At 34.4% G+C, this 72,089-nt stretch overlaps 1 pseudogene; it reads left to right on the top strand.

The window, feature by feature from the left end:
* The first annotated feature begins 22,051 nt into the window (after positions 1-22,051).
* LOC149548206 (methylthioribose-1-phosphate isomerase-like) lies at positions 22,052-65,475 on the top strand (annotated as a pseudogene).
* The last annotated feature ends 6,614 nt before the right edge of the window (positions 65,476-72,089 follow it).

The following is a 72,089-nucleotide window of genomic DNA, read 5'->3' as shown; positions in this document are numbered from 1 at the left end:
TATTGCATTCATGGTAATCCATAAATTGTGCCAAGCTAGTACACCTTAATAATCATTACATACATGGAATAATGGGAATGTACCAAAGAACCTTGCAAGACACCTTTTTGGTTATTTGATCTAATTGATATCTACTAATGTAACAACTAGGGCATTCTATTATAAACTCATGTTGTTTATAATATATGATATGATTGTTCGGATATGCATGTATTGTTTGATACTTCATTCCAATATCTTTCATAATGGTCAATAATTCTCAGTAAGAGTGATGTAGAATGTTTGATGGTGGTAAAAATCACTCACCTATCAACATATAGAAAAAAATTGTTAATATAAAGAAAATTAATGGTACGCTAACATAGAATATGACAAAAATGAAGCTATAACTTAGCATACATGAGATTATTACATTGGGTATACCATTCATAACCTTGAAGTTTACCAACAACAATAAAATGGAGAGAAGTGTTGTTTGGGATCCTTGGTACAAGGGCTCATATTCCTTTTCAATTATAGGTATATCAAGGTTTTCTTCATCATCATCATTAGATGCATGACTATCATCATCTTCATCATCTTCATCAGTTGCGCTAATAACATCTTCTTCAATCCTGTTCTCTAGTACAATATCAGTTGCACCAATACCAACATCTTCAATTGTGTTCTTTGCCTTAGGTTCATCTTCTTCCATGGGAGAATTACCTCCCGCTTCAATATTCACACCTCCAAGTTCCACTAGTTAAAAATCCACATTCACCAAAGGACAAAAATCCTTTCCCCCTTTAAAGTGATGATGTTACCTACAATGTCTCTGAGTTTTTGTGATTAGAATTTTTAGGTTCTTCAAGCCCTGTCATTTTTTGCAAGGACAATAACATTTTCCATCATCATTTTTTTTGAATTGACACCACAATCTAGCAATTGTCACCTTATTTTGTTTTGGGTTCATATTGTTAGGCGTGGACTTTCCTCACAAGTAAATATTTGGGCTATAGAATTATATCAAATATAAACATACAAGCATTAGTAGTATCTTATATATAATCGATAATATTAAACTAATTAAATGTTACTATCTCTTTAGTAAAGATGGAATCTAAAAAAATCAAATGAATTATACAATATAAATATTGGCATTGATTTTGAACAAAAAATATTTTTTTATTTGTGTTGCCATTCAAAATATGTTTCTACAACAAATGTGAGTAAAGGTATGGATGGTTTTGACAAGATTAGGTTAGCATCAAGAAATACTAGGGGGTGGGGGTGAGGAGGCATAAATAAGTGTTGTAGGACTTTCAAACCAATCAATAATTTTTTAACTTAACCATAAATATCAACATAAAATTATATCAAAAAATAAATGATAGAATAGTAAAGAACTCATAACACAATGATTTATTTTTGAGGAAATCCTAGCTAAGTGAAAACACACTATTGATATTGCATTATCAAATATTTGAACCAATTCTATAAAGTATTATGTGCTTGCTAACCAAAAATATCTAACTAGAATTGGTCAAGTGTATTGGTCAAGCTTATTACATCTAGTGAGAGGCTATTCTAGATATTACATCTTTTCTTTATTTCGATCCACTTTTATATCTACCTAGAGTTAATTCCAAAGGTGAGGAGGAATTTAGGGACCTCGAAGAGGCATCATTCATCAAGAGAGGTGAAGTTGGTAGGATTATTATTCATGACATAGTTCAAGAAAGTAGGGAAAAAATTAGAGGAAGGGGGAAATAGAATCACAAATCCTAAATTTTCATTAGATTTTTAAAAGAAGAAGAGGTATGTCATTCTATTAATTTTATCAAAAATACATTTTTTTATACGCAATCACAATGTGATATATGTTTTTCTTTGTGCAAAAACTCAAAAACTTAAAAGGTATATGTCTTCATGGAAGAAATGAGAAGCTTTTAATTGAAATTAAGGACTACCATCTCAAGTGTATGAGAAATTCCTTAAGAGTGCTATCTTATGAAGATGGATTGCAAATAACATTTAGTGGTAGATTTCATAAACCATTTAAGAAACTCATATTCCATTGAATTCCAAATTATATTTTTGAACTACCAATGGAGTTTGAGAAACTTGAGCATCTTGATTACTACCGTGGCCCTTTCATGCAAGCCATGCATTTTTATGAGGTAAGATTTGCCCTCCTCAAACCACATCATTTCAATTAAATTTCATTCAATTAGGCTATTAATAAAACTTGGAAACCTTTTTCATATAATAATTGTACTAATATCCAACTTCCTCCAATCATGCATTATATGTCCATTAAGATTGTTGTCAAGAATGGGGTTAGAGATTGTAAGGTTCTTCCTAGAGTAACTTCAGCCTATGATCACTTTGAGTGCAACTTAAGGGAGAATAAAAGAACATGCAAAGATAGGTCATTTCTACAAGACCGTGTGAGGTACCTATGTATAAAAGGAATCTTTCACAAACATCATAAAGGAGAAAAACCCATGGGAAAAAAGGCCCTCCAAAAGAGAAAGAAGATGAAGAAAAAATGTATAAGTGAAGAAGGAAGGCAGAACCTACAAGGAACTTGCATCACCAATGTACAATTATTGTTCTCACCCATTGGAGAGAAAAAGAGAAGGTATGCAGGACCATAATGTATAATTGAATAAATCAATGTTGGATGTTCAACAAACAATGATGAAAATCAAGAATGCTAAACAATGTTCATCTTGTTGGGAAAAAGAAAAATTGAATATGTATGTAAGGTTCCTTTACATGCCAAACAATAAAATATGGGAAGAAAATCATAATTTTTGATATCTCTAAACTCTTCTCAAATATTACACAAAATAATTCCACAACCAAATCATGTATAAACCTGATTAATGAAGATGGTGACAAGATAAGGCCAAGTGGAAGCTAATGAAAACCAATATCAGAAAATGGGGTAGCCCGTATGATAGAGTCATCATCAAAGAGATAAAGAATTTCCTCAAGTGTATTGGTCAAATCTGCAAGATGGGACTACAAAAGAAAACCTACATTATATGTCAAGAATTCATCCCACTAAATTAAATCTAAAAGATTGATTAGTACTTCCTGCAAAGGATGAGTAGAATCAATAATTGTTGGAGAAGTGATCTCGATTTATGTCATGCTACTAGACTACCTATCCCATGATGATGTTTCCAGACAACATATTTGAATACAAACACCTCAAATTGAATTCGCTAGTGTTTGAATGCAAGACTTCTTGACCTTATAGTACTAACTCAAAAATAAAAAATGTGAAACCTTTAAATCTAGATCAAGATTGATTAAAGTCAAAGAACTATCAAGACATGTGTCAATGTTATCACAAATATCAAGATCTTCCAACTCATAAGTCCTATTTTTGTAGTGTCAAATGGTGGGTTATAACAATCATGCATAAAAGGGTCATCTAGGAACGAAGAAAGATGTGGGTCTCCATAGGTTTCTCATATTCTAGTCCAAGGTGCACACATATTGCTTAGTCTCTAACAATTTTATCTCATATCTCTCACAAAATGTTACCATCAATCAAAGGGCATGATCATTACTATAATCTCATGCTTATTGCTTATTGTATGAGCCTAGTTCAAGGGAATGTAGCTAGAGATAGTGAAAGAGATGAAGCCACCTGAGATGTTTTAAGATGCTATCTTGCAAAGACTTATAGTTCCCTATAGAAAAAATTATTATAAAAGGATAAATTGCAAAACTCATTAGTTACAATGATATATTCCTTTATAAAAGTTAGAAATGTAAACATGTAAAATTGGAACCCCTATAGTGTAAAAGTGGGCCCATATTTTGCAAAATGTCCAAAGTAGAATTCAAAAAAAAAAAAAGACTTTAAATTAAACTAATATGATTGTGTAATGTGTGGAACTAGTTTTCCAATGCCTATAGGTATGTAAAAATACAATGTTGTATATGCAAGATATGGCTCCAAAAAATAAATAGTTCCATTATGCACAAAAAATCACACTACAAAATTGAGGTGGCTATAGATCTACACTATGGTGACCATTGTGAGTAGATAACATTAATCATGTGTATAGGGAAACAACCAAGAGTGGTCAAGGACTTCAACCAACCTACGCAAAAAATCACCTACCCATAAAATCTTAAACTAATGTCAAGATAGCACAATAATTACACCTGCCAATGGAATATGTTAATTAAAATGCCAATTTTAGGGATCTAACATTGTGAATGTAAAGTTTACAACTTATAAAAATCCTTTTAGGTTTATACATTTTGATAATTTAACTCTCCAAATCCTCACAAATTAATGGTCATATATATAATTTATAAATAGAGATTCTCAATTGTTATTGTTGTGCATTGTTTGGTCTATAGTTTTCCTTCAAAGATGTAGGTCATTTGAAATTTATGAGGTCTATGTTTGCTAATTTTCAGATTACCTTTTATGTTTCAATTGACCATTGCTTAATTTAAAAAAAAAAAAATTCAACTATGATATATATTATTTGTATTTGTTTGAAGATATAGAGCACATTATGTAGATTATTTACAACACTTTAAAGAAATTGCTATTCAATGTAATATGAATAATTTGATACAAATTTAGAAAAATGAACTAATGATCAATTGAATCATAAAAAAATTAATATAAAAATTATTAAATAGACCTCACAAATTTTAGGTGACTTAGATACAATATATGACTATAAGGAATTGACAATCTCTATTCATAATCTAAGTATATGACTATCTATCAGTCGACACTATTATTGAATGGAAAAATATGCGTACCCAATCAAAAATATCATCTTGCTCCTAATTTCCATTTTTGTGTGAAGGTAGAAACAACCTTCACTCCCTTTTATTTCTAGCTCTTTTTTCCACCATAAAGTGAAAGCTTGAAGGAGAATTCATACACTAGTTGAATACTTTCTGATATAGTATCTAATATTCAATTGGAACTTAAAAACTAATCTAAAATTAAAAAAATATAAACCCCCATTAGTTTCAAGTAATCTATATCTTTGATTGAAAGTGGTATATCAAACAATGTATTACTATAAGGAATTGGAAATCTCTATTTCTAAATTAACTAATAAATATATGAATACAAATCAATATTACATTCCATATGTTATTTTTATTACATAACAATACTAAGAGAGAAATCTTAGAAAGAAACAACTTCATATACACCATCCAAAAAATTGAACACCTAAAGGAAGAGATATTATGTGCTTCTATTGAGAGGTGAAACAAGTGGATGGCAATAGATCTCTAGCTGTGGAAATTCTCTGCTTAAAGTAATCTTTCCCATGTTTGTGAAGTTGGAGAAGCAAGTCAACCATGTGATCCCTTAGGTTGAGGTGCCCCACGAATAGTGCACTTTTTGACAAGCTTAGATCCTTTGTATAAAAGAAGAGGAGTTTCTATACAAGTTTATACAACTTTTTAGGTAAGAAGACAACAATTTTTATCCAACTAATTATTTCAATAACTGACATTTTATAGCGACACCAATTGTTGCCAAGAGAAAATCAAGATCCCACATTTTTTGGCAATTAAAAGTCTCTCATGTGCTTAGAGATATTATAAATGTATTTTTTTGTTTTGTGTCATGGGAAATATATATTATTTCATCATTTTTAAAATTAAATATGTTTGGACTACTATTCTTTAGCCCAAATGGCCCTATGTGGGAAAAAATTACTTATTTTTGTCTTAATGAAATTCATGAATACTTTCGATGAGTTTGCTATGTCTGCTCACTTCTTGGGATGCTCTGTTCATTAGCCTTGGAAGAGCATTTTAATCCATGTTAAGGGTACACTAGTGTCTCATTCCATTTTTTGAATCAATTTTTAATTTTTAAGGTAAGTGTACATTTCAAGCGTCAAGGTTAATTTTCTTAAGGAAATTTATGTCTTGTCTAGACTTGGGTATAACAAATTTCATGCTCTCCTTTAATTATACCTTACATTGTTCATTTTATTTTGAGTTTTTTATATTCTTATTGCATTATATTTTTTTTTTTGTTTTTTTGTTTTTTTTAAAGGGGTAAACGCTTTGACTTGGAGCTATGAACCAGTGAGGCCACAAACAGGGGACCTCATCCCCATGAGATTTGAACCTTGATGGCAAGGATAACAACACAGCAACTTAACCATCACAACATGCCACTATTGGCAAACATTGCATTAGATTTTGCCAACTACAGGCTTATTAGATTTTTTCATTCATGTAAATATTGTGCAAGTTTATAACCAATCCCTAGAGTCTGTGAACTATCATTAGTTTTATTATTCATCTCAAAACCCTAGTTGATCACTATTCAGATTTTAATGTATTTTAATCATATTTACATGTTGAAGAGATTCGATCTTGTTCAAGCATATCTCTAACTAGGCTGTAGAGATTGTTTCTATATGAATGAATTCTAATAAATTTTTTGGAATAACTAACATTTCACTTGCAAAAGATTATAACCTCACACCTAGAAGCCTATAAATACACCAAAGGTGTGGAGAAATAATGGAAATCTAGTTCCTTATCAAGTGGATTTCACTCAATAAACCCCTTGATGGAATTTTCAATTTGTGGAAAAATCCAATTTTTAAGAAGTTGGGCACAACTTATAGCCAGGTAAATAAGATATGAAGGATAGAACCTTCAATTTGGGCTTACAAATAACATGAATCATAAAATAGTAATTTTCTCCTAGATAATGTGATGAATGCACTTAAGAAAATAGAAGAGTACTAGATGGAGAAAAAATGAACTTAGTTTAAAACAAGATAAGCCTTGAAAAAATGAATTAAAAACCCCTACCTTGAATAGCACTAAAAAAATCTTTGTCACACCACTGAAGCCTCCTTCCCACACTTTGCCATGTGAATAAATGAAGTTTCACGTCTTCTTTTTTTGTTTATATCCTTCACAACATCAAAATTTTGATGCTAAACTTAACTATTGTCAAAATTTTGACATTATCATATTTGAAAAAAATGAATTTGACAAACCAAATTGGCCTGCCATCAAAAATTTAGGTAAAAATGTAACCCAAGTGTACTAGTGAATGATACTAGTTGGTATCTCAAAATGCATGAAATGTGTGGTGAGAAGAAGGATGCATAAGGGCTATGAAAGTATAAAGTTGGTGTTTGGGATGTAAAATGTGGTTTATAAGTAGCTCATACTCTCACTACAAGAGTACAATACAAGGGGAGATTAGTTTCACAATTTAGACAGATTCATTAGTTAGGAGGGTGTACATGAGGGATTTTTCTTTGAAATTGAACCTTGAATATATGAGTGTACAAATGGGTAAAATTTTGGGTTTTTATAGGATTTTATGGGTAGGATCCAAGATAGGATAAGGATGTAGGTGTTAGAAAGTAAAGTCCATGAAGATAATTTGGGGGGGGGGAATCATTTATTCAATTAAAATAACTCTCAATATCATTATTAATTTAGAAACATGTAAATAATAGAACCAACAACCATAGAAAGATACCCATACACAATAACATGAGATCTATTAACTACGGATACCCTTGATTAGAGGAAAATTCCCAGTGAGGATGGTACACACAAAATGATGTACCAATATAAATGATCTTTGTGAAAGGATGGACCTTGTTAGGAGTGAGTGAAATATATTTAGTACATAATAGTCCCTGTTAGGAGAATTTGAATATCTATTAGGAGATTCCAACCCTATTAGGAGTTGTGACAACACTATTAGTAGTTGAATGGAAGATAGAAGGACCCATGGTCCAAATAGCTTTAGGGAAAGACCAATGAACTTATTGTCCAACTGACTTTAGTACTATTCTCTTTAGAATAATAGAAGAATAATATTATCCAACAACAACTTCTTACCACATAGAGTCACTTTGTAAGCTCATTATGCCTCAACTACACCAAACACTTCTCTATTCAATAGAAGTTTATTATCAGGTTCACTAGATCTCACACACAAGTTCACATACTCAACTTATAGAATATCTGCACTAGATGATTACAACCAAGGAGATTACCCTTCATTTATACCAAGTCCTAAAAGATATTATTGAGTCAGCCTTGAGGCTTTCCAAATTTACAATAACAATATAGGACCATCTTAAAATATTACATTTATACATTAAATCACAATATTCCATCTTTACACAATTACAACAAAACTATCAGGTCACATTCTTTAGAACTCTTCACTCGATACTCATCTAGATGTGGCTATTTGACCATAGCATCTTCAACATGTCTTCTATCTCTATCCAAGTACGCTTAACTATATTCTATCATTGTTAGGAGATATAATCCAAACAATAGTAACTGTTATCTAGAAACTCTGTATGAACACTATCTTCATCAAATACATCATAACTCTATATTATCTTCATATTTGTGCATGATCTCTTAATTGTCACATCTATACATTTTGTGTAACATTATTCTAGGTTTGCATAAGCTCATCTACATTCCTCAAACCTCATAAAATTAAACTTGGTCTCCTGCTATGCTAGTCTTCATAGAATAACTAGTATGTTGACATCAATGACAATCTCTTTCATGAATGCAACACACAACCTATAAATCATTTCTCTAAAAATTCTAGGATACTCCCCCATAGGAATACCATCCACATTCATGCTAAAAATATCCCCCTTTTGGCATTGATGCCAACATAGATGAAAAACATCTAAGTTCCATGAATACCAAATGTATTTGTTGCAATTTCTCCCCTAGTCATGCTATCTATGAATATCATATTTATTGTATCTATGATCACCTAAAAATGGTCATCTAGACTATTAGCCCCCTTCTCATCATTTTGGCTAAATTATTTAATCATTTGCCTAGACCAAATTGCTAAAAATTTATTTATTTGATTTTAACTTATAGTTTAACTATATTATCCTAAGTCCATATTTGATTAAAAGAACATGTTCCCTTTTAATTAAATTGAAGACCCCATTCTTTTAACCCACTTAATGAGCACACATTAAGTCTTTTTGCTATTTACAAATTAAAAGAAAAGACTTTGTCTCACTTAAAAAGTCAACTCTCTCTCATTAGTTGATTTGATCTTGCACATGAATCATGTTAAAAGTCAACCCCCACCCTTGGTCATTCATCTCTTTATTTTGATCTCAACCATTGATACATCTTTAATAGGGAGAGCTCTCTCCTCATCTAAGGATCTAGAGTATGAGTATTGTTATGATGCAAGTTTCTTGACAACTTTTTCTCGAGAGTGCTTGTGGAGAACTTCTTTCTTGGTGCCTCATTCTTCCATTCTCATCCTAGCTTAGATTCATTTTCAATATTTTATCTCTTCTTTGCATTATCTTAGATCACTTAGCTTAATTAAAATGGTTGTAATACTCTCATTGCTTTGCTTAGTTGCATTCTTGCATTGCATATTGAGAGTTCTTTTGACACTAGCATTCTTTCTCTTGTCCCAAGAATCTCCAATTTCATGGTTTACTAGCAAGATTTGCATCTCTAAGGTTCATTTGATAGCTAATTTCATGCTTATTTAATGCCCCTTGCACTCCATGGATAGGGAGCTCTAAGCCATTATTTGAGTGTTCCAATCCATGGAATAACTTGGATAGAAGGTTTAGAGAAGTGCACAATTCTAGTGTACATTTTTGGTGCCCACTTGGGGCTGGAACTAGTTCCTAGCTCTACATTTTTGCATTTAGAATTTTTTTAATTTTCTAAAATTATAAAAAAAATATCAATTTTATGTAGCATTTTGATGCTTCTTTACTCCATTTCAACACTTCTGCAAGTTTGTGCAATGTGTATGAACTCTAAAATACCACTTTTATTGAGTCTTTTAGCACATTTAATTAATCCTACAATGCTTTTGCCTAAGTTCTAGCTCTCTATTATGTTATTGTGACACTTTTTTCTATAGGGTTTCATCACATTTATAGGTTCTAATAGCACATTTGATACATTTTGTAACATATTTAAATATTTAAACAATACTTTTGAGCATTTCCATGTTGTCATTTTCCTCCTGCAAGGTGTTTTATGCATATAAAGTATTTTAATGCATTTGCAAATTTTTGTTGTGCATTTGAATATTTTTGTTGCGCATCTAAAACTTTTTGTAGCACATTTGAATATTTTTGTTATGCATTCAAAACTTTTTGTAGTGCATTTGAATATATATGTTGCACATTTGAATATTTATATTGTGCATTTGAAACTTTTTGTAGCGCATTTGAATATTTTGGTTGCACATTTAATACTTTCTATTGCATATTTAAAACTTTCTATAGTGCATTTAAAACATTTTATTGTGCATTTACAACTTTCTATTGCATATTTAAAACATTTTTTTTGTGCATTTGCAGCTTTCTATTGTACATTTGAATATTTTTGTAGTGCATTTGAATAATTCTGTGGTGCATTTGGAAAACATGTTCTAAGCAGCTTTCTAGCCATCTTGTATATCTCATTGCACCTTTGGTTTTTATTTTAGCTCTTTTGAGATTTGTTTCAGTGCTTTTCTAATCTTTTGTAGTACTTTTACTTCTTTCTGTAGTGCTTTTAATACTTTTTGTAGCACTTTTTCTATTTTTATAATGCTTTTGTTGCTTTTATTTTGATATGCCTTCTTAGAGATTAGATTGCTTTCATTTCAATTCTCTAATTTTATGATAGGTACTAACACTAGCTTTTGCAGGGATTACATTCATTTCCATTATCTTTGATACCCTAACTTGGTTGTTTTGTAGCGTTGTTCTAAAATTGCTTGCCAAAATTTCTCTAAAAAGAATGCATGTCAAAGCTTAAAATTCAAAAAAGCTATTAATGATTGTTTGTAGGGCTGCCTAAAATCATAAAAAAAAACAAACAAGTGCTTGTATTTCCCTTATTTTTGTTTGTGGAAATATTACTAGTTGTTTATCTTTCATAGGCACATAAAACTTTCAATTGTGATCTCTTGGTGGTAGGAAAGTATGCTCTTCACCCTATTGATGAATCAGAAAGCTTGACCCACCTTTGGATTTCAAAAACAAGGGGCTAATTGAGATTCTTGGAATTTTTGGGGGAACCAATTAGAATAGGAGAGTATGCTATCCACCCTTGTAGTGAATCAAAAATCTTCACCTCCAAAAGGGGATCTATTTTGTGTAGTTTAGAATCTTTTAGAGGGTCTTCTCTTGAGCAATCAAGAGGAATGACCCAAGTGGGAACAAGTGAACCTGGCTCTTCCAATCCACTATAAACTAAAGGCTATCAAGGACACAAAACCTTGATAGACATAGTATTTGTCTTCATCTAGTGGAAGTACTTGTGGGATTGTGACTATGAGAAAATCACTAGGTGAGAATACTTAAGGTACTCTTGTGGCCATGAGGTCCATTACTTATCATATAATAAGGTGTCCCATATTGGGAGAAAGAGGAGTGCAATGAATGGAAGCCCTTTCTAAACACCATAGGATTAGAAGCTACCCTCTTTTGCCACTCAACATCTTGGTGCAAGGATAGATCCTAGTGGATTGCCTGGATCACCCCAAGATTTTACAATCACCATTTGTGTCCCTTTGGTTGTACCATTGAAATTTCCATAACAAAACCAACATCTATTATGGGATATCACTTTTTTTATGGTGAGGGGGCATCAAGAATGGGCCAAGTTATTGAGTAATGAATCATGACCTTAGGTGGTTTTTCTTGGAATGTGTCTTTGCATGTAAAAAGATTCATGAAAACATTTTTAAAATACATGTGATGATAGTTCTAGGGCTTTCTTTTGAGACCTCATATATTCTTGTATCATGCAAGGTTGCTTTGTCCCTTGTTTGATTATTTGAAGACTACTCTATGTATTACTAACTTTCTTGAAAAACTTTCTATGCTATCAACTATTGTCAAAATTTGTCAGCCAAGTCAAAAATCAAGTCTAAACATTTTTCTTGTGTTTATTACTAGGGGAGTTTCATCATTTTACTTTGATTTTCTATGTCTCTAGTGCTTGAACATGATTAAAGTGGCTTTTGGTCTTTCCCACCTTCTTCATCTATGTCCTCTTTCTAGGACCCTCTTTTTCTAAATGTTACCTTGATTTAATGACTACATTCCTTGATTCGAAGATTTGCTCACTTATTTTTCTTATCTATCTTCTTGGCTATTTGGGCTTCTTTCCTAGCTCCTGACTTGAGGCACTAGTGTCATAATCTTCTTGGATACTTTTCTTGATAAGTCACTCATTCATTTCTTCCTCTATTTGACAAGTGGACACTCTACTTCTCTAGTTTGTACATCAAGTTACCTTGTGTCACCTTATTAGCTTCCTCTAGTCTCCTTCATGCTTGATTATCTATCTATAACTATGGCATTCAAACCTTGTGCTACCAAACCTCAACAAAATCTATATGATCATAATATCTTCCATGCCACTAAAGAGTTTCAAGCTCTATACTCTCAATACAAAGAAATAAAAGAGCCAAATGATCTTTCTTACCTTCATCTCTCTAAGCGCATCATTGAAATCAAGTCTAAACTTGAGAAAATGTTAGAGGAGAAGATTTCATTCTTAAATGAATCTCCCTTAAGACCTTTACATACACATGGGTCATCTTCTTCAAGATCTACATATTCTAATCCAAGACATCAAATGTTTTCATCTTATAGATCTAAAGACATCTTTAGAGAACAAGCAAGTGATACCTCCTTTGAGCCTATGCCAAGCTTTCATGATGGACCTATCTTTGACCAAGAAAATTATGAAGATGCGGATGTATGATATTCACTTGAGAAACAACAAGATGATCATGGAGATACTTTTGAGAGAAATTTTACTCTATTGGAAGATTCTAATGATGACATCTTGCAAACATTTCTTGATAATGAATCCATCACATTACCAGATAACTCTAGACCTTATGAACCTAAAATAAAACCTCTATGGTGGAGAAGTGGTAATTATTTTTATACACTGGAAATTTGCACCACTCTAAACCCTTCTATCCAAGTGATCACATGAGTTGGAATGCTTGAATGGTGGTCTAGAGCTCCCTATCCATGGAGTGCAAAGGTGTGTTTTAAGAAATATGAATAGCTCTTAGTTAAGCCTTAGAGACACAACCCTTGCTAGTAAACCATGCAATGGGAGGTTCTTGAGACAAGAGAAATAATGGAAGTGTCCAAAATAACTCTCAAATATGTAATGTGAGAATGAAACTAAGCTAGAATTATATGCATATTGCATTTGGATTAATGAAAATGAGAGTGTTACAACAACCAAGCTAGTTGAACTATATGATTAAAGTTACTAAAAAATGAACTAAGCTACTATTCAAGATGAATCTAAGATAATATGAAATGAAAAAGAGAGAATTTAGACAAGAAGTAGAAGTTCTCCACAAAGCTTCAATAGATCTATCAAGAAACCTGCAGAGTAACAACACTCAAGAATGTGGATCCTTTGAGAAGAGGAGAGCTCTTTCTTTTAAAGGTGTACAAATAGTCGAGATCAAGATCAAGGGATGGATGATCAAGGGTGGGGGTTGAATTTTTGCATGATCCATGGGTAAGAGCAAGTAAACCAATGAAAAGGAGTTGCCTTTTCATGTGAGACAAAAGCCTTTTCTTTTAATTTGTAAACAGAAAAATAACTTAATGTATGCACATTGAGTGAGTAAGAAGAATGGGGTCTTTTATTTAACAAAAAGGGGACATGTTCTTTTAATCAAATATGGACTTAGAAAAATATAGTCAAACTATAGGTTATAATCAAATTAATTGATTTTTAGTAATTTGGCCTAGGCAAATGATTAATTAATTTAGCCAAAATGTTAAGAAGGGGACTATTAGTCTAGATGACCATTTTTAGATGATTAAATTTTCCCCTCTTTGACTACTGTGTGATCAGTCTGGGAACACATTACATCAAAGAATATAGAAGCCAAGTAGACAACAATATATAGAGATATCTAATTTCAAATAATGAAATGTAGAAAGAGATAGAAAGACCTAAATGTATAACCTAATAGTGATAGTACTAAACATTAGGAAAGAGATGATATCAAAACTCAAGAAGATTACTAACACCAAGCAAAGTAGATAGATCGAGAGTAAATGAAAAGATAAAACATATGCTCCTAAGAAATAGATAGTTGTAGCAAGTGATAATAGAGTATTTATGCCCCCACAAGATCAAAATTGAAATGAGGTAAAGGGAATGCAAAAATGAGCCAGATGTGTGTAAATCAAGATGTAGAAAATTCCATTATGACAAATATGAGATTAGAACTAAAGAGTGACCATAAAGTCATCATAGAATTCCCTATTTTGACCATAGTTGACCAAGAAGGATAAAGTATGAAAATTAGGTCAAATCAAGTAGAAAGATGATTTAGAAGTGAAATATGTGAATTGAAGTAGGTATGAAGTGTAGAAATGGTGAAGACATAGAAAAATGAAGATGGCCTGGCGAAGATTCAAAGATTAGACCTCAAAAGGTCAGCTAACTGCATAGAAGGTAGAATTTTGAAATGTGATTTTGACTATCAAGATAAACTTAGTTTTAGATCTCTATCCCAAAAATGGATCTAGGATGTCAAAATTAGCCACGGGTGAAATTTTCACAATATTCTAAGGAGTTTGAAAAATGAGGTTGAAGGGCTATATAAGGGGTCTAACTATCATTTTAAATTCATTTGTGTTTTGTGTTTTTGAGAGCTTCTGAGTAATTTGGAGAGAGAATATGTCTTTGGCAAGCATTCTAACCCATAAACATCATATCAAGCATAGTCGATTGCACAACCAGCCACTTGGGTATAAGGCCCCAGTAAGTCTTCAAAATTTTCTCACATTTTCTAGCATCTATTGCAATTTTGTTTCATTTTTAAGGTTTTGAAAAGAAATATCTCGTGATACTTTAAAAGTATCACATAGATAATTGCTAAAATATTGCATGATATTTTTATCAAACATAAAGTATTGCATGACTTCATAAAGTTGTATCGTATTAGCTATGCCCAAATCTCATATCACATGGTGTGAAATATCTCCCAGATGAAAAGTATCACCTAGGTGTTGTAAGTAGTATCACATGATACTTAATCAAGATAAAGTATCACCTAGACATAGTGAAAAGTGTCACACAATCTATTTTTATTTTTGCATGTTTGAGTATTGTTTTCTATCATTTTTCTTGTCCGATGATGTTCATAGCATATCTTAATGTTTTTGGTGTTCATTTGACTCAATTTTGTAGATTGTTTTTCCTACTCTTCATATCAGAGCCCCCAAAGTGGTAGGGTTGTGCATTCTTTAGCATCTAGATGATGATGAGAAGGTCACTATATTGAATATGGGGTTGAAGTGGGTGACATGCATGCCCCATATATGGGTGAGCCATAGATTATTGAGTTCTTTAGTTGAGTTGTGGCAAATTAAGCACAACATTTTCCATCTGTTAACTAGTGAGGCTACCATCACTTTGGAGGATGTATATTGCATCCTTCATGTTCCATGCTATAGATATGTTTGGTTGCTCATTTTTTGTTGATTTTCTAATATCCATATGAGATGTACTAATGTGATTTGTTCATGTCATATGTTTATTACAATCAAACCCCAATAGAGGGGAGATTAGTAGTATAATAGATATTTCAAGATGTGACCATCTTGGATCATCACTTTAGCTGGGAGAGGCTCATAGGTGAGTATTGGGATGAGTACACATTACCTTGCCTTCTATGCTCATTGGTTTCTCAGGCTCTGGTCACTGATAGGGGCTAGAAGGGCTTCCAACTAGGATGGGATAGACTGGTAGCAGATTTTCTTGGATGGCCCCAAGGGATGGCATGGGGACCTATGATTCTTGCAGATATGTATCAGGAGCTTCACGAGATAGCCTAGTGAGAGGGCCAGGCATGGGTATGTGATATAGTGTTTGCCAAAATATGGGTGTGGGAGCATATTATCATGATTCAATTGTGGGTGAAGTCATGAGTGTAGTGATCCCTTCATTTTTAGGTATATAGGGTTCATTCATAAAGACAATGGAGATATAACTTACTATTGATGTCTCTCTGATGAGCTCACTTCTTTTGTCTAGTGGCCATATCGTGAGTGTCGTAGATGGTCTTATGCATGGGAGCTTTTGTATATGCACTCTAGTTAGCCACTAGTTAGGAGATATTCATAGACAGTGGAGCATTTTTTTATTATCCAACTAAGGCATCAGTTTGGCTAGTGATAGGGGACCTTAGTAGAGACTATTACTTATGCACAATTCCACGAAGAGGAGGCATAGGGTTGGCTAACCATGTTAGATTATTAGGCTACCTTAAGAGGTACATCAACTTTGATGTAGGACCATTGGGACTACTTCCTAGATGTGGTAGATGTAGGAGCAGACCCAACTTATTTGTATGAGATGTAGAGGCATCCTTTCCCTAGATTCATGTGACCAGATCCCCCACCCATGGTAATAGGATAGGGGGAGATGGAGGAGATAGTGGTAGAGGTGGATGCAAAAGTGGTAGGCTCATAGAGGTCAAGAATGGTACCCAATCTAGTGGGAGGAGATAGACGTGGGACTAGGCCATGAGAGAGGAGGAGGAGGAGTGTCCACTAAGATGCAAGAGAGTGGAGCAGGTGGAGGCATGACAGGAGCAACCTATTGGAGGAGATAGAGAGGAGTATTATCGAGATGCTAAGATTTGAGCTTCGGAGGTAGAGCTACAAGAGTTGAGGATGACCATAGAAGTCACAAAGATTAAAAGATATTGGATGTGTGAGAAGAGGTCGACAAGAAAGAGTGATCTCTAAGGGATGATGTAGTAGAGGCCCAATAGGAGATGGAGCAATAGATGGTAAGGATGACCTACTACCATGACATATACAATACTACAATTTTGGTAGATTGATAGGTACATATGTACTTAGAGAGGGTTGATAGATCAGATCAGCCACCATTGAGGACACTAGTGGCTCCTCCCTAGGCATAGCATACACATGAGGGGGGAAGATAGTCTTATGTCTAGGTTGATGTATTTATGACACTTTTTTTGTACCATATGTATTTTGAGACATTCATCCAGGTTTTGGATCCCATATTTTATATCTATTGTGGCATCTTTTATATATATGAGATATCAAATTCGATCAATATATTTTTGTACTTGCCTCATTTTATGAATGTTGTATATGGATGTTTCAACATTTTTGAGTTTATGTTTCCATGTGATGTTTCAATTTTCTACTCATATTTATGTGTTTGTGGATCTCTCTCATGTATAGTTTAGCTCTTATGTGTATGATGTAGACTCATGTTTTGAAAATATAATACTAGGATAGATCAAATGTGATTTTTAGATTAACCCCTTGTGATAATGGGATAGCAAGGAGACAAAGAGAAAGATCAAGAAAATGGAAGGATATGATTGAGAAGAAAGTGAAGAAGATATGAAAGTAGTTAGCTGATATGTCCAAGAAAAGATGAAGAGAGAGCTCTCCCCATATGTAGAAATGAAAGACTAAGCTAAAATGAGCCTATGATGCAAACTAATATGAAAAATGGCTCACTTGCAAGGGAAAAAAAACATTTAGACTCTAATTTCATCATTAAGAATTCATTAGGGACATTGTAAGATCATACAATCATCACTAGTATGACTATGAGGATATGAATATGGTGTATATTGGATAGGTATGTGGGAATCCAACCTAAGCATCAAAGATATGTAAGTCAATATGGATAATGCATTGAGATTCCCTAAGTTTAGTATGAAAAGATTACACATGTATCAAGGCATAAGCACTAGGATAAACTTCCAAGTGTGGTCTTGCAAAAATAGACAAGGATGATACATTGTAGGTCCAAAGTGTCAAGTATGACAAGCATGAATTCTCTAAACACCTTAGACTATAAAATTATACCCACAAGTAGAAAGCAAGTAAAACATGCCTCATGCCCTAGTCTTCTAGTCCATGACATTCTTGAAAGACTATTAGGAAGGGAACACAGAATAAAGAAATCGTCATAGTCAACATACAAAGAAGATAAATTTCATGATATCTCAACAAGTTTAATGTTTAACTGTGTGTGTGTGTGTGTGTGTGTGTGTGTGTGTGTGTGTGTGTGTGTGTCACATGGTCATTTCTTGAAGACTTGTATATGATAGTGAGAAATATCACAACATCCTAGACTATGGGTAGAGTATCCAAAAAGTGTTGAGAAACATTATTTTTCTTAAATTGTCAAAGAAACTCTAATGCATAAGAAAACCTCAATAGATAAGTATTTGTACCCCCTAGACGAGGACAAGAGAAAATTCCAAGCTAGGAAATGTGTTGTGGTGAATGAATGAGACTAATAGACATAGGTGTGAGGGTCTCAATTAGCATTCGTTTCAAGGTTTTTACCAGTTGGCATATTTTTTCAAAACTTTTCAAAAAAATTGTATTTTTTTTGAACTTTTGATTTTTTTGGGTGATACATGAAAGTGACTATTGCTAGTTTTTCATTGATATAATCATTTTTTATGATATTTTCTTATTTCTTAAGGATTTTTTTAGGATCAATAGATATAAAGCTCACAACTCAGCTATTTTTATATATCTATTTTAGGTCCTTTTTTCCTAATTGTTCTTCATTATCAATAATGATGGAGGATGGGATGTCAAAGTGACGAATAATGTGGTTGAGAATAAATAAGGTAACATGTTTTCCTATAGTAGCAGATAAAGGTACAACCTCTGTACCTATGAAATGTGGGCCTCTGAACCTCACAGATATTTTGACACGGTCCTTATTTGCAGATTCATCCTGGGATGAACATCAAATTGTTCACCTAAGATTTTCCCTAGAAGAAGACCTATTGCCTCCTATCTAAAGGGATTTTGCTAGTTAATATCTGCAAAATCAAGGTGCAGGCAACCATACCCTCTAAGAATGAAGGATTTGAGAGATGCAATTAAGCTAGATAAGTGTGCAAATTTACTCTAAATGTATAATGCAAACTAGGTTAAGAACTTGTAAAAGAAATTATACTAGATGCATACATTTTAAATGCTAAATGAAATTAAGCTAAATGGTGGAAATATGTGAGAATTTATTGAGCTAAGTGAGTGAAAAATGCGACAGCAATTCAGTAGCAAATCAAAAAATCCCCCCAAAATGAAGAAATGAGGGTCTCTTAAATAGATTTTCCTGAAATACTCCAACAGTTGAGATCGATTTCAATCAATGGTCAAGATTGAGGATGAGGCTTAGTTAAGGTGGAAGATTCCCAAATTAGAGGGAGTTAACTAGCTTAGATCTGAGTGTAAGAGTCAGTCAGCTCAGATAAACTTTAGTGTGAGAGTAAGTGATCTAGGTCACTTCTAATTTGATCAGCAGTGAACTAGAAATTTCCATTTTTGAATTGAAGAGAAAATTAGGAGATATATTTAATTTAATAAAATGAGATATGCACTCATAAATATATTTTATATTTAATTAAATAATTTGATTTAATTAATTAGAGACACTTTTCTGTTTAATCAAATAACTAAATTTAATTAACTAGGAATAACTTCCTATTTAATTAAATAACTTTGCTTAATTAATTAGAAGTAGCTTCTCCATTTAATTAAATAATTTTGTTTAATTAATTAGAAATACCTTCCCCATTTAATTAAATAATTCCTTTTAATTTATTGAGATAGGCGTATTTATTAAATTAAATAAATTTAATCACATAGTACATTAGCCTTAGAAGATAATTTAATTTAATAAAGTATGAACATTTTAGATTAAATTAAATTGAAATCAAATAGGTTTAATGTGGCTAATATGAGTGCGTACTATAGGGATTAAATAATGAGTATAATGAATCCAAATTAGGGTTTTCTACATCTGACAATTAAGTCAAGTAGCAAGTAGCAGAATGAGAATTGCCTATTAGAATAGGTCTTGGAATTGATCAAAATATACTAGAATTGGTGATCATGGCAATGAGCCAATTTTAGGGTATTACATTTTTCCCCTCTTTGAATGAATGTGCAAGCAACATGTTCAATTCAAATAAAATTAGAAAGCATGATGCGAGGATCAAGAAATGAGATTGATTCTGAAATTGATGATACAAAGACCAATTGATAAGCTTTTAAGGACTATCTCTAGAATAGAGCTTAATCCCAAGGAATCCAAGTAGAATACCTAGATACCTAAAATTGATAAGAATTTAAAAGGTTTCTTCAGAATGAAGTTTGACCTTTAAGGATCCAGATAGAACACCTAGATAACCGAGATTGAAAGCATTTAAAAGATTATCTCCAAAATGGAGCTTAACCTTTAAGGACCTAGATAGAAGACCTAGATACCTAAGACTAAAAGCATTTAAAAGACTATCTCCAAAATGGAGCTTAACCTTTAAGGATCCAGATAGAACACCTAGATACTTGATATTGAAAGCATTTAAAAGATTATCTCCAAAACGAAGCTTAACCTTTAAGGATCCAGATAGAACATCTAGATACCTAAGATTGAAAGCATTTAAAAGATTATCTCTAGAATGGTGCTTAACCTTTAAGGATCTAGATAGAACACCTAGATACCTAAGATTGATAACAAATAGCAAGATCAAATTATGAGACATAGAATCATCCCCAGAACAAGGCTTGATCCTTAGGAGTTGAGGTTTAGATTGTCTTGATACCCATAATCGACTAATGACCAGATGAACTTGATGACAAAAATGCCAGAAAAGGGGAAAGAAGATGCCCCTAGTGGTTAGATGCCCTGAATGATGAGGACATAAGATGGGAACAAGATGCCCCAAGTAATAAGTATTCAACGATGTAATCATCCTGACCCCTCGAGAGAGAAATTGAAAGATGACACACCAGAAATATGATGTAAAGTAGTAGAAGAAATCTAAGATTCAACATAATGTAGACAAAATCAGAACAATCAGAAGAAAATTTAGAGTTAATTTGGCATGATTTTGAGGTCCAGAAGACCAAGTTTGAACTTTAAGTTGACCAAAATTGACTTGAGTTGATTATTTTGAAAATAAATTTTGAAAATATGAAGTATTTTGAGTTAAAAGGATTCCAAGAATCACAAAGTATCAAAAAAATTTGGACTATACAAGCATTCAATCGTGTCACTCCCAAAATTTTAAAATGCATTTTTAAGGCACTTAGGTGTGTCAAATTTCAAATTCGATCTCGAAAATGGGTTTAGAACAATCAAGATAGCCAGGAGGTGATTTTTGAGCAAATCAAAGCACTTTGAAAAATTAGGTCAACAGCTATATAAGGGCCCAAGGGGTCATTTTCAATTCATTTGTGCTTTTTGTCCTTTAGTGAATTGAGCTCTAAGAGAGACATGGCAGTGAATGTGAGATATCATCGTTTTGAGTGGTCCAGACGACACAACCAGCCAATAGATTATGGACCACTGGTGAGTCATCGATTTCCCACCTTCATACTTTCAATTTTACATAGTTCAAGGTCATTTATTGCATATTTTAGCATATTTTAGGACTTGGTCAATCGATCTTTGTGCAAAGATGTTCTTTCCTTGCACAAAGAAACAGAGTGTGTTATTTCTTCGTGCAAGTCGGTGAGGTTTCTTGCACGGGAGATACCCACCTCTCGTGCAAAGAATGATGTTTCTCACATAAAGAAGAGATTCTTCACATGAAAGAGAGAAACTTCATGCGAGATGTTGAGATCTTCGTGCGAGAAGCCGTGATAGTAGGGGTTAAAATTTTCAATTTTGTATGTAAAATTTTCATTTTTATTAGCTTTGTTTTGCCATTTCATTTTGGTACTGATCATTTTCTTGTTGTTTTTGGTTATGTGTGTAGGAGGTCTTTGGTGACGTGTTGTTCAGGTCACACTAACTGCCTTATGGAGGTTTGTTATGGATTTTTGATGATGCTGATCGGGTACATATCGTTCGATTGGGTTTATCTTCTCTATGTCAGATCCCAGTCATGATGGTGAATCACAACCTACTCACAACTTTGGTGCAGCATTTTTATTTAGAGATAAACACCTTCCATCTACTAGTGGGAGAGATGACGATCACCTCAAAGGACATCCGAAGGATATTGCAGATCCCTTTTCATGTCGCACGAGTTGTTTATGATACAGTGCCTCAAGTAGGTATAGAGGCACTTTCTATTGTGTTCGGGAGGGAGCTGCAGAGAGGTTGAGCCATTAGTTCGGATGAGATGGTGCACACATATGGACAACATATCTAGGCATGGGAGCACCAAGCACCTGATATTTTGGATGAGGATATGCTTGATCAGCCTACTACTGGGACACAGGACATAGTATGACACTACAAAGAGTGGATTTTTCAGGCCTCTTGACAGTTGGGAGATCTGTAGATACAGGTAGCTATCCATGACTCATAGCTGGTGGAGTGGCAATGGGAGATCAATCGATGGAGGGAGCATACCAAGACTGCTGAGCAAAGGTCAGTGATGTTGCAGGACGAGTTGCAATTATAGTCAGCTCAAGCAACTTACTACTTTGTTGCATATTTGGCAGTGATACCTGATGAGGTGCTCCAGGTTCTATGCTTTTCAAAGTATGCTCGAGAGTCAAGAGGTGCACGACCTCCTATTAGATTTGACATGCTACCACCTCCTCCTCCGCTTGTAGTTCCTACTCCTCCTGGAGACTAGATCATAAGACAGAGTTAGATGCTATATTTGGCTCTTGATTTTTTATCTCTAGCTATGTATTGATTGGTGTGCCATAACCATTTTGATCAATAGCACTTGAGTAGTGCCCCTTTTTTGTACTGACCCATTTTTTTGATAGATATATATATACAATATTTTTGAGCCGAGTATCAGTCTATACATGTCATTGTCTGTGTCTTCTTCACTTTGATGTACATGAGATATCAATATGATGATTATGAGATGTATGTTTTGTTAACTTCATAATGGTTTTTGATACTTGAGTGCCAATACACTTACCTACTTTCTCTATTGGAGCCGAGTACACCATTTATGTCGAGCCACAACATGAGCCGAGTTAGGAAAGACTTTAGGTGCCGAGTAGTTTTCAAATGCCCAGTGAAGATCAAGTGTCGAGTAAAGTTCAAGTGTCGAATGACTTTAAGTGTTGAGCAGAATAAAGTGCCGAGTGATATTCAAGTGCCGAGTCATAGATGATGCTGAGTAATACAGAAATAAAACAAGTGTCGAGTAAGCTAGTTTTGTTTAGGTGCCAAGTTATCCAAGAAACAGCATGTGCCGAGCATCAAGTAATGCTTCAAGAGCCGAGTAACTCAGAATATCAGCATAAGAGTTTGTAATTGCAAAAACTATGATGCAAACAGTTTTTGTAGCCAACATAAGGTAAATCTCGAAGGATTAAATGATAAGATCAAATCTTTTATCTTTCCTATGCAATCTACATGCAACCAATAAGAAAAATGATGAAGGCATGCAACCAATGGAAGAAGTGCAAACAATGAGTGGAAAATAGAGATTGAATATGGATTGAAGATCCATACCTAACCCTAAATCCTCAAATGTCTTTATAAGAAAGATGAAATTTCATTGTAAAATAATACGAGCAGATATACAAGGGTGTATAAGGAAATCTACTTTTAGAACAAGGGTTATCAGATCAGAAAGGATCAAGATCAAAGAAAGCAGAACAAGTGCCTACATTCAGCAATCAAAGATTGTAATCTATCAGGTTCATTGTACCTAATATTTTCTAGCAATTGTATTAGAATGAAAATCCTATGGTGATAGGTTAGCTTAACAGCTATTTCGTAGATCCTTTAAATAGGTGATTAAATCCTTTAACAGGGTGACACTTCATGTAAAGTGTTTGTAAATCCTCTAACCAGGTCACTATTGACACAGTGTAAAGCCTTTAATAGGGTAGGCCTTTAACAGGGAAAACCATCATAAGTGGTTGAACAATATTGCTGCAATAATTTTTGTGGTATCATCCCCACCCTAGTTTTATCTTCTTATTCTTGGAGGGTTTTTGGGTTACCAAATTCCAGTGTTATGTGTTGTTGATGCATGTCTTAGTTTCATGTTTACTTGATGTATTTACATGCATGCAATTTACTTCCACCTAAAATTTTTATTGGTTAAAAGTGTGATACTTCTGATTCACCCCCTGCTCTCATAAGTATTCTTCCTATTTGAATATTCCAAAAATTGGTATTAGAGCATCCAAGTTCTCACAAGAAAAAGTTTGACAACTTGGAGAAAAAGATCTAAAGATGGAAGTTTTCAAACTTGGAAAGATCATTGAAAACCAGGTGATTGATGTGCAGCTCGCTCTACAAAAAGTAGAAGAAGCAAGAGTGGAATTAAGAAAATTTTTAAAGAGAAGAAAGGAGATAGCCATAGCTGAAAATGATATACACTACAAGGAGGTTGATACCACACAAGTGTTTTCCAATGGAGACACTAAAGAATTTGATGTAGCAATAGCAAAACTGATGGAGAAAAACAAATTTCAAGCAGAGGAGATAAGATCTCTCAAGATGGCACATGAATCACAGGCCATAATGATATGTGAAATTACTGAACAAAAGAAAAGAGTAGTTGAGGATAAAGTCATGATGGAAAATGACAAAAGAAATCTTACAAATAGACTTGAAGAAAAATGTACTAAATTGACAAGGATCTCAAACATGCAGATGGATACACTTGCCCAAATGATGAACATTCATCATGAACTCAATGTGAAAGATATTGAGATCTCTACTTTGAAGATGTAGAATGAACAAATACAGAATGAATTGAACAGAGAAAAAGAGGTAGCAGAGAATCTCAACAAGTCAAGTGAAGCCATCAAGTATTTTGAACAATTGATAAAATTCCCAAGATCCACCCATGAAACATCAGGACTTGGATATAACAACACTGAAGTTGGAGAATCATCAAAGAGTGCTAAACAAAGAAGTGACAAAGGTAAGGATTCAAAACCCACTTGTCATTATTGTAATAAGAAGGGGCATACAGATAATGTTTGCAGGAGTAGAAGATTCAATCAATCAAACACACCCAAGAGTAAGAACTTCTATCACAAGTGCAACATGCAAGGACATATGATACAAGATTGTACATCCAATGTCATAAGGACTCAAAGATTTGATGGAAGTTGTTATAATTGCAAAAAGTATGGACATAGGGCATCTGAATGCAGATCAAAACCTATGTGGACATCAAATCACCAGCAAAATCAAAAGGGAATGGAAGTCATTATCATTGGGATTACAACACCAGGTATAGCTGTCATTATTGTCAAGAATATGGACATATGCCCCATAACTGCATAAGAACACATTTCAAAGGGAACTACAAGAGATGGTTGAACCAAACCACATGTTTCAGTTGTCTGAAAATTGGTCATACTAGCAAAAATTGTCCTACAAAGTCAAAGGCACCCAAGATTGAAGAAAATAAGGGCAAAGAAAAGATTGATGTCGAAAATATAAGAGGGAAAATGAATAAAACTTGGAAAAAGAAAGATGAGTGCAACACATCAAGTGGAGGGATCACTTCACCCAATGGGTCAAATGATCACACTTCATCAAACTAAGCATGAGAAGTATACGAGACTAATATACAAAGCTATATCACACATCAGTCCCAAGACAAAGAAGCTATGCAAAGTATAAATCTACATGAGACAAGATGTCAAGACAAAATCTAAATGATGTTGTCAAGCTATCTTTGGATGCTGAGTTAAACTCCAACACATGTCGAGCTCCTAATAGCGATTGAGTTGATAACTCATGCCGAGTTAGGTCAAAAAAATTTTAGAAGTCAAGTTGGCAATTGAGCATTTAATGCAATGAAAATAGGGTATATTATCATGATTTTAATCAGTTTTACTCATTGCGATCAAGAAGCAAAGAAGAGAAAAAGAGTAGAGCAACTTCATAGCAAAGAATCCAGCATTTCAAGTAGATTGCAACCTCTCCCAATGTGTTTTCATTGATCTTGAGGTATTTTTCATCTGTGCCAAGCTACACAGTTTTATATTTCATAAAAAGGAAACCCTAGTTTGCATAAATGGTGTCAAGTTCCAAGAAAACTAAGGACAAAGAGTCATTTGTGTACCCTCAAAAGTGTCCCACTCTAAACCATTCTATCCAAATGATTCCATGAGTTGGAATGTTCAGATGCCGGCTTAGAGCTCCCTATCCATGGAGTGCAAGAGAGTATATTTCAAGAATAAGAAGGCTCTTAGATGAGCCTTAGAGATACTCTTCTTGCTAGTAAACCATGCAATGGGATGTTCCAAAGACAAGATGCAAGAATGCAAATGTTCCAAGGAGTTCCTCAAGAATGCAATGCAAATAAAAATTAAGCTAGAATGAGATGCAAAGTGGAGCTATGCTAAAACATGTATGAGAGTGTTACAATACCATTATTAAGCTATGTGAGATTAAGCTACATGTAAAAATGAAATCTAAGCTAAGCTAGAATGCCATGATGCCATGGATGAGAGAATGTAGACAAGAAATAGAAGTTGTCCACAAAGCTCCAAAGAAACCTATTAGAAAACCTGCAGCATAACAATATTCAAAATGAGGATGGATTGAGGGGGAAAGCTCTCTCACTTTTAAAGATGTATGGATGGTAGAGATCAAGATGAAGATGGTAGATGATCAATGGTGGAATTCAAAAAGAGGAGTGATCCATGTGCACACACAAGTCAACCAATAGAATATAAGTTGACTTGTCATATAAGACAAAAGTCACAAAGCCTTTTCTTTTAATTGCAAAATAGAAAAAGGACTTTATGTGTGCACTTTAAGTGGGTTAGAAGAATGGGGTCTTTTATTTAATTAAAAGGGGACATGTTCTTTTAATCAAATAATGAACTTAGGATAGCATAGTAAAACTATAGGTTATAATCAAATAAATTGATTATTAGCAATTTGGCTTAGGTAAGTGATTAAATTAATTTAGCCAAAATGTTGAAAAGGGGGCTAATAATCTAGATGACCATTTTTAGGTGATTACAATTTGAAGTTCAGTTAGTGTCCAATGAGGTCAAGCAACTTGATTTTCATCTCATACCTAAAGTAGCATACAAAAATGACCCAGTCAGAGCTCTCTCCTAAATACCCCCAAAAGTTGTAATGGTTCAAGATGTTAGGAAAAGCTACAATTGTAAGATAGGTGCCCTCGGAGATATGGAAATAAGGAAAGCCTATGAGAAATTGCATGTAGATGGAGTCTTAAGAGATGAATTCAAAATTGTTGAAAGAAAGGGTTTGACCTAAGTTTTGAGCTTTCCCACTGTATTCAAGATAGAATGGGTTAGACTTGTGCTGAGTAGAATTCATGGTGGTAGTCTATGGTTAGAAGATATTCCCATCAAATTAACCAAAGAAATCATACATAGAGTAATAGGGTACCCAACCCTAGATCGGTTCAAAACCTTGAGAATTGAATCAAAGGAGGTTATTGAAAAGAATACTGGTGCTTAGTGGAATGAGAGAGGAATGACAATTCACACCATATAGGATCCTCTAGTTGAATTTGCTATTAGAGTCATCGCCCATAAGTTCTACCAATCCAGTAGACTCAATAGTGTACCATGTATTGCAGTAGATGTAGGCTAAAAATTGGTGAAAAAGGATCATACTTATGATCTTGCAGAACTACAACTACAACAGATTAATGAAAACCTAGCTGCCATAAGAAGGACAAAGGGCACTCAATGCAAATTTGGAGCAATTCTAGTTTGTATATTCTTCTATGTTCAAAATGAGTTTCCCTCTTTTGGAAAAGTGACATGGAGGAATGATAGAACAATCATTGACCAAATCAATGAATATATAGAACAAATGGGAGAAAATTTTGATACCCTAATGACAAGCTATTTTGAAGATTTCAAGAAATCCATGAAACAAAGGGTGAGAATACTAGTTACTTTAGTAGAAGAACATGTTAATGATATATGTTTCTTGGTTGATATTGACTTCACATACATCCAGGCAGCAATTCCAAGAGTGAGATGGCTAAGGCCATTTGGATATGAAATCAATATTGATGAGGCATCTGCAACAATAATTGCATTATTGGCAAAAGAAATAGATAAAAGTGCTCCACATTTTGGAACTTATGATGTAGTAAGGTCAAAAATAAACATGGAATTAAAGACTACTTCCACATTAAAGAAGAAAGACAAATTGTTAGAGAAGATTAAGAAGAAATTTGGTGAAAAAATTGAGGCTAAAGCAAAAGAAGAAGAAGATGACAATGATGATGAAGATAAGCAAGAACAAGGCCCAATGGAATTAACTCAAGGACTAGGTGAAGACAAGGAGGAAGATGCAGAAGACAAAGAAGCCAAGGAAGCACCAACTGAAGCCGAGTCAAAGAAAAGAAAGGAAACAGAATAGCCTCCAGCTCAACATAAACCAAAGAAATCTACCATGCCATCACCTCAAAAGCCTACAACACGAGTTGCAACAAGGGCCTCCACCCAAAAGGCTAAAGAGGAAGTTACAAACAAGAAACAAAGCAAGGAAACACAGGAAGAGATGAGGAAAAGAAGAAGATATGTGGCTCAACCTGATATTGATGAAGAAGGTCAATCTGAAAAGGTAAGCTATTCTTTAGTTGATATTTTATGTAAAAAGATTGAAAATGGTGATTTAGGCAACTTAAATATAGTTGATTTCAATAAGTTTACCAAAGAAGAACAGAATAGGATAGAAGAAATAATCTATGGAATGATGGCACAGTTCAAGTACACTCCACTTGAACTAGATGGACAATTGCCAAAAGAACTATCTAAAATTGTAGGAGACAAATGGCATTTTTGTTTGAAAATGGAGAAGGAGATGAGGGAATCAAACCTAGCAAGCGTATTGCTAGATGTGACTAAGGAACAAGTAAAGAAAGCAATCAACAAGCATAATAATAGGTTTACACCTAAATACAGGGCATTCTTCATACTCCAAAACAAGATGGAATAAATTGTTCAAAGAACAATGAAATCATGGAAAAACTTGTACAAGAAGATTTAAGATTTTCTTGAAGAAGAATGCAAGCAAGAAGCTGCTACTCCACTAGAAGAGAGGAGAAAAAGGAGAGAAGAGAAGATAGTAGTAGAGAAGGTAGAAGAAGAAAAGAAAGTAGAAGAAGAAAAGAAGGGAGAAGAAGAAAAGAAAGTAGAAGAAGAAAAGAAGAGAGAAGAAGAAAAGAAAGTAGAAGAAGAGAAGAAGATAGAAGAAGAGAAGAAGGAAGAAGAAAAGAAATATGGAGAGGAGGAAGAGACACAAAAACAATATATAATGTCAATAGCTGAGCAAGAGCATCAACCAGATCAGAGTGTGCAAGACACACAATTGCCACCCTCTAGCCCTCCTGAAGTATCCAACACACTTGCAGAAATTGTAACTATTATTGATGTTCCTGATACTTCTGGTCAGAATATCAATCCATTAACTACAGAAGATCTCAAAAAGAATCCTTGACCAATCTACACAACAAGAAATATTATGTGCAGATCCAGTATTGCTTAGTATGGATGAATTGCAAAAACTAGTAGAAAGCATAGTTAGAGATAAGGTGAATCCACAAGAACCACCTTCCATCATCACTATAGCTACTAGTAGTCAACTTCAAATGCCAACAGTTATCTCAACATGCATAGTTGATACTACAATACAGAAGCCGAGTACAGCTGTAGAAGAAGGAATAGAACAAACAGGACAAACAGAACAAATAGGACAAACTATTACATCTGATCCTACAGCACAAATACAAGGTGCACTTCCTAAGATTACCATAATTGATCAAGATAGAAGATAGCAGGAGGAGGAAAGAGTGGAAACCCCTAAAGAGCAAGAGGCAATACAAACATTGATAAATTTTCCTACCTTGGGAACTCCTTCACACCAACCATTGAAAATATTTGTACCAACATCTAGTACTAAAAAAGTTGCAAGGGTACTTCACTATGGAGACCCTGAATTAGATGAGGAGATAGTCATACCAGGCTATGGCTCAAAAACTATGACTATTGATCAAATAAATGAGGTGCAGGAAGCACTGAATAGGAGAAAAAGACAAGAGATACTCAGGAAGGAGTATAAACAAAAGAAAACACTACATGAGATTAAGGACATCTTTATGGATGCCTTCAGTTTACAATCACTAGATGAGTCAAAACATATCATGGAGCAATTGATAGACATTGTTGACCAGGTGACAAATGAAGACCAAGAGACAAATGAAAAACTTATGGAATGGTCTGAAAGAAAATTCCAGGGAAAAGTAAATGAGAAAATATCAAGTCAAATTGCACTTTCCCAGGTTGAATTGGCAAAGCTAATTGACAAAGTGAAAAAGGTACTTGAGAATATATTCTCATTATACAAAAAGTTGTGTGACTTTTAATACTTCACACAGGAGACTAGCCAAAAGACAATGAGCTTGGAAAGAAATTTAAATATTTCTAGCATGCAGCTACCTAAAGATCCAGCTCAAAGTGAGAAGCATTTTACCCAGATGCTTCACACTCAAAAGGAAATAGCTATGTTAATAGAAAAAGAGGCCAATATCAAGGCAAAATTGATACAACTCCAATCCTCCATTACCCCACATTTAGAAATACTCCATAAAGAGAGTCTATGCTAAAACTATTCTCAAGAAAGACCCTAATCTTTCTACATCAAATGGACTTATTCATCTTGCTATAGAGACTGCCATCCAACATAAGTCACTAGAAATTGCTTTAAACAATTGGGATGCAGCTCTTAGGATGATTATGGAGGTAAACAACACATTTTTGGCTAAATATGGTCTTAACCCTTAAACATTCTTTGACATAAGTGTCAAAAAAGGGGGAGAAGAAAAAGAGATATAATAGGGGGAGATAGAGATATTATGAAGATGAATTAATGGGGGAGAAAAGATAAAAGTAGGAGCATGATATACAGATAATGGCACAATCAACTTAGGGGGAGTTACAAAATTTTTGAGGTATATATTATAAGTTACAAATTTTGATCAAGTTTTCTTTAAACTCTGTATATACCAAATAGATTAGTAAATGTACTCGTAAGGTTAGTTAAGTGTTTTTGTCACTCATGTCAAACGAGGAGATTGTTAACTTCATAATGGTTTTTAATGCTTGAGTGCCAATACACTTACCTACTTTCTCTATTGGAGCCGAGTACACCATGAATGATGAGCCACAACATGAGCCGAGTTAGGAAAGACTTCAGGTGCCGAGTGATCTTCATGTGCTAAGTAGTTTTTAGATGCCGAGTGAAGATCAGGTTCTGAGTAAAGTTCAAGTGCTGAATGACTTTAAGTGTCGAGCAGAATAAAGCGTCGAGTGATATTCCAGTGTCGAGTCATAGATGATGTCGAGTAATACAAAAATAAAACAAGTGCCGAGTAAGCCATTTTTGTTTAGGTGCCGATTTATCTAGGAAACAGCATGTGTCGAGCATCAAGTAATGCTTCAAGAGCCGAGTAACTCAGAATATCAGCATAAGAGTTTGTAATTGCACAAACTATGATGCAAACAGTTTTTGTAGCTGACATAAGGTAAATCTCGAAGGATTAAATGATAAGATCAAATCTTTTATCTTTCCTATGCAATCTACATTCAGCCAATAAGAAAAATGATGAAGGCATGCAACCAATGGAAGAAGTGCAAACAATGAGCAAAAAATAGAGATTGAATATGGATCGAAGATCCATACCTAACCCTAAATCCTCAAATGTATTTATAAGGAAGATGAAATTTCATTGTAAAATAATATGAGTGGATATACAAGGGTGTATAAGGAAATCTACTTTTAGAACAAGGGTTATCAAATCAGAAAGGATCAAGATCAAAGAAAGAAGAACAAGTGCCTACATGCAACAATCAAGGATTGTAATCTATCAGGTTCATTGTACCTAATACTTTCTAGCAATTGTATTAGAATGAAAATCCTATGGTGATAGGTTAGCTTAACAACTATTTCATAGATCCTTTAAATAGGTGATTAAATCATTTAACAGGGTGACACTTCATGTAAAATGTTTGTAAATCCTCTAACTAGGTCACTATTGACATAGTGTAAATCTTTTAATAGGGTAGACCATCATAAGTGGTTGAACAATATTGCTACAATAATTTTTTGTGGGTATCATCCCCACCCTAGTTTTACCTTCTTATTCCTAGAGGGTTTCTGGGTTACCAAATTCCAGTGTTATGTTTTGTTGATGCATGTCTTAGTTTCATGTTTACTTGATGTATTTACATGCATGCAATTTACTTCCACCTAAAAGTTTTATTGGTTAAAAGTGTGATACTTTTGATTTACCCCCCCCCCCCCCCCCCCCCCCCCTCTCATAAGTATTCTTCCTATTTGAATATTCCAACATGTTTTACTTTGATATGAATGTGTATGTGTTTTGATGTGATGTGATGTGATTATGAGCATGTAGAGTAGATATTATGAGTATATGGATGCAATGCATATAGAAATGGACTGACATCTCGTGTAGTGTTGTGTGTTTTTGCCTGACGATGATAGATATTCCATTGAGGAGTGTGAATCAACAAATCAAATGCTTGTGCAGCTATAGAGAAACTTGATAAGTGTGAAGATGCCCCCAATCCTTCCTCATACAAGGGAGAAATAGAATCACAACCAAATTTCGTGCTTATGCATGTGAATTATGTAATGCAAGACTATATTAAATGCAACCCTAGGTCTAGTTACCAAGCCTCGACGATTTATCATCACTGGATATAGAACAAAGCTTGTATGTTATACAATTTCCACTGACTTTACAACCATGGGAATATAAATAAAACATACGTTATAGGTTTTTCAAGATTAAATGTAAGCATTCGAGGCACTAGAAGCCAGAATGACCAAAATATTTGTCCCTTTTAATATAGCAAGTTAACATAAGCATCAAACCATAAATGCTAGGATTACCAAAATGTTGCTTGCATTAAAAATACACCAAACACACTAGAGATCCATCTTATGCTATGTATTTACATATTTATTCTATCCACAATGACCCTTGTGTTCATAACCTGAGACAAAAGTGTGCTAGATATACTCCCATTGACCCATACATTCACTTAGCAGGACAAGTATTAGTATTTACTGTAGCATGAAGAGTTCACTCCAACAAGCAAGGAGAAGAACCAATGTTATTGATGTATTCTAATAACAGGAGTCAAGGTACACCCGACCATCCAATGTGAGATGGAGGCTCTTATAGTGGACACCCCTTTTATAGGAATAGGTTAATGAATTGGAACTAAACCACAAGCAAAAAGCAAAGAAAAGATCATGCCCCCAGTCATTACTTCTCTAGTTGAAGATGACATCATTGAGTTGCTCAAGGAGATATGATAAAGAAAAATAAAGCAAACAAAGAAAATGATTAGCATATCCAAACAAGTATGTCATTTTGAAATCATTATTTGTCATGAGATTGATGTCAGGTGTCAGTGTCCAAAACATGTTTGAAAGGAATCTCTTCAGTAGGGTGACAATAGTAGGCAAACACAATCAGAATGACTAGTGATTGAGGTCAAAGGGGAATCTTCATGATGAAGAACCTAAAGAGGACTAAGCGATAGTAGATGGACATAGCTAGAATGACTTGTGACTGATGCAAGAGAGATCTTCAATAAAGGAATCTGGAGACGTGACCTAAGCAATATTAGGCAGACATAGCTGAAAAAATTGGTGACTGTTGTAAAAGAGATTCTATGAGGAGAATCTTGAAAATGAGGGACACTGGCAACAATAGGCAGACATAGTGAGGACCACTGGTGACTATTGTGAAGGATATTCTATGAGGAAAATCTCAAAAATAGTAACACTAGCAATAATAGGAAGATGCAATGAGGGCCATTGCTGACTATCATGAAGGAGATTCTATGAAGGGAATCTCAAAAATAGTGACACTAGTGACAGTAGGTAGATGTAGTGAGGACCACTAGTGACTGTTGCAAAGGAGATTCTATGAGGGGAATCTCAAAAATAGTGGCACTAGTGATAGTAGGCTGATATAGTGAGGACCACTGGTGATTGTCGCAAAAGAGATTTTATGAGGAGAATCTCCAAAAGAGTGACACTAAAAGGGAATGCCCTCAAGCTGTGACAAGACTCAATCCATGGATACATGAGAAAAAAGTAGGAAAAGCAAGAAAGTGAAAGCATGAAAGCGACTGTACAGAATAGCTAGAAGATGCACTGCAAGATGGAGTGTTGAGGAACAAGAGGCACCTGTTTACTAGGTTTTCACCTTCTTGGTAGAAATTTCTCTTTTTTTGCTACCATGATGCCTGTTTCCAAGTTTTCACCAATGACACTTTTCTTGTTTTTTTCAATGTTTTTGGTATTTTTCTTTTCAAATTTTTCTTTTTTTTCTTTTTTAGATTTTTCACTTTTGTTGGTGTTACCAAGGCACCTATTGCTAGGTTTTCACCAGGGTAACAATTTTTTTCAGCACTTTTTCTAATTTTTATGATTTTTTCAGGACATATAGATATGTACAAAGAGCTTACCGATATTAGATCAATTGTAAAATCACTTCAGGTGGAGAGTGTTGACGGGTTCTTTAAGCACTTCTCCTTCGGTTGTGGAAAGCTGATAGGTACTAGATCCATATACTGCAGTAATGTAGAGATTGAGTCAGTTCAGTTCAAACTTTCCTTTTTGGACTGGTTGTTGTTGATTCTTAGGGTTCTCTCACAGGATGAGATCACCCAACTAGAAATCACGTGGCTTGACCCTCCAGTTGTAACTTCTTGCCATTTGTTGTTGATATGCTTGCAGATGATCGCATGCCACTTATTGTCATTCATCCAATAACATAAGCAATTGAAGCTAAGCTATCCTATAGTCATCATTAGTGATAAGGCCCTTCATAGAGATTCTCAAGGTAGGAATCTCAACCTCTATTGGAAGTACATCACCCACCCTATACACCAACGTAAAGGTAGTCATGCTCGTTGGAGTTATGATGCTTGTTCTATATGCCCATAGGGCTAGATTGAATTGGAGATGCCAATCTCTCCCTGATTTGCTGATTGTGTGATGAAGAATTTTAAGGATTGCCTTATTGGATGCCTCAGCCTGACCATTACCCTAGGGGTAATAAATGGCAGACCGATGTTGTGTAATTTTGAATTTCTTGCATAATTCCTTGAAGTCTTTATTCTTGAATTTTCCTCCATTTTCAGTAATGATTGATGATGGCACACCATATCTGCAGATGATGTAGTCTGTGATAAAAAGTTATATAATTTTGCCATCGACAACTATGAGAGGTAATGCCTCTACCCACTTCGTGAAATAATCTATAGCCATGATAATGAACTTATGCCCATTAGAAGAGGTTGGGTGGATCTATCCCACCAAGTTGAAGGCCCATTGTTGAAATGGCCATGTTGTAGTAGAAGGAATCAACTCTTTGGCTGAACTGTGAATTAGATTCTTATGTAGTTGACATTGCTTGTAGGACCTAGCATACTTGATAGCTTCTTGCTCTATTTTGGGCCAATAGTAACTAGCACAAAGGAGTTTGTGAGCTAGTGTCAGGCCATTGGAATGAGATCTACAAATGCCCTTGTGAACATCAATTAGTGCATGTTTGGACTCTTTGAGTTCTAAAAACCTAAGGAATGTTCCATCAAGACCTCTCCTATATAGATCATCAACAATAATGACATAATGGGAAGCATTATAGATTAGGTAACATTTCTCATTCTGGGTCAGACCTTCTAGAATGGTTTGATTGTGAAGGTAGGAATAAATGTGATGGTAGTGAGATGATTCTTTTCCTATAATAGAACAGATCATCTTAGAATCAAGGGTGTCGTAGGCTAGGTACTGTAACACTTCCACCAAGAACTCATGTTAGAGATCATTTTTAGGCATTTGTAGTAGGGAGGCCAGAGTGGCCATGGCATCAGCCACTTTATTATCTACTCATGGAACTTGTTGGAAGGTGATGTGTGCAAAATACTTCTTTAAGTCATCAACCATGCACTTGTAAGGAATTAGTTTCACATCTTTTGTTTGGTACACATCATTAACTTGGTTGATGACAAGTTGAGAGTCACCAAAGATATCTAACTAATCCACTCTCCATTTAGCTACAATTTTCATGCCATTGATCAAAGCCTCGTATTTAGCAATGTTGTTTGTACAAGGAAATAGAATCTTGTACGCTTTAGGCAATGAGTATCTCTATGGTGTGATAAAGAGTAATCTAGCACCTAATCCTTATTGTGTGAAGGACCCATCAAAGAACATAACCCATGTGTGGTGCATTAGTGTTAGAATCGGCTCATCTGGGAAATCAATGTTCATTGGCAGAAGACTCTATATGGGTGCATCAGCTAGCTAGTCTACAATTGCTTGTCCCTTTATAGCTTTGCGTTCAACATATTGAATGTCAAACTCATTAAGTCTCATAACCCATTTAGCCAATCTTCCTGTGAGAGCTACCTTACTGAACAAGTACTTTAGTGGGTCTATTTTAGCCATGAGCCACGTAGTGTGGGAAAGCATGTAGTGTCTCAAATTCTGGGAAGCAAAGATAACTACCAAGCAAGCTTTCTCAATAATGTTGTAGTTCTTCTCATAAGAGACCAATGTTCAGCTCAAGTAGTAAATAGCTCTTTCTTTTTTGTCATTATCTTCCTGAGCCAACAAGATTCCTAGATATGTTTCAGTGGTTGAGATGTATAAAAGCAAAGGCTTCCCATGAATAGGAGGCATTAGGATTGGCGGATTGACAAGACATTGTTTGATTTGTATTAAGCTTTGCTCACAATCCTAACTCCATTTAAATTTTACACCCTTATGTAAGGTCTTTTTGAAGGGTTGTGATCTATCTACTAATTGTGAGATAAACCTACGAATAGATTGGAGCCTTCCCTGTAGTCCTCTCATCTGGTTGATGTTTTGAGGTGGTGGCATGTCCATTATTTCTTGTACTTTCTCTAGATCTACCTCAATTCCTTTTGCAAAAATAATGTATCCTAGCAACTTCCCTGATGTGACTCCAAGTGCGCATTTCTTAGGATTGAGTCAAAGACTAAATTTTTCCATACGATCTAGAATGGGTCCCAAATCTTGTAGATGAGTATTGTGTTTAGCACTTTTGACCAAGGTATCATCAACGTAGTCCTCCATGGTTCTATGCATCATGTCATGGAAAATTGTAGTAACAGCTTGCTGATATGTAGCACTAGCATTCTTCAAGCCAATGGCATCACATTCCAACAAAAGGTTCCCCATGCACATGTGAAAGCCATTTTCTCCTAGTCTTTTGGCATAATTTAAATCTGATTGTATCCAAAAAAACCATCCATAAGTGAGTACATCTCATAGACAACTGTCATGTCCATGATCATATCAATATTAGGGAGTAGAAAGTCATCTTTAGAACATGCCAAGTTAAGATCATAGAAGTCTGTATAAACCCTAATACATTTATCGTGCTTGAAAACTGGAACAATATTGGATATCCATTCAGCATAATCAATTGCACAAATGAAACTTGCTTTTAGAACTTTCTCCAATTCTTCTTTGACAAGCAATGCAACGTGAGGATGCATTTTTTGAAGCTTCTATTTAACTAGTTTGATGCCTAATGCTATGGACAAGTGATGCATGATAAGATTAGGATCCAATCCTGGCATGTCAGAGTATGTCTAAGAAAAAAATATTTTCTTTCCTTTGAAAAAGGTAATGAATTCTTCATTTTCCTCAGGTGACAGTGACTATGCCAGATGTATCATACGAGGATGTTCTTTTGTGCCTAGTTAATTGGTTGTGTTGGCTCTATTAACACTGATGATCTCTCCTAAAAGTGACTAGGAAGTGCATCAAATATCTCATCTGTGGGTGCCTTACAAAAGTTTTCACCCTTGGATACATCTTTTGTTTTTACTTTTTTGGGTTTTGACATTGCCACAATGTGGTTTTCACCATCGGACCTTTTGCATTTTTTCTTTTTAATTGTATGACTGAGATATTTGATGTTAGCCTCAGTCATGTTGATACTCTTCTCATTGGTGGAAGACATTATAGGTTTGATAGCATTTAGGTAATAGGTGAGAGCATAGTCATTCTGGAATGTGGGGACTTTGCTAGATGCATTGGGGTTCCAGTCTATAAGCTTGAGATGTGTGAGTGAGAGAGTAGTGGTTGGTTCAATTGTGTTCATAGTATAGTCATTAAGTACTTGGACCAGAAATTTGAGACCTACGATGACCTCATCCACAAGTGTGTTCAAACACCTCAGAGTATGAATATCAGTAATTGATGACTCTAGGACGCTAGTTGGATTAGACCCATGTGACCTAACCCTAGACATTTCACCCACTTCGATTTGGTTTTCATAGAAATGTCTTTATGAGTAGTTGCTTCTGAAAGATAGTCAAACTCATATTCCTTAGAATTATTGCTACATGGGGAGAGATTATAGAACTCCCCAATAGTGATAGGGACATACACACCTTCATCCTCTGGGTTCTTACACAAATACTCAATACAAAATGACTAACTAGATTCTCCCTTTTCTGAATGATATTTGAGTTGCTTAGTATTGTCCTCAAAAGAATCACTAGTATCATCCATAGTACTAACATGTGGCACGAAGTCATTTGGCTCAACAAATAATTTAGCAAGATCATGAGGAATAGGATAAGGATAGGAATCCTCATCATCAGATTCTTCCTCTTGACTATTTGACTCAGATAGTGACTTGTTTCTAGATGAACTGTCAGGTTCTGGTATGAATTTATTTGATCCCAAATAGAAAGGGACCTTCTCAAATCCTAGGCTAGTTGTTTCACTGGTTCTTTGGGTTGTTGCTTTGATGGGATCAATTAGGCCCTTATTATTGCATCCAATAGGGCCAGTTCCCTTGTAACCAAAATGCTTCATAAGCCTAAGACCAGGCCCATATTTCTTAGGAGTGATTTCTCAAGCTTGCTCTTTTAGGTCCACTGGAGCCTCTTCTTTATAAATCCATGCAGCAATGGCTCTATTTTCACTTTCATCTTCTAAGGGAACTGTAGCCTTGATAAAAGTGCCATTGTACTTGGCCTAGGGTGTTAGTGCGGATGGCCTCTTTGTCTCTGAAGGTCTCCCATAATGATGAGAGGATTCTAGAAGAGATGTCAATGACAACACTAGTTCAATGTGATACTCTCCCATGCCAGTTTCTTTTAGTTTGAATGACTGCTCAATTTTTTTAAGCTTATTTTCATGATAATCAGTGGACTCACGGTTAGCAAGGATGAAAGTTTAAGCAACTTTGAGCATATTGCAGGTATAGCTAGTAGTGGTAGGAATAGTAACTTCAGAGCCATGAAATGGGAACTTGATGCATTGGTGGTATGTGGATGGTAAAACAAACATCTCATGTATCCATGGCCATCCTAAAAAAATGTTGCAAGCTAAGGGAATGTCAAGCACTGATAGGTGACATCCCTTTCTATAGTACCGATGTGAATGGGTAAAACCACAAGACCTAGAGACTTTTGTTCCACTTTGTCATACGCTTTGATAGTGATCTTTCATCAAGGATCAATAGAGTCCTCAAAATAATTCAATTATCTAAGAAGAACAATAGTGACAATACTTAGGCTAGCACCATTATCGATGAGTACCTGATGAACACGTGTTTGATGAATCATAACTTCGATGTGTAGAGGTTGATTGTGTGGGTGACTCAGTGAGTTATCATCATCTTCAGAAAAGGTCATAAGATAATTTGAGGTTAGGTGACCTACCATGGATTGGAATCACTCAAGATCAAGGTCTTGAGGAACATTTTCCTCAGCAAGGGCTTTGTCTAGAATTTTCCTATGAGCAGGTGAGATTTTAAGTAGCTCAAAGATGGAAATATGAGCATTAGTTCATTTCAATTGATCGAGAACACTATAACTAGTTGTTGTCAAGTTTGTTGTGGGTTTTGCACCTTTACTGAATGGACTAGCAAGGGCTTTGTCTTTGTGTTATTCAAGATCTGAAGTAGGAGGCACAGGGCCTTTAAGCACCAACTTGGCATGAGAGCAAGTGACAACGTTAGCATAGTGTTGCAAGGGTGTATTATCCATTGTGTTGAAAGTAGAGCCCCTCAAGAAAAATGGTGTCTTGGGTTTGTCATTATCTTGTTTTCCCTTAATGGTAATAATGTCACAGTATTTAGAATCCATAGGTTCAACCATGTGAATGACATTGTCATCATTGGAATATACATAGTTGACATTGTTGTTGGATTGTGGTTTCGAAGTCTCTCCTTTTTCATAAGCTGGGAAAGGCTCTTTAAACACCTTGTGGTCTGAGTTTTTGTTATGTCCATCTACCACAAGATCACCAGCATCAATCATGTCTTTGAGTTTATGGCGCAAGTTTATATAGTTGCTAGTTTTGTGTCCCTTATTTTGGTAATACTCACAAAATGAAGTTTCATTCCACCATGTTGGATGTGGTTGTGGATCATAGGGACGAGGATTATCCATTGGTGAAATAAACTTATGTTGTAGCAATGTTTTGTAAACCACATCTAGAGGTTCACCCAAGGGTGTATATTCTCACTTAAGGCGTGTGGCCTAAGAATTTCTCAGTTTGTTCCTAGATGTTTTGTTGTGAGGAGGAGGTTTCTCAACATTTTTGGCCACTTTGAGGCCATCTATGAGATTAAATGCTACTTTAGTAAGTTTGGGTGTGACATTGTCAATGAATCCATTGTGTACAATTACTCGATTCTTGTTGACATATTTGGTTTTATCCCTGTTGCAAGTAGAACCTTATTTTGTATCATTCTAAAGAGTAAGTTCACCTTTATTGACCATAAATTTCTCAATGTGGATAGCCTATGTGATCATGTCTTCAAAGGTATGTGGACCTTGAAGTTGGACTCTATATCCAAAATCAGGTAGGATGTTATCAGTGAAAATGTCGAGCTTCTCTGTTTCTAGAATTTTAAAGGAATACTTAGTGTACAATTGTCTCCACCATTAGAGGAATGTGAGAAAAGGTTCTCCAACTTTTTGTTTAAGGTTTCATAGATCTTGAATATTGATAGGGTGTTGTATGTTATGAGAATACTGTTGAACAAATAGATTTGCAATTTCATCAAATGTCTTGATGCCAGGAGGTAAATGTGAGAACCACTCCAAAGCCTGACCACCTAGGCTTCTAGGGAATAAATGCATGAGGTATGTTTGATCATGTATAAACTCCATAGAAAAAGCACCAAATTCTCACAAGTGATCTTGGGGATCAATAGTACCAAAGTACTTTTCATACTTGGGTAGCTCTACGCCTCGTGGGAAAGGTGGCATGTTTATGCTTTTGTCAAATGCAAATGGACAAAGAGCATCCAATGTGTATGTCTTCATGGGTTTCTCCTTCTCATGCATCATCTAAGCTAGTTGGTCTTGCATAATTTTCAATTGTTTTTGGAGGTTAGAAGTCTTAGTTTCTTCTTCAAGCATGATAATGGTTTCCACATTGAAATGAGAAGGTAGTTTAGATCACTCTTGGGAAAGTTTGAGAAACTACTTTTATTTTTTTCATTGAGTAGGATTCCCATGACCTTTTGAAAGTTTTTGTCTCTTCGACATTTTTCTATGTGTTCAAGGAGTATTTCCACCTCTTCCTATTCCTCATCGGTTTCATGGTCTTTATCTTTCTCTTTGTCATTATTGGGTGGTTCTTGATGTCTACTATGATTACCATGTTCAGGTTCACGATTAGTCATTGTAGGAACGTGTTCAGTTTTAGTGTGATTTTTTTCAAAAGGTCCTTTGAAAAAGGAATCAGACATTGTATTTTGTGATGTAGGACCTCTACCTTTCGAAATGTCCTCTTGGTACAAAGGATTCCTAATTTGTTGCAAGTTTATGAAAAATGTTTGCTGAATTTGAGGGACCTAGTAGGTGAGGGAGATTGTGAAGATGCCTTACTAGATGAACTAGATATAGATTGTGTAATGAAAGGTAAGTGACCTATACCACAATTATGACCCCTAGCATGACCTCACCTAAGTCTAAGAGGATAAAACATGTTGTCACTCTTGGTTGCGACAGTCATAGAGAAGGACAAGAAGCAAGAAACTAGACAAGGACTACACTAAGATTGAGTCTCAATAGGGTAGGACAAGAATGTCATATACTAAGGCATGAGTAGTTTGATTTGATGGCTAGAACAACCAAAGGTTATGACTATCATAACACAGAGTATGAAAAGCATTAAGAAACAAGAATCCAGAGAAGTAAAAGGTAAGACTAGTCAAAATATGAATCACAAACCTTTGGTTCAACTAAATGCCACTATTCAGGGCTGTGCACAGATAAAAAAGGACAACTCAGTGCAAGGAACTGACTAGACTAAGATCATAGCTTGGTCAAATTGATTGATTTGAGAATTTTAGAGTAGGATTTCATGTGAAGATTCTCTACAAGCTGCATTACAAAGTTCACTAGGTCACGTGAAGACTCATGATAGTAGTTTAATTTTGCACGAGGAATTTTTTGTCTCATGCAAAGAAATGACAAGATAGCTTAGGATAGATGCAATATCTCACTTGAATACACATGAGATCTTGCATGAAGACATAAACTAGCTCGCACGAAAAGATGAATTCTTGTGCAATAAAGTACAAGCCTACATAAAAATTAGGACCAGATTAACAACAACATTGGGTTTTGAAGAGATTTTCAGATTGTTTGGATAGAGTGGACAGATTTACAAGAAAAATTCAATTTGACAAACAGTGAGGTTAACTCAATAAGACATTTGGATAATGTTTTAGGATTCAATCAAGGCAATGTGTTTGAACACGATAGTGGGAAGCAAGTAGTACTCGAAAATAGTCCTGCCAAGGGCAAAGCAACTCGACAAGATAGGGGAGTCTTGACCTTTGTTTGTTGTAGATAGCTTTGGACTTGTTTATGACTCAAGAACAAACATGCTTTTATCCCTAAAAATAAAAAATGGTAGAGAAGGAAAAACCTTTGTCCCACATCTTATGCGCATGCATGTATCTCAAACAGTTGTGTCACCCCCTAGAGGGCACCCATGTTTTTGGTATATTCAAAGGACTGAATAGTATACGCTAAACAAGTGCCCTTGTGGCAGGGGATGAGCATGTATACCACCTTCAAACATCTAGTAGAATGCCTATGGTGAGTTTTATAGGAGAGATTCTTCCCCCTCCTTGCACAAAGATTATGCCTCCTTTTGGAGGTGAACAAAGTGGCTTCTAACTAAGACATTTTTACTTGGCTTCCATTCATATTAATTCTTGATCGCTCTATAAGTGGATTTGAGACCAATAGCCCACACCAAGATCTAAAAGTGCACACTACTTGCTTAGCAAGCTAGGGACTGACACCGACCAGTGCATAGACAGAGCTTCCCCTTGATATGTGATATCAAGAATCAAGGGAAGAAATTAATTTGGCTTTGGAGTCTTTTGCTCTACAAAGCATCTTGATTATAGTGAGTTGGAATCTCTGGCAAAAGGAGTGTGCTCACTTGGGTCATTCTCGAAGGTTGGATCACTCCGGTAGGCCCTCTAAAGGATTGACTAGACTGGTGGTTTGATCACAAGGGTCAAAGTTTTTGATTTCCCCCAAGGGAAAGAGCATACTCCTCTACCTTACTTTCTCACCCAAACACGCAAAATAGGTTAATTATTGACTTAGCTTAATCAATCTAGACTTGACCTTTCTCAAGATTTTGATTCCCTAAAAGGAAATCATCATCTCTTCATAGAAGAGAATATGCACTAGAGAACCACTAAGCTGCTTGCCTCCCTCAGAATGCTATCTTTCAGAAGTGTCTAGGTTTTTGATTCACCCTTGGTCATGACCTCTAAGTGGTCAAGAGCATAATCCCCTATTCTTCCGTCTTGCACCCTAAGAAGTTCACAAGCCCCTAATTAATCTAGTTTGGAAAGCAAGAAAATAAGACACATTATTTTGTGGGTTTTAAAAATGGTCTTCGTCAAACGTATCTTTGGCAATCATCCTGCAAGCAAATCGTTAATCCATGTCTAAGTAGGTTGCATAAGGAATCTTTGAAAAATCATCCTACAGACAATAGTTAAGCTATAGAAAATCAGAGAAACAAAGAAACACAAATTTCAAAAAAAAGTACGTTAAGAAAATTGGATAAATTGCAAAGTAAAAATTCTTGAAATAGAGTTTGCTGTTACAAGATCTCATGTGAGATCTCTAGCAGAGCCATGCAAAATATTTTTATAACCCACATGAAGAAACAAGGTGCCATGCAAAATTTTGCATGCTTTGGAACTTTCTCATGCAAACTAAAAAGAATCTTTGCGCAAAGATTTAGAATCCTCGCGCAAAAATGGATTATCTCACCCGAAGATTCCTGAACCTACAAGGAACTGTACGGATAGGGAGCTTGAAAATTAATTTAAAAAGTGTAGAAAAGGCCTGAGAAATTTATTTTCTTGGCCCCAAGGTGGGCGCTAGAAATGTACCTGTGAAATGTGGGCCTCTGAACCTCACAGACACTTCAACACAGTCCTTATTTGTGGATTCATCCTGGGATGAACATCAGATTGTTCACCCAATATTTGCCTTGCAAGCTGACCTGTTCCCTCCTATCTAAAGAGATTTTTCTTGTTAATATCCTCAAAATCAAGGTGCAGGAAACTAGACCCTCTAAGAATGAAGGATTTGAGAGATGCAATTAAGCTAGATAAATGTGCAAATTTACTCTAAATGTATAATGCAAACTAGCTTAAGAACTTGTAAAAGAAATTATACTAGATGCATACATTTTAAATGCTAAATGAAATAAAGTTAAATGATGGAAATATGTGAGAATGTATTGAGTTAAGTGAGTGCAAAATGTGACAACAATTAGATAGAAAATGAAAAAATCCCCCCAAAATGAAGCAATGAGAGTCTCTTAAATAGATTTTTACGAAATACTCCAATGGTTGAGATCGATTTCAATCAATGGTCAAGATTGAGGATGAGGTTCAGTTAAGGTGGAAGATTCCCAAATTAGAGGGAGTTAATTGGCTCAGATCTAAGTGTAAGAGTTAGTCAGCTCAGATAAACTTTAGTGTGAGAGTAAGTGATCTGGGTCACTTCTAATTTGATCAGCAGTGAAGTAGGAATTTCCATTTTTGAACTAAAGAGAAAATTAGGAGAGATATTTAATTTAATAAAATAAGATATTCTCTCATAAATATATTTTCTATTTAATTAAATAATTTGATTTAATTAATTAGAGACACTTTTCTGTTTAATCAAATAACTTTATTTAATTAAATAACTTTTCTTAATTAATTAGAAGTAGCTTCTCCATTTAATTAAATAATTTCATTTAATTAATTAGAAATACCTTCTCCATTTAATTAAATAATTCCTTTTAATTAATTGACATAGTCGTATTTATTAAATTAAATAAATTTAATCTCGTAGTACATTAGCCTTAGGAGATAATTTAATTTAATAAAGTATGAATACTTTAGATTAAATTAAATTGAAATCAAATAGGTTTAATGTGGCTAATATGAGTGTGTACTATAGGGATTAAATAATGAGTACGATGAATGAAAATTAGGGTTTTCTACATTTGAAAATTAAGTTGAGTAGTGAGTAGCAGAATGAGAATTGCCTATTAGAATAGGTCTTAGAATTGATCAAAATAGACCAGAATTGGTGATCATGGCAATGAGCCAATTTTGGGGTATTACAACCTCAACCCATTTTGTGAAATATTTCATTGCTATAATGATAAACTTATGACTATTGGATGAACTTAGATGAATCTTTATTACCAAGTCAAAGGCTCATTGCTGAAATGTCCAATATATAACAAAAGGTATGAGCTCACATCCAGGAGCATGAATCGAGTTACCATGAAGATAAGATTTCTTACAAGATTTAGCATGTCGAATAATATCATCTTGCATGGTTGGACAATAGTGTCCTACCCTAAGTAGCTTCCAAGCAAGTGTAAGGCCATTGGAGTGTGCCCTAAAAATTCCATCACAGACTTCAACTAATGCCTTTTTAGACTCATCTAGTTCTAGACACCTAAGAAGTGTTTCATCTAAATCCTTCCTATACAAGTCACTAGAGATCAAGGTGTACTATGAGGAATTGTGAAGGAGTTGGCATTTTTTATTTTGTGTGAGACTTTTAGGAATGACTTGATCATGCCTGTAGGAGAAAATGGTGGAATAGTGATATGAATCATGACCAAAAATGGTGTAGATCACATGGTTATCAAAGGAGTCATAAGCAGGGTGATATAATTTTTCCATCGAGGAATCAAAATATGATTCATATTCTTTTAACTAGAGAATATATGCTAGGGTGGCCATCATACATGTAGCCTTTTTTTTGCTCTAGGAATTTATTGAAATGTCATGAATGTGAAGTAGTTTTTTAGAGCATCAATCAACTTCTTGTAGGGTACCAACTTGTCATCTTTGGTTTGATAATCATTGTTGAATTGGTTTATGACAAGTTGAGAATCTACATAGATATGGATCTCTATGATCCTCCATTCTAAAGCCACTTTAATCTTGTTTGTTAAGGCCTCATACTCTACTATATTATTAGTGCAAGGAAGAAAAATTGTGTAGGACTTAGGGATCATGTAACCATTAGGTGTGATAAATAGAATGCCTACACTAGCCCCATTCTAGGTGTGAGAACAATCACATAACATCTTCTAGGTTCTTTCAAAGGCATACATGATGGAATCATGTAGAAATTCAATCTACATGGGAGTTTTATCTTGTAATGGAAAATTTGCCAGTTGGTTATCTATGGTCTACCCCTTGATAGCTTTGCATTAGAAATACTAAATGTTAAATTCAAAGAGAAACATCATCCATTTAGCCAAGTGGCCGGTAAGAAGAGCTTTACTCAATAATTATTTTAGGGGATCAATTTTTGCAATGAGATGTATTGTATGAGCCAACATGTAGGGTCCAGGATTTTGGAAGGCAAATGCCACTGCTAGGCAGGCCTTCTTAATGTTGTTTTAGTTCATCTCATAGGCCACCAAAGTATGAATGATGTAGTAAATAGCACACTCTTTTCTAGTTTCATCACTTTGTGTTAAGAGTGATCCTAGGGAAGAGTTTATAGCTAAGATGTATAGAATCAAAGGTTTTCCTAGTATAGGTGGCATTAATAGTGGAGGTTTATCCAAATACCCTTTGATCTGATCTAAGCTTTGTTGTCACTATTCATTCTAGATAGATGTGGAGCCTTTATGCAAGTTCTTATTGAAAGATTGAGCTTTATCAGATAGCTAAGAAATAAACCTCCTAATGGGTTGTAGGAATCCCTAAAGACTTCTTAATTGACTGGTATTTGTAGGAGGAGGCATTTCTATGATGGCTTGCACCTTTTCGAGATCAACTTCAATGCCTTTTTTTGATATGATGTAGCCTAATAATTTTCCTAACGTGACACTAAGGGTACACTTTTTGGGATTTAACCTAAGCTAAAATTGTTCCATATGGTCCAATATCAAACTAAGGTCATTAGGATGTGTATTTCTTCATTTAGATTTGGCCAATGTGTCATCAACATAGTCTTCCATATTTGTGTGCATCATGTCATGGAAGATGGTGGTCATGTCTCATTGATATGTAGCTCCTACATTCTTTAGCCCAAAGGGCATGACATTCCAACAAAAGGTACCCCATGCACATGTAAAAGCTATTTTTTCCTAATCTCTAGGGTGATTTTGATTTTTTTGTACCTAGAGAAGTCATCCATTAAAGAGTACTTCTCATAACCTGTAGTCATGTCATTATCATGTCTATGTTAGGTAGTGGAAAATCATCCTTAGGGCATGCTTTATTTAATTCTCTAAAATTAGTATATACTTGAATGGAGTTATCATGTTTAGACATAGGTAAAATATTAGAGATTCACTCTGCATAATCAATGGCTCTACTAAAGTTTGCACTTAGGAGTTTTTCTAGTTTTGCGTTGACCAAAAGAGCCACATGTGGGTGCATCTTCCTCAAGTTTTATTTAATAGGCTTGAAAATAGGATAAATAGATATATGGTGCATAATTAGATTAGTATTAAGACTAGGCATATGTGAGTAGGTCCAAGAAAAATTGATTTTCTTTTCTTGAAAGAACTTAGTAAAGTTCTCATTTTCTTCAACTGATACAAACTGAGCTACATGAATTATTTTAGGAGACTCTTCTATACCCAAGTTGATAGGATATGTGGGTTTTATGAGAACTAAAGATCTATCCTAGAAATATATTGGCAAGCTACCAAATACCACATCCGCAGGCACCTCAAGGAAGTTTTCACCTTTACATGCATCTTTATTTTTACTTTTTTTTGGGTTTAGATATTTCCACAAATTGGTTTTCACCATTTGATCACTTATTTTTTCTTTTGAATTTATGATTGAGGTACTTGATATCTATTTCTTTCATATTAACCACAGGTTCGAGAGCATTGAGATTTTGGAAAGATGGTAGTTCAGGCCTTTGACAGACCAATCTATGAGATTAGGATGGATTAATGAGGTACATGGAGGCTTCAATATTGTTGATATGGTAGGATTAATCCCCAGTGACATGAGAAGTTGATTCTATAGTGAAAGTTCCAAAGGAATCTAGATCAAGAATAGGTCTAGAGGGATTAGCGTGATCCACTAAAGTAGTTTGCAAACCAAACTTGTCAGCTCCTAAACTAAAATATTTGAACATATTTAGTTGGGTAGCATAGGCATGGAAGACATCTAATCCTAATTCAAAAGATTCATTTTAAATACTTTCCCATTCATATTCACCAAAATCTATACTCTAGTTACTAGCAATCAAGCAAGAAATGTTCTCTCTTATCCTTCCTCTATTTGGATCTTCATGATCAGACTCATCTAATTGGTTTTGTTGAGAGGTAGAAGCCTCAAAATAATTAAAGGTAACCATAGGTTCTTCTCCCCGAAGGAGAGAAGTAGGAGGCATAGAATCCTCTTCTTGTAGAAGAGTTGTAGAAAAGGATGGTACATCATCCTCTAATTCACTAAACATTAGAGATCCTCTATCAATCTTGGTAATTCATCTTCTAGCCCAAAGCCTAGGCAACCAATATCTCTATTTTTTCAAACATCAGTATGATTAAGGGTTCTATGAGATCTTTTCTGTTACTAGTTAAGGATTCGTGGCCCTGATAGCCCATATTTTTAAGAAATGTGCACCATTTTCCATAATGCTTATGAGAGATAGGAGTAGTGATAGTGATTTCCTCCACATATTACTCTTCCCTATATATCCAATATCTAGTAGCTTGGTCTTCTTTTTCTGCTTCTAGGGGAATTGAGGACTGAATAAAAGAGCCAAAAATAGTTATAACAGAAGCCAAGGGCTTCAATTTTTCAAAAGGATTCCCATAAGATCAAAGAAAAACCATAGAGCAGAAATAGAATCCAAAGCGAACTTACCCACACCTAGGTTCATCATTTTCAATTTTTGTTCACACTCTTTTAGGGATGGTTTAAGCTCATGAGAAGAGAAATTTTGAGCAACAAGAGTGTTAGCAGTAGATAGTGTATTGATAGACATAGAATTGTCTCTAAGAACAACTCTTTAAGTACCATTAAAGGGAATTTTTGTACATTGGTGATACATAGCTGGTACTCATTGCATGTCATGAATCCAAGGTCTTCCAAGGAATAAATTATATGCTAGTGGGATGTCTAGAACTTGGAAGACCACATCTTTTTCAATAGGGCCAACATAGATTGGTAGCACAATAAGACTTTTAGAAGGCCTTTCAACCTCATCATAGGCTTTGATCGTGATCTTTCACCTAGGGTCAATGGAAAATTCAGACATGTCAAGCTATTGAATAATGTTGAAAGAGATAATGTTTAACCATGTGCCATTCTATATCAAGACTCCATGGATGCAAGTATAAAAGATTTGGACTTCTATGTGGAGGGTGAGATTATGCGGATGACTGAGAGATCTATCATCTTCTTTGGAGAATGTGAGGTAATATGGTGAAGAAATGTGATTCACCATAGCTTGGAACTACTTTGCATCAACCTATGGGGATGTTGGATGAGCATAAGGATTTCTCAAGAATATCCTTGTGCAAAGGAGATAGCTCTAACAATTCAAATATGGATATTTGTGTCAAGGTTCAATGTAGATGATTGATAAGGTCATAATTAGACATTGTTGAGGTAGCTTCTTGTTTAGATGATGAGGCATTTTTAGGATCATTTGTAACTTTAAGGACAACTTATGATTTCCCCTTAGTGACACCGTTAAGTGTCTCACCATGCGAGGAGGAAGATTTTGCCACTATAAGAACTACCTTAGCTCAAGTTTTTATATGTTGTTTATCATTTCACATTTTTAGGACAACCTTAGGCCTTTCTTCATCTGTATCATATTCAGGTTCCTTGCAAGAGTTAGGACCCATCATGCAAAGATATTCAACAAGTTCTATCATGTTTATGACATTGTCAATGTTAGTGTATGTATAGTTGATCTTTGTGTCATGGTTTTTCTTGTTAGCTTTGAATGATTCACCTTTTTCATACTTTGGTAATGGTTGTTTAAAGGCTTTGTGATCAAATTTTTGGACTAGGCTATTCGTCACAACCTTGCTAGCATCAATGAGATCTTGGATGACATCTTTGAAATTAAATTTTTTTCAATGTTGTGGCCTTTTCTCCTATGATAATTATAGACATGGTCTTCTATCCACTAAGTAGGTCTAATGGGTGGGTCATAGGGCTCGAATTTGTCTAGAAGCATAACCAATTTTTTTGCAAGGTCTTCAAGACCACTTCATAAGGTTTGACCAAAGGTGTGTAAACATGTCTTTCCTTAGCAATTTTTTTATTTGTATCAGATGTTTGAGACTTTGAAGTCTCTTTTTATTTTGCACCATAAATAGCACTAAAAAGGTTAAAGGTCAACTCCTTGGTCTTAGGATCATCCACTACTCCATCATTGACAATGTATTTGTTTTTATTCCAAGGTGTGTTCTTGTCTTTTCCATTTTCATTGTCATTTTTGTTCTTATTCATGACAATGCCACCTTTTCTAATAGCAACATCCTCAATACAGTATGTGTTTTCAATCATGGCATTTTCTAAGGTCAAAATAGAGTTTTGGTGCAAGTGTATTGACAAAGATGTCAATCTTCCCAATCTTAGGAACTTGTCAAGGGTATCTATAATATAAAGATCTCCATCATTGGAGATACATTGCAAAGGGTTCTCCTTGTTTTTTCTTGATGTTGCACAAATCCAACATAGTAACAGGATGTTGAATGTGGTACAAATACTTTTGGATGAAATGTTGTCCAAGTTCATCAAACATTTTAAGAGAAGGCATTGGTTTTGTAAACCATTTCATGGCTTGTCCTCTGAAACTCCTAGGAAACAACCTCATGAGGTAAGTGTATTCATGCATAAAGTTCATACTAATAGCATAGAAGTGCCTCACATCATGAGGGTCACCATTTCCATCATATTTGAGAACCTCTACATCCTTAGGAAATTGAAGTATGTAAAAACTCCTATCAAAAGGAAGAGTACATATCGACTCAACAAAGGAGGTTTTGGGTTGTTCTTTGGAGACTTGTAGTTGTGCATGTTTTAGATTACAGTAAAAGCAGGTTTTGAAGGGACCCCCAAACCCTTTAACAAAAAATAGAAAGATAAAGCAAGACAGCCCAACTAGGAAAAAACTTGCAACAAACTAAAGAACAGTATCAAAATCAGGTTTTACAGGGACTTGAAACCACTAGAAAAGTCCAAAAACAAACTAATCCAGGTTTTATAGGGACCTGGAACCACAAACAGTCTAAACTATAAAAAACCAGAAACCAAGACCAGAGTCCCCAACCAGGGACCAATACCAGACAGGCACCAAACTAGAGAACCCACCCCAGTGCTACTATTGCAGCTCTAGGATCAATTTAGCTGCTTCCTTACCAATTGCAATAGTCTCTTGAATGGAAACAACATCCATAGTAGTAGTAGCTTTCATAGCACTCTTCCTCAAGCTCTGCCTTGTTCTTTTTCTCGGACCCTTAGTCAAAATGATATCTTCATTCACCCTTTTGTCCAGGCTAGCAGTGGCTGCCCAAATACTCGAGGTGACCTATTCCATCTTAGTGCTACTCTCCTTGATTAACATTGTGAGGTTCTGCTCATAGTTGTTAATTTTGTTAGGGATGTCTCCCATCTGTCCTTCCATATCTTCATAAGTTGTGCAAGTTGATTTCTAAGTTCTTGCATTTCTTCTCTCAAAATTTCAGCCTCGGTGGTTTCTTGTTTTTTTATTATGCTTTTCATGTCAAATTCTTGAGGGAATTTCCATCTCTTTGTTGTCATGTATCAGAAGTATTGGTCTTTATTTTGTTCCAAGGATTTGAGCATTAGCCTTTGGGTGACCTCTCCTTGTTGAAATATCATCAAGTATTCACTAGTGATTTCATCATTGGTTTCACTCTCATGGTGTGAATGGGAATTTCTTAGTGGTGACAGACATGCTCCTACATTCATTGAAGGAGTCATAGGAGACCTATTGTTTCCATCATTACCACTGATAGGGACACTAGTACATTTGCACCCATTTTTCTACCAAATTTTTTGACCAAAGCTATGAATCCTCTTTATTTTTTGTTTCCATTCCTACATTGGTCACAAAAAAATTATTTTTCCCCCTTTGGTCAAGATTTCAACCAACATCAAATTGCCCAAAGTGGTCATAACAAAAATTTGACTAACCCAATTTGGATATAGTTGATGCAAAAGACTAGAAATGCATAATATTTCCATGTACATTTTCTAAACTTTAGTGAGTGTAGATATTGGATAGCATTTCCTTTTCACGGGATATGTTTTTCCCATGAAGAATTTTTCTTGCAGGTGGTCATGAATCATGCAAGTATTCCTCTACTTATTTCCCTATGTCAACCTAGTCTAGTGTGGAACCATTCTTTCAATACCAGCTATGACTGACAGGTGAGAGTGAATAGCATTTGGGTGGTTGGCCATAGCCTACCTCGAAGGAATAGTCAGGTGTTGAAGAGAGCATAAATTAATGAGAAGGATTGGTTCATAGTTGATTTTAGGATTTGGGTGTTTGCAAATTGAGTATTATAGGGTTTACTAAGCGATATTGAAAAGTGGGTCCTTTGTCTTAAAGGAGAAATTTTGTGTTTTCAGGGCACGCAACTCTTACTAACCTAATTAAGCATTCATTATCCATCAAAGATCATTATTCAACATAAAACAAGTGAGGCTTTGACATGGGCTTTCTGGATAAGGTATGCATGGTTGGAAGACAAGGAGCTCTTTTTATACTTTCTAATTTATGATTTCCTTCAGTCATCTTTAAAGGTCAAATTCTACAAGAACAACAATATCCATGTCCAAAGTAACATGCTTTTATATTGTACATCAAGAGCATTGCATATCACATAAAAATGTATCCTAGTCTTTGTAGTCTAGTTAGCTCATAGCTCATAGTTTGTAGTGAGTTTGTAGTGTTTATTGGGTTTAATATATTCTTTGCACTGTCATTAATCTTTGGAAAAGACCAAAAAAAGATATAAGACCATGACTGTCCCCCTTATTAGGTTAGTGTTTCCTTTAAGGTTTTTTCTCATGATACCTTCATATATCATATTCTTAACTATCACATGTCAACTAGGCATGTCAAATATCTCCATTTTATTGTATAATGCTTTGACCTTTAATTGGATCACTCTTTATGGTTTGTAATATGTTCTTCATGGTGATTATCTAGAGGTTCTACAATCTCTACTATTACTAGGATTTTCGTCACATGCTTTTTGCCCAAGTCTTGATATTTTCACCCTAAATTTTTCTAAGAAGATTTTTCTCAACTTCATTATATAACAAACCTAACTTGTAGGTACTAAAAAAAACTCTTTCTTATATTAACATTTAGTCATATACTATGCACTCTCAATGGCACCACTACTTGTAAGTCTTCCACATCCCCTAAAGTTGATCTACCACTATCAAAAATCTTCTTTTCAACAAGATTTTTACCTTGTCAAAGCTCATACAAACCTTAGTAGGTTTTTATCTACCTATTGAATGATCTCCTTCACTAACACTCAATCATAGTGCTTGCCACTATTGTGCATTGATGCATTATATTACAAAAGTCTATCACTTATTTTTCTATATTGTTTCATCATATTAAAGCATAATGACTACTCCTTATAGATTTCATGCACTAGTATTGATTAGATGGTCACCATTATAATCAGTTGATAATCTTTTCCACCTTTATGATTGTTTGGTGCTATAGGTCAAGCTTGTGTTGAGATGACTGTCATGTAATGATCCTCTTTGCCTCTAATTATTTGGCCTGTAGGTGATCCTCATTTTGAGATATGACTATCATAAACATTGTTTTTGTGTTGCCCTCCAAATTGTTTCTCATCTAGCATTCACAAATTAGTGTTTTGGTATGTTGTTCACTTGATCCATCTTGTTCTCAAGAAAAGTTATTTCTCAGTTGTGACCTTGACTAAAAAAAAATGATGGGGCTCTTAAATTTTGTTGATAACTTTGAATCTCTATTCCTTTCACCTCCATCACTCCTCACTTGCATGGTGCTTTCTGTTTGTATTGTGCTCTAGCAGTCCTTCATGACTTCATGTTGACTATTCCCTTATAGTGGTTTTACCTTTGATAATCTTCCCAATGAACCACTTTAAGACTGCATATGGTTATTAAAAAAAACTCTACCATCTTTTCTGGTCATTCATGTCTACCACTTTAAATAACTACCTTGATGCTTCATTGACCATTGTCCTTTACATGCTACTACATCGTTGATTTGGATTAAAGTTGATTTATACTATTAATATACCTTCAACACTATCATAATAGTGTAGTTATCATTTGTTCATCATTTTTATTTATACATCCCTTCTACAACCTTTGCATGCTCACCATACTAGTCTTCAATAGTATTAGGAGGACCTCATAGATTTATCACATCATTGCAATTCCCTTTGAGCTCATGGAAAGATTTGAGACCTTAGTTTTCTTAGTGCATATTTTTCTATTAAATAGTAGACCTCTTTATTTTTTCATGTCCTCATAATGGTGTCCTCCATGATTGCTCTAATGGATACCTCTACTTTTTTGTGCATATCCTAGTCTGCTGCTCTTAATTTCAATAGCAATGTCTTTCTTTTAGGATTACTAATTAATGTTCCATCATTTTAAAGCACTATATTTGATGGTAAAAATAAAACATAATATGTAACTATCCTCATTCAAACAGTCTCATAGCCTTTAATTGTTTCATATTTTCTCTTCTAAGGTCTTCAAGATCTATTTCTACTTACTATGCATTAACATCTTTTAGACACTCATTCCATGATTTATGACTTTAAAACCTATACCACATTTAGTTTGATAAGAATTTTGCCTCTTAACTTTATAGTATTATACTTGATAATCAAACCATCCAAAACTTTTCATCAATACAATAATGGCATATTTTCTTTCCAAGAAGCATTGTCACCAAAACATTACCACATTTGCAAAGAAGGGGGGATCTACTAGAGTCTCTAGTTTGAGAAGATTGGGCATTTGCAGATGCCTAAGAAGATCTACTAGAGTCTCCAGGTTGAGAATGTTAGGCATTTTCCAAGGCACTAAGGTCTAGGTTGGGAAAAATAGAGATACAACAATGAGGAAATTTTATGCTAAGGCACATCCATCAATCAATACATTCAACATGGAAGTTGTGTGTACAAGGTATCCCATAGACCTATAATACACAACCAGGTGTTAAATATATGAACCAAGTTTCCCTTAACAAAGTGTAACATAATTATTTATAACAATCTTAAACTGCATACCTCATTTCCTACACGAAACTCCTCAAGGAAGATGGGGCACTCACTACAGTCTATAGGCATTGCCTTCATGTGAAATTTGTGAAGCTCCTAAATAAGTGCTTCAACTACTTCTCTCTGCATTTTACTCATTTTTAGTAAAAACAAAAAGAAAGAAATACTTGTTTAAATAAAAGAAGCTAATCAATGTATAAAAGAAAAAAATAGTCATTAGGGTTATCTGACCACTAGTCTACTACATCATAGTCTTTGAAAGAATACTTGAAATGATATATAACTATGAATTTCAAGTCCGTGCATTAATTGAATTAAAATTACATGTATACCCCTAACCTATCTTTGAGTACTATAACAATAACTCCTTCAAACAAATGGAACTGAAGGAAACAATAAATTTTGCAAGTTCCAATTATAATCAATGGACTACAAAAAATTGCTAACAATAAATAGTCTTATTGTTGTTTATATTGAGACATTTTAACAAAGTACATATTAGTGTAGCCTGATCCCTTGTGGTGTTGGGAAAATTTCTAGTGGTTTAGTTATAATATAACAATAATTTAAGAAGTTATAAGTAGAAGAAAATTTGGAGTGACATCTGATAAAAAACTTGTTAAGCTTGTCATCATGAATTTGATGAACAAAACAAATTGCTTCTACCCATTGAATATACTTGGTATACCAATTATTTACATTCTATCAGAAAAAAACAATATTTACTTGCAGAAAATGAGTACTCTTTTTAAATAAGTGATATTAAGTGACCTGGTTTGGATAATCATTATGTGCATTTGTGCTCTAGCAAGTCCAAGAACATAATGAACACCTTCAGGTCCAAAAAGTAATCTCCTATGGAAGTTCATTGATAATATAGCAAAAATCTCCATAATGAGTAGATTAGTAGATCTAACACATAGCCTTCCAAGCTAACAATAAGGTTCCATTGCTGACACCATCATCCTTAGGTAGGCATGTTCCCACTGATGCAATTTTAAACAAACCACTACATTTGATGGCAAAAATAAGAGATAATATGTGACTATCCTCATTGTGACAGTCTTGCAACCTTTAATTGTTTTGTATTTTACCTTCTAAGGTCTTCAAGATCTATATCTACTCATTGTGCATTAAGGTCTTTTAGACACTCATTCCATGATTTATGACTTTAAAACCTATTTCACATTTAGTTTGATAACAATGTTGTTTCTTAACTTTATAGTATTATATTTGACAATGAAACCATCCAAAACTTTTCATCAATACAATAGTGACATATTTTCTTTCCAAGAAGAATTGTCACCTAAACATTACCACATTAGCAAAGAAAGGGGGATCCATCTGCATGAAACACATTAGTGTAGACAAAGTCTAGTTGGGGTCAATAACATTATGATTGGGTGTGAATAAAGAATAGTTCAAAGATACTTAGTGAAGGTTATCCATCTAAGCACAATACCATGAAGAACAACTTTGTTTCACCAAAAGAAAATGCTACCATGGACTTCAAGAAAACAAATAAGGCAAACTCACTATCTAGTCCCTGTTGAGGATAGAAATGATATAGAAAACATACTAAGTGTATGAGTTCTTGATACCCTACATGTTATCTGGTGTTTAGCAACTCCATGAAATAGCCTAAGTTTTGACAATCTTCATATAGGTTGAAGTTGTATTTGCATGGTCTTGTATTGTTGGAGAATGATAACCTCTAAAAAATTATTTTCAACTCCATCCATTCAAAAGAAAATGCATTTCCATGTTCAAAGATCCCTAAAATAAAAGGAAAAAAAGTCTTATCCTATATGTGTCTTCCTATTTGGGTTTGAGTTTCCTTCCAATACAGTCTTCCATTAACTGTGCACAAGTACCGGCTACCATGATATTATAGACATAGAGCTTTAGCAGATAATGAAAACCCTAACTCTGTGTATTATATCACTAAGGTTAAGTTCTTCATTTATTAAACTCCCTTGAAGAAACCTACAACATGCCCTTGGCAAGACTTGAGAGAACACTAAGGTTACAAAACTTCCTTTTTGACTCTAAACTATTAAAAAGTATGGGAATGTGGAAATGACCACATCAACATATTCAAATGGCAAGTGATGCAATAAGATAGGGTGCTAGTATTCAAAGACATAATAAGAGTTTGTAATTTCAAATGTTTAGGTACTCTAGCCTATCAACAACCTCTAATGTTGAATTGTCAAGGCTTTCACAATACCACACAATGGTGGATTTGGTTTCATAGACTCACAACTAATACTCTATTATAATTCCATACCCCCACTTCACAAAATCTCCTCCAACTAAACGTAAAAGCTCAATACTCTACCTATTAGTCCTACTGCATACTTAGATATAAATAATTCTACCATTTCAAGACAATTAACAATGTAATGATGCTTCCTCATGCCCTATTTGGTGTACTACAACACATCATAGACTTCCTTATGTTTGTTTTGGACTAACACAATTAACCTTGACTGGTGCCCTATTTTTATGCATAAGGTTGACCTATTAACAAAGGAACTACATGAAAAAATGCACTTAGCACTTCCCATTATTGAACAATGTTTTCTTATACCATCAAATGATCAATTCCAAAAGGAATTAGTCCCAAGAGTTCTGCAACTCTCGATCCCCAATTCTTGACTCCAAACCCAATTTTGCTAGGGCTTCCTCAATGTACACTCTCCACCCAGTCCTACATCCAACTGGTGATCGATTCATCTTCACTTTACTCTATTAAAATGTTCCCACACATAAAATCCACTCCTTGGGCAGCTCATTCACTGCCACACACAACATTCAATTATATTTTCACATTGTTCCTTAACTGTGATCACTTCTATCAAATACGAATCTGCATATGCATAGTTAGAGTTTTATGATACATATTACGTAACATCATTCCATGAATATTAGGCCTCTACATTCATGGAATGACCTTCATTCTCCCTAAATTATTACAACAACAAAAAGTTTCAATAAAGAGAAACTAATTGAATTATAACTGGTGCGACAATAACTTACTATAATATGAAATTCAATAGTAAAACATAGCAAATGATGAAGTGGCTCAGTCAAAATATATGGAGATCCAATCAAATTGAAATTCAAAATGGATTTGATTTGTAGAAAATAAAAATATTTTTCATTTGTTGTTTCTTGTTCACCAATACATAACCCAATCCATAAGAGGACATTACACAATAAAAGTAGTCCTTTGAGGACATTACAATATGATTGAATAATTACCCTATTTTAGTATCATTATAGGTCCTAAACCCTTCCAATTGGTTTGAAAACCATGTTTATGCATTCCATCCTTCTGGTTTGTTTTGAGGGTCTTTGGGGACTTTATAATCTTCAAATTTGGCTTGGTTGTGTGTGGTGCTCTTGCACCAGCAAGGTAGTTGGAAACTTTAGAAATTGCTAAAATAGATTAACCACCAAGTAGTGTTCTTGCTCCTATAAACATTCTTTTAGGTTCTCAAGTATGGGTGCAAGATTTTAAAGTGGCATGGATTGATGGAGAAGTCATGGAGATTAAAGGTTAGTAGGTTAAAGTTTAGAGAGTTGATGGAAAGTTGGTAAGTAAATAGTTTTATTTTGAATGACAATCTCTTTAGATTTCTTTTTGAATTTATTTTGACTACTTACAATTGGTTTAACAAAATCCTACCAGTGGCAATAGGTTTGTCAGAAAACCAATGGCTTATGTCTAGGAATATTATTTCCAACATTTCTTTGTGGATTGTTTATGCTTGCTTTTTGGTCAATGGTTAAGAAGATTATTTTTCAAAGAAGCAATGTTGCACATATTTCTTTTTTAGGACTACTTTCATTTCCTCCTAGCAATATAATCATGCTTTATGCATACTAATCTTGTTCTCCACATTTATGGTGACCACATGAGACATCAACACAACTCTTTTGGCATCAATAAATCCACTTTTTTTAAGGCTTTGTTTGATATCTTGAAACTCAACTAAGCCAAGCAATCTACTCTAGTTGTATGCTTACTCCTTTCACCAAATATCCTACACTCCCTTCACTCCCAAAACTACTTTTTCCAGAGTTGCTAGGTACTAGCCATCAAAAGTTTCTTTAAGGAAATAACTGAGATTGAGTAAAGAGAAATGGGTACAGTATAGTTTCTTTAAGGCAATGAATGAGATTGAGTGAAGAGAAATGAGATCAACATCCTTAGAATCAAGCATCCTCAGTGTAGTTAATTTTGCAAAGCAAAGAATGGTTAGAGTTAACCTCATCATCACCTGTTACTTACAGATGATTTGCATGGAATTGTGCTAATTTAATTCATACATATAAAAGAAAGTCTAAATGATTTCATACACTGTACATTTATGTCCAGCTAGTTCTTTGGATTTTATATCTCTTGACTATGGGAAATCTTAGATAGCACCAAAGATTTTTTACAAGAATCTACATTGAAATAGCTTTTATCAGTTGCTGAAAGTGACTTGAAAATATTACTATTCGAAAGCACACCTTGATTGAATTTTTGTGTTGAATCAGCTTCATGGTTCTTATTGAAAAGAGTGAATGTAATATAATGTGGAAATCATAGCCAAGCTAAATGAGCATGTTGACTGACTGCTGGTCCATAGTTTGAAGGATGAAGATTAAAAGATGGCTATACATTGATGATTGAGTTATTATCATATTAAGGTTTTAGATGTGTTGATTTTTGGTTTTTAGTCCATGTTGTCTTACCCAATAATTAATGTACCAATTTCTTGTATGTTGTTGGCCTTAAAAATATTGTTATAGGGCATGAACACGTATCATCACCATGATTGTGGCTATTGCCATGTCAATTGAAAAGGATTTTGGTGCATATTTCTAGGTGATGGAATGTAGATAATGTATGCACCCTAAAATGGTTGCCTAGACTATGGGCCCCCATTAATCAATTTATCAAATTTCTTGAATCAATGGATTGCAATATTTTATTAAATCAATTCAAATCAATTTTCTTGATCAAATTCAATTATTTTATTTCTAAGGTTGATCATTTTATCCTAAGTCTTATTTAATTAAAATAAAATCTCTCTTTTAATTAAATAAAATAAGTCCCCATTTAATTAAAAGAAAACCTCTCTTTTAATTAAATAATTCATCCACATTTAATTAATTAAGAGAAAAACCCCTCTTTTAATTTAATTAAATATCTCCTATTTAATTAAAAGAACTTGCTCCCTTTTAATTAAATGAAAATCCTACTTAAATATCTCTTTTTGATGAAAAAGGAAATAAAATAAATTCTTTTATTTAATTTCTCTACACTTAAATGCACATATTTCTAAGTGGGACTTATCTTTCCACTTTCTTCTCAACCACTCCTCTTTTCTCATTGGTGGATCCTTATTTCACATGGATCATTATTTCTCCATCCTTGATTAAATCTTTTTCCTCTCAATCTAGATCATCCAATCTTCTTTATAAGGGAGAGCCCTCTCCTCATTTTGAGACACCCATTATAATGCTATTGTTATGTTGTAGGTTTGGAGAGTGATTTTTGAAGAAGGAGTTTTGAATATTAAAGCTTTTGTGGAGAACTTCTATCTACTTGTCTCATTCTCTCTTGCATGCATGGCTTCCATCATCATGATCCATACTTTGATTTTCATGTTAGCTTAGATCTTGCATGGATAGATTAGATCTTGCTTTCATAGATTAGATCTGCATTGTTATTTCTTTTAATAGATTAGATTTCATTTCTTGCATTGTTTTGCATTGTTATCATTTAGACTAGTTTTTTTCATTTCCATTTGCATGCATATTAGATCATTGAATCTCTTGTTTTGTGGTGTACTTGCATGGGCACAAACTAGGTCAGACTGAGGGCCTCCATTACAAACCCCTGCACTCCATGAATAGGGAGCTATGAGTGGCCATTCGAGACCTCATTTTTGAGAAATCTTAAATAGAATGACTCATAGAAGTGTGCCCACATTTTAGGCATACAAATAATATCATGAACATGGCCATCATCACATTCTACTCACAATGACCTAAATGTATCTATGCAAATTTTTTCCATGCATATAAAAGCAAATCTATTCAATTTCATATAGTGCATAGTTATGTCCAGCTAGTTAATTGAATTTGCTATCTCATAACTACGGCCAATTTAAGGTAGCACCAATGCTTTATGACAAGAATCTCTATTGAATTAGCTTTAAAAAGTTTCCAATTCAAAATATCACTAATTGGAAGCATTTCCTGATTGATTATTTTTTTTCAAGTCAGCTTCATGGTTCTCATTACAAAGAGTGAACCTACTATATTGTTGATAGAGAACCCAAGAGCATGAGTATTATCCAAGTGTGTGTTATAAAATGATCACTAAAAAAGAATTATTTGAGTTTGTGTTAGAAAATGACTCTTCTATGCAATCATCATTCATATGTACAACATTATATGCATAAAATTAATGGCTAAACTAGAAAAATGGACAAAAAGCTTGACATATCAAATAGCTTTGGTTACATATAGTATAACTAAAATTGGTCTGCTAGATATGGTGGAGCCTTTGGTGCTAGGTTGCCACTATGGGCCTATCAAGAGTAGTCAAATGGCATAGGATTGTTTATCTATAGGTGCCAAACTTTGGGCCACAACTAGTTTATGACATTACTTATCAGGTTGAATAATGATGACATGAAATTAGTGTACTCATTCTATCATGGAACACAAACTTTTGTATAATTTTGTCAAATACTAAGTTGTTGTTTCATATGACAAAGCTGAACATGTAACTTAGATACTATAGAAATTCAATCCAAGTCTTAATTAGTTGAGTTGACCTTGGAAATCATTATGATATATATATACCATCTAACTAAATAATTTTGATTATTTCTATGGTATTTTTAGCTCTGTATTTGGTAATCACTTTGATGAACAATTTTAACTTGTTGACATTCAGCTTATTGATGAATTAGGATTTATGAGTACTAAGTCCTTGGATCTTCTTGTAACAAACTTGTACAAACAAAAATGACTAAGGAATTGCTTTAGTTTGAAAAGAAACACATATGTAAACCAATTAGAAAAACCAATTAGAAAATTCATCTATGGATTACAAGTATATGCTTTGTAACAGACACCTCTATTTTTCTTTTTGAAAATAACTTCCAACAGAAAGTAAGATGCAATGCAGAATCCTTCCTACTTTCTAATCACCCATATCACAGAATGAGCAATGTGAAAGCATGTTGTTTTTTGGAATATCATTAATTGAAATGTAGTGTAGAAAGAAATGCATCAAGCAACAAGCTATCCAATACCACTTATCCAATTGGGCATGTTGATGCAAGTTTTATGATCACTTCAACATGTAGGATGCATCTCTTAGTATTCTATGATAAGACACCCAACATTGAATCCTCTCTTGAAGAAGGAAGCTTAGATGCTAAATATGAGACAATGTGAATCAACTAAGACAAGCCCAAGGTTCCTTCTAATTGTGTACTTTATTTAGTTCTATAATGTGATATGTTAGGCATAAAAAATGGACTTACTCTATTCATTCAATGGACATCAACTTTGAAAATGTGAATGATTTGGAAATGATGTCTCTTCAATTACTTCTAATAAAAAAAATTGCAAATAGATAAAAGGTTGATACATCTAATCTAACTCTAACAATGCAAGAGATCATTGTTGATGAGGTTAACTCTAACCAATCCTTGCTTTGCAAAATCAACTACACTGAGGGTGCTTGCTTCTAATGATGTTGACCTCATTTCTTGAGTACAGGCCTATATTAAAGCTGTTAAAGGAATGTTGATAGATGATGTCAATTCTAACAAAGAAATCAATTTACATGGGGCTAAATTTATTATATGCTAGACCAAAAAAACTTAGAACCTTAATGTTTTGACTCATTGTAAGATTGGAAGGTGTGACAAAACTTCAATAATATGTTTGACGTATCCATTTCTTTGTGAACTTTGCATGATTCTAACATAACTTAGTGATGTGTTTGGCTAGTTTGGCCACTGCTGGATGTGGTACTGCTCTTAGTGTGATTCATGCACTTCATTCTGAGGGACTATTAGAGACTCCTTTTTGCATAGAGTCGAGACCATTTAACTAGGTACTATGGATGGTTCTTTGTTAATTTCTATGACCAAACTCTATATTTTAGTCTATAAGAATTCACTTCATGTCAAAAATCTTCAACAAAATTATTCGGTGGTGTTTGTATCTAGATTCTAATAATTAATGTAACTTGAAAAATTATCATAAACAATTTAGACTCAAAAAGTTATCACAGATTATTTCAATTTATAAAGTCATCTACTTTAGTATATATAGTGATTTCCACCTACCAACTGATTGTTCATTTGATGTCAAGAGATTGTTCTAGTTATTATTTGAACAAGGGTCATCTCTAAACATAGAGAGTGTATTGATGGGTAACAATTTCATAGGCTTGCTGATTATTGAAGAGATTAGGTGGAAATTTTCATAATATTTTATTTTAGCTAGTCCTGCTTGTGCTACTATTTTAGGTTTTTGAAAGAAACATATGTTTTTTATTAATATTTTTCCGAAGAAAATTCCATGTTGTATCCCTCAAAGTTGATGAATCATGAAAAGTGTTGAACATTTTGATCCAACTCTACATTTTATTGAAATTCCATATCTGAAAAAATTTATCACTTATGATTTCAATATCAAGATTTATATTGACTTGAAGATTTTTTGCATTTCTTTCAGGGATCAAGTCTCACTGGATATGAATTGGTCCATGATCACATACCTGTAATCCTCATAGCAGATTTTGTAGTAGTGACATTGCAAAAGTTAGGTCATGTAAATGCTCTAGTTGTAGGAGCAGATAGGATTGTAGCAAATGGTATGTAGAATTACTATTAATATCTTGCAATTTCTTTTCTATGATATTTTAAATTGATGTTCATCAAAATAAATCTCATTAGATGATTGGCAAATAGAATTTTACCAACAACATTTATTCTTGTATGTTAAGGTTTGATAAGTTGGTATTATATTTTCATAGGTGACACAAAAAATAAAATAGGGACATATAATTTGGCACTCTCAGCTTTCCACCATCATATCCCATTTTATGTAGCTACTCATTTGACCTCAATGGATCTCTCAATTTCCTCTAGTGAGTATATAATAATTGAAGAGAGGTCACCAAAAGAACTAACTCGTGCTATTGGTGGCCAAGGTCAACAAGTAGCTCCATCTGGGATTTCTATTTGGAACCCTACTTTTGATATTACCCCTATAAATCTTATCTCAGCCATTATAACTGAAAAGGTGCATTGTCATATCTACTCTTTTGTGAATAAACTGTCATTTCGAAAAAAATACCATTTGATCTCAAACTTGGTTTTCTTCATTTCATACATTATACAAGTGCAATCATGATATATATTTTGGCGTATAATATTTAAAATGTGTTGTGTAAAATAGGGCATCATTACAAAGAAGGATCCAACTTTTGTGTTTGATGTAAAGGAGTTCATAGAGAGCATTTCTTAAGTAGAAGACAAAGGATACATTGGACAAGTGCAACTATGATTTCCATCACAATTTAAAGAAACTAAAGTACTCTTTAGTCATTAAATTCTAAAAAAGAGAAAAATGATTGCACAAGTAAACTTCAAAAGTAGTTGTTCCACAGTGAAATTCAAAAGAAGTTGTTCCAATGCTGAAGTTCTTATGGGATAAAATGCATAATTTTCATATAGTGGTGTTTAGTTTAGGATACTTTTCTTCTTCAACTTATGTATTGTATTGTACTATACTTTGAAAACTAATTGTCATGAATATGAAATTCCTTTGTTACTTTGATTATATAATATATCATTATTCATAGTTGAAATTTTTTTTGTCAACTTTGGCAATATCAAGAGTGCATAATGAGGCATGTTACACTTCAATAGTTCTAATTTTGCTTACATTCTTGGATGCTTTCATTTCAAAGAATACATGTCAATGCTATATGTTTATGTTCTTCTTTGTTATATGTTGTATCAAGTAATTGTTTCTTATCCAAGCCATTTAATTTGTAGCCTTTTAAATCTCAACAAAGATAAAGTTGGAACAGGAGAATTTTTCTTCTCAAAGGTGTCCTCTGATTGAAAGGTGTCCTCTTCATTACAATAAGAGGACACCTTTGAGAAGAAAAATTCTCCTACTCCAACTTTATCTTTGAAAAGATTTAAAAGGTTTCAAATTAAATGGCTTTGATAAGAAACAATTGCTTGATACAACATTAAAAAAAATTGCCCAAACACTGGTGGAAATTTTGACCAATTCTTAATAGTTTTCTACCAAGAATTGGTCAAAATTTTCACCAATTATTAAAAAAAAGTTGACCAAACATTGGTGGAAATTTTGACCAATTCTTAATAGTTTTCTACCAAGACTTGGTCAAAATTTCCACCAATTATTTTTTTTTAAAATCGACCAAACATTCATGGAAATTTTGACTAATTCTTGATAGTTTTCTACCAAGACTTAGTCAAATTTCCACCAATTATTAAAAAAAATTGACCAAACTTGGATGGGAATTTCAACCAATTCTTGCTAGTTTTCTACCAAGAATTGGTCAAAATTTCCACCAATTCTATAAAAAAAATTGACCCAAAATTGGTGGAAATTTTGACCAACAATGGCAAATTAGAGCTAGCAAAAATTAACTTTTTTGACAAATGTATTCATCAAAATTTTGACCAACATGTAGGTTGGTCAAAATTTTGATGAGAAAAATTACGACGAACTACTTGGTCAAAATTATGACCAACCTACATCAAAATTTTGACCAAAATTCATCAAAAATTGAGTTCAAATTTACTAGTGGGATGTTATCTAGTGGTTTACTATAGTAGGCTTGCCTATTTTCATCATTGTGTGCATGAGCATCAGACTTAGCTTGATGATAGGCTCTTTCTCTAGCAGTCATGTGTATGGCCTCTTTGAGTCTTTCATTTTCTCATGCTTGTTCTTCTAAGTGGCATTGTATCTCCTCAAGATTCATGGTGAGTGGGATGTTGTTTTCACCCCTAGGTATATCAAAGGGTGAATCGAATGGATTCTCAAAGCTATAGAGAGAGTTATGCAAGATATGAGCTTCTTGTTATTTATCAAAGATAGGATCCTCCACACAAGGTTATCCATGAGGGTGCCTAGTTGGAGTTTCATATTGTTCAAAGGTGAAAGAAGGATGATTACCTTTATTGACTTGGAACCTAGTCATGATTGGAATGTAAGGAAATGTCTTTGTTTGATAGGATGAGAGAAGTGTTTCAGATTTGAAGCTTTTGGGTTCAAGAATGATCACTTGTCAAAGATAGAATAAGCGAGTGGCTTGTCAAGAGTGCTCAAGAATTCACAGCACTAGTGACTCAATCTGAGAGTGACCAAGAAGCTTGATAGAAATTATCATAGAAAGGTAATTCTATTTTGACAAGTGACCATTAGTGATCATTTTTAGCTTACATTTGATAGACTAAACCCATTTTTTTGATTACCTAACACGTAGAATTTTTACCAAGTTTAGGTAGGATAGAGTGACGACACCCCTAGATCAGCTAAGACACAATCTAGACTCTATTTTGGAAGTGACAAAAACCAAGCAATATTTCTCAAAGAGCCAAGCAATATTAAGACAATAGAAAGTTTCGTATGATAGAGTTGACTGTAACTAGGTGACACTTTTTTCTTAGGCAATACTTTTTCTTAAGGAGGGAGATACAATAAGATGCTAGAACTTATAGTAGTCATGTGATACAATTTTAGGAAAATAATATCGTATGATATTTCTCCAATAGTTGTATGATAGTGTGCCAGTGAACTATGAAAAAGAGTAGTTTTAACCCCCAAAAAAACTTGTGTTTCAAGTTGACCATCAAATATTTTCATATCATAATGTTATGTGGACAATATAGAACCTCATTTTTCATCAAAGAACAACATGGTTTGCAAATAGTAAGGGTATTTTGCATGTCTCAAATAATTGAACAAGGGATAAAGTAACCTTGCCAACATGCACTTGTGATATCAAAATAGATTTCTACTAATGCTAAAAAGATGTTTGATTTGCATGAACATTTACATAGGTACAACACATTTGAAAACACTTGCCAAGTAGATCTACCTAAGAGTCAAGGTTCATTACTCAACAACTTGGCCCACACTAAGTGCCCCTTCTCCTCATACCAAGTGGTTTCCCACAAGAGATATTTTATTTGTCATGTAGATTCCATAAGCATAACCAAGGGGACGTGTATGGTGAATGTAAAATCTTGGGGTTATCTAGGTAATTCTCTAGGATCAATCCTTGCACCAAGATGTTGAGTGGAAAAATAAGTTAATTACTAATCTAGAGTAGTTAAAAAGGGCTTTTGTTTATAATGTTCCTCTTGCACCCAATTACAGGACACCCTGCCTTGCAGCATGTAATGGACCTTGTGGCCACATGAACACCTTAAGTGTTCTTGCCTACCATTTTCCTCATGGTCCAAATCCTACAAGTACTCACACTAAGTGAAGACAAACACTATGTCTACCAAGGTTTTGTGTCCTTGGTAGCTTTGAGTTTATATTGGGTTGGAAGAGTCGAGCTTAATTGTCCCCACTAGGGTCATTCCTCTTGATTGCTCAAGAGAAAGCCCTTTAAATGATTCTAAACTAAAACATATTAGATCCACTCTTGAGAGTCAATATTTATGATTCACCATGAGGGTGAAGAGCATACTCTCCTATCTCAATTGTTTCCCCCAAGCACGTCAAAAAAGTTCAATTAATCCTCTTTCTTTTGAAATCTAAATGTGGGTCAAGATTTTTGATTCACCACAAGGGTGAAGAGCATACTGTCCTACCACCAAGAGACCAAAATCACAAGTCTTATGTGCCTGTGAAAATGAATAATTAGTAGGATTTCTGCACACAAAATAATGGAAATATAAGCACTTGTTTGTTTTTTATGCTTTTAGGCAGCCCTACAAATAATCATTAGTAGCCTTTTTTCATTTGAAGGTTTCACATGTGTTCTTTTAAGGTAAGTATCCAAGCATTTAGGGAAAAAACCTACAAGCACAACTATTAGTCCAACACAAGTTAGTCCCAAAAAGTAAATGAAAACCTATAACCAAACCTCTTTTAGACTGTAATGGACTTGAAAAACCCAACAAAAAAAACAACACAAAACTAAAAAATTGATCAAAGAACCTGAGCAACAAGCAATTTCACATTGGGTGACATTTTATGCTAGAAGAGTATCATATGATACTTTTTTAGTATAGTTGTATGATACTTTTTCCTCGTCCAATAGTTTTTCCTATAGTTGTGTGATAAAACTTTCTATATTGCTTTGATATAGTTTAGTATGGGTGCATGATACTTTTACTGGAAAAGTATCACCCGACAGTGCTGACAAATATCATATGATATTGAGAAAGTATTACCCAATATTTGCCACTGTAAAAAAAAAAAAATAGCAAATAACAAGCAGAAAATGCAAAAAAAAATGCATATTAGGAGAAAAACTAGAATGTTCTGAACCATGATGGGTGCAAAAAATGTACACTAGAAATGTGCACCACTCTAAACACTTTTATCCAAGTGATTTAATGAGTTGCAATTCTTGAATAGCAGTCTAAAGCTCCCTATCCATGGAGTGCAAAGGTGTATTTTGAGCAATATGAATAGCTCTTAGCTAAGTCTTAGAGACACAACCCTTTCTAGTAAACCATGCAATGGGAGGTTCTTGAGACAACATCAAGAATGCAAGTGTCCAAAAGAATTCTCAAATATGCAATGTGAGAATGAAACTAAGCTAAAATGATATGCATAATGTAACTAGATTAATGAAAATGAGAGTGTTACAATAGCCAAGCTAGTTAAAATATGTAATTTAAGTTACTACAAAATGAACAAAGCTACTATGCAAGATGAATCTAAGTTAATATGCAATGAAAATGAGATAATTTAGACAAGAAGTAGAAGTTATCGACAAATGTTCAATATATCTATCAAGAAACCTACAATGTAATCCTTAGTGACATTGCCAAGGAGAATCCAAAGATGGATGTCCTAAATAATGCTAAGAATAGCATTGTGGATGGCTACAAGACCACTAAATGGCTCTACCATGAAATCCTTGAGCTTAAACATAGACTTAGCATGTTGGAAAGGGAAACCTAGAGCCTCAGGAATAGGGTTAATGAAGATGAGCTTAGCATGGAGAAGAAAATGGATGCTTTCAATATTCATTCCCTTGAGATGGAAAATAACTTGCAATGCATTGCAAAGAAAAATATTAACATTCTCAAGGAAAATGAGAGCATCAAATGGTTCATCCACTTTGGGGATGATCTGAATATTGGCAAGGAACAAGAATAGGATGTCATCCCGAAAGACAAGCCTTTGGATGAAGGTGCAAGGAAAAGAACCAGGTCCAACACCAGGAAGAAAGATATACTGGCCCTTGAGTAGGAACCTTTGGAGATGAAGGAGGAGGCGGGAAAGCTATCTGAGCTTGAAATCAATGCTACTTAGATACTTAGAGACATCATTTGAAGTGTCCTAGCCTTTGGTGGCCTATCTTGGTTTTTTGGTTCTTCTCCCTGGTTTTTTCATGTTTATTGTTTTAGGGAGTTACTATTTTTCTTTTAGGCACTCGGTTGCCTTTTTTGTTTAAATTATTGACTATATTAACTATGTATGGGGTTTTAGGTCCCTTTTAAAGCTTGTTTTCCTTCATCAAAAACAATACTCAAGAATGTGAATCCTTTGAGAAGGGGAGAGATCTTTCTTTTAAGGGTGTATGGATAGTCAAGATCAAAATCAAGAGATGGATGATCAAGGGTGGGGGTTGAATTTTGGAATGATCCATGTGTAAGATAAATTTAACCAGTGAAAAGGAGTTGACTTTTAATGTGAGACAAAAGCCTTTTCTTTAATTAGTAAATAGAAAAAGGACTTTATGTGTGCACACTGAGTTGGTTAGAAGAATGGGGTCTTTTATTTAATTAAAAGGGGACATGTTCTTTTAATAAAATATGGACTTAGAACAATATAGTCAAACTATAGGTTATAATCAAATTAATTGATTTTTTATAATTTGGCCTAGGAAAATTATTAATTAATTTAGCCAAAATGCTAAGCAGGGGGCTAATAGTCTAGATGACCATTTTTAGGTGATTATTGTAAGGAAACTCAAGTGCGGAAATATCTTCCTACACTAATCTCTTAAGAGAAGTATGGTGCAAATCCTATTAAAATCTTTTACACTTACAGATTCAATATCATGTAAACAACAATATTTCAACCAACCAAGCATAAAGAAAATAGATAAAGAAAGAAACACATAACACAAAGATTTTTCGGTGGGGAAAAACCTTTCGGTAAAACAACCCCACCCCTCCATAACCTGCACAGTGTATTATCTTCAACACAAGGTTACAATACACTTGTAATGCAAGTTCAACACCGACAATAGAAGACACCAGTAGTAAGTCGCAGTACCAATAATACACTTTCTCACATCCCACCTCTTCACAACCCTAAAAATTCTTATAACATGCGCTTCACTTTAGGGCTACTCCCAAAGGTAACTGTATTAGGGTTTTACCATTCTTCTAGAAAATAGGAACCCCAAAAAAAATTTTGAACCCCACTATTGGGGTAGAGTGTATAGTACTCAAATTTATCAGTTGCCACATGTCTTCACCTGTCATTGAATCTTCCTAACATAGCTCTTACATGTCATAGGAATTTGTCATAACCATTTTAGTGATGATCTCCTTATACACAATTCAAGATGCCAACACATCAACATTATTTGCAAGAAACACATTTTACAAAACAAATAATAAGAATAGGAACTATCCAAGGTTGAGACACCTGATTCCTAACAATTACAATTGTCACTATCATAGAAATAAAGATCATAAAACTAAAGATTTCATCGAGTTGAAACATAAAATCCAAGATCTCACTGATGATGGGATTGTTGATACCTCTAATGACTCATGTGGTGAGGATACTTCTCTTGAGCAAGATCATGTTGATGAATCTATGTCACATGATGGTTTCCTTGACACCTTCACTTCTTCTAACACTCATGAACCTTCTAAAGTGTCAAAGCT

The sequence above is a fragment of the Cupressus sempervirens genome, chromosome 7, assembly GCF_028749045.1.
Source record: "Cupressus sempervirens isolate cs-2001-9-10 chromosome 7, ASM2874904v1, whole genome shotgun sequence".
In the NCBI taxonomy this organism is placed as follows: domain Eukaryota; kingdom Viridiplantae; phylum Streptophyta; class Pinopsida; order Cupressales; family Cupressaceae; genus Cupressus; species Cupressus sempervirens.
This window is presented reverse-complemented; position numbering and strand designations above follow the sequence as displayed.